We start from the raw sequence: 63,577 nt of genomic DNA, 5'->3' as shown, positions 1-63,577 counted from the left end.
CCTGTGTGCTCAGTAATCGAAGGGCTCAAGCAGGGCGATCCACATCCACAATCGCTGGCTTAGCTTTGCCTAAGCCTGGGGAGTTCTACAGAGCATAACAACATTCCTCTCCCTTAGCCTCCCCACAGCTAATCTTCATTCCCACCAAAACACAAACACAACCAGACAGGAGATTATGGGAGGAAACACAGCCAAAACCTCCCCAAAAGGCAAACAAATCAGGAACCAGCAAGAAAACGGTTGAAAAAGAAGAAATACCTTTAATTTTAAAATCTTTCCTTAAAAACATGTATATAAAGTTTACAGCATAAAAAATATCTCATGGGTATAAATGTAACTTAATACGAGCCCTACAAATACATTTGTAAACCTAGGATAACGTTAACTCTTTGGTACCTTAGTTTGAAGGCTGTTCCGTGTCTTGCCCCCATGATGGCTTAGGACAGGTTAATAGGAAAAATGCAAATACAGGCGCTGTTTCTGTTTAGAGATTCCACACAGGCCTAAATAACGTGCTTTAAAAAGGTGCAATCCCAACAGATTATCCGTATTGTACCGTGCGGGGGTGAGCTGAGAGAGATAGAAATCAGTGGGCAAACTCACTAGTGCTTTGGAATTGGTAGTGCAGTCTATAAAGGGGGAAACAGCCAACGGGGGGCGGAGGAGGGGGGAGGCGAGACATACCAGTCCCCTGTGTCATATGCCCTCCCACTGCTTGGCTCCTCAATTTCATGCATCCCTTCAGTCTAGAGGGAACGAATCACACATCCGGCCAAGCTCTTCTCAGAGTAACCCGGGAGCAAATCTAGAACAACTCCATGGCTACGCTCGGGCACTCCAGATTTACACTAGAGAGCAGGGTTTGCCCCTTCACGGGAAACTGGGAACTCCATTTAACTGGTCCAGTGGAGAGGGTGCTGACTTGGGAGTCCTGGGCGCATTTCCCTGCTCTCTCACAGACTCCTTGTGTGACCTTGGACAAGTCACTTAGCCTCTCTGGGCATCAGTTCCCTTCTGTACAGTGGCTATAGAAGCACTGCCCTGGCCCACAGGGGTGCTGTGAGGACAAATACACCAAAGACTGTGAAGTGCACAGATACCCCAGGAATGAGAGTCAGATAAGTACCATAGATAGAAACAAATGGGGTGAGGCTGATAATCCGCTTGGCAGGCAGGTCCCTCCCTGACATTCCCTGTCTATAAGGTGTGGAAGTGATTGCGACTGCAAGGTTGCGTGTGCACAGAGTACCGGCATCAATATCACTTCGCCTTTAGAAATGGCATTGCTGAGTGGCTCCAAGCGAAAGATCTGATTCTCTTTCATTGAACTCTGCATCAGGCCACCATGGCTCAATATGACCTGCTTCCTAATCCACAGTCCCTTCCCTGCAGGGTCTTCCCTTCCGTTCTGTCACTGCCACTTGAGAGTCTGTGTCAGATGTCCCGCTCCAGTTCTGACCTGGCGCTTTAAACTTTGGCTCCTGTCCATTGAATACCTTCAGAAACGCAGAAGGTTGAAACGAAGGTTAGAGGAACTAGAGATGCGCCAGGTCTGAAATGACTGCTTGTAGGAAGGAAGCTGCTGAGCCTATAATGAGGCTTGAAAGTGAGGGGAGGAGGAGCCCAGGAGATATGCCACGGGGATGGGTGGCTCATTTCACTGCAGTTTGATCTCACTGGGGAGGATTTCATTAATGGTTCTCCCCTCTTCCCAATGTGTTACGTTCCCCGCTGCTGCCATGTCACTGAGACATGCTGTGTTAGGCTTGTGTCAGTGACCTGTCTGATGCAGCTCAGGTTTCTGATAGGCTTGACCTAAGCAAGTGTCCCTACAGGTCTGGAAATCCAGAGGCTGCAGGAGCTTGGTCCCATGGGCCATGGAGCAGAGTTGCCATCTGCAGCAATGTGATGTAAAAGCTGCAGGTCAGCGGCCCTTTTGCTGTCTGAATAGAAACACTGCACGAAAGCTTATGCTCAAATAAATTGGTTAGTCTCTAAAGTGCCACAAGTCCTCCTTTTCTTTTTACGAATACAGACTAACACGGCTGTTACTCTGAAATAAACCACTGGGTCATACTTAGGGTCGCCAGCGCTCTAGGGCAGGGTCAGGAGTCAGCCACTCTCTTAGCATTGTCTTAAACCTAAAGTGGGGAAAGGAGAGCGTTTCCCTGGTACCCTGCATGTGTGTGTGGCGGTTGTGTGAGCCTGTGCCAATATTTTAACCCCTTTGCAAAAACTGGCAACGCTGGGATTGACATCAATTGATGTGGGGGAAGACGGGAGGGTGAGAAGGAAGGCTCTGTCTCTTTAAATTCCCCCTCCCTTTATGGGGGAAGAGCGGGGTCAGGTGGCCAGTCACTCTTAGTTCCCTACCTGTTCTGGGACTGCCACCTGGCTTGCTATGAGGCCTTCAACAATCATAGAATATCAGGGTTGGAAGAGACCTCAGGAGGTCATCTAGTCCAACCCCCTGCTCAAAGCAGGACCAACACCAACTGAATCATCCCAGCCAGGGCTTTGTCAAGCCAGGCCTTAAAAAGCTCTAAGGATGGAGATTCCACCACCTCCCTAGGTAATGGCGAGGGTCAAGTTAAAACTCAGCTGGAGCAGAAATCCTGTGGGGAACAACCCTGCATTGCTTGGAAGGAGGAGACAGACTAACAACATGTTACTCTAGTTCTTTCTCTAACCTCTGTGCAGTGGAACAAGGAAGAGATCCCCGCCCTCCCTGGTGCTTGGGATGTGGCAAAACTCTCCCAAAAAGATACAGCTATGAGATATCCCTCCCCATCTTAGTTCAGTATAGTGTACTGACATACCACAGTGTTCCCCAGGATCTCCATCTGACACTGGATACTTCCTGCCTGTTGGTGCTGTACCTCCCAGAGAGTTGGCAATCCTAAGTTAGGTGGGTCTTTAACACCATTTTTGGCCACCTTTCTACTGACTGCTCATTGCCATTGCATGTCTAGCTCCCAGTCCACCAAGGAGCTGCTGGTCCCCAGAGGGGTGAATAGAGGCAACTTAGTTCCAAGTAAAGTCCACTGTGCTCTAGACTTTACACTGTGACGCAAAACACTAAACACGATTCTCCTTACATAAAACCATCCCAACTGAAAATGACAAACATTAAAAAGTCAAACATGTCAGTCTGAGGAAGCATCTTAAATATGGAGAGAGACACTGTCGTGTAGCAATAGACCCCCTGGATGCACAGAAGTCGTGACTGGCAGGAGGAATGTGCATATATGGGAGCGGATAACTTTGTAATGACTGCAGATTAAAATAAGAGTTAAAAAAATATACCAGCGATGGGCCCAAACTGCAGCACTGGGTTCCCTTTTGGGGGTTTGGAGACTCCACCCTTTGGGGTCCTTGGAAAAGGGGTTCAGTTTGGACCCATCCCCCAACATTAAAAACAAACAAAAATAGTAACAATATAAAATAAAAACCTTAGAGGAATTGGTTCCCTTCAGGACAAATTATGGCTACAAAATTGATGGCAACAGATGCGTTAAAACATTTGTCACCCCCAGAAGTCTGACGGATCCAGGTGGGGATTTCAGAAGCAGAGAGAGAGAGAGGGTGTGAACCTTTACCCCTGGCAGGGATTGGCCAGGGAATTTCTTCTGGCAACTGTAAGGGGTAGGTGTACTTTGCCCATGGACCCGCCACCATTGTATCCATTGGCTGGTGGGGAATTAAAATGAGCAGACTCCTTTCTTTGAAAAGGGTTTTCCCTGCTTGGTGTTACTGAGGCTGCCCAGCTGGACCTCTTACCTTGGGGTAGGCTCACCTGGTCAGCGCTGTCTGCCCTTATCCGAGTGGGTGTCTCACTCTGACACAAGGCAGCGAGACACTGCATGCTCGCAGCAGGATGTGAAACCAAAAAGCTTTCCAACCCAGCGGAGCGGAAGGCAAATCAAACTCTTCATGTCAAGCCCAGATGGGGCTGGAAGTAGCCAGACAGTGTTCAGCACCAGCACAAATTTGCCAGACTTCCTGCTAGCCCCAGAGTCACAAGGTCAGATTTGTACAGCTAAATTTTGCATATGGCTGGTATGCGGGCATTAGCTAACGGGTTCTTTAAATCACAGCTTCTATTTCAAGTAGTAGCATGGGGCATCATAAAAAGAGAAATCTGCTCTGACCATAAAGAGGATCTCTTAAATCCACCCAGATTGAGAGGTGTTAGAAATCTGGGACAAAAGCGGGACACAAACTATTTGATAAGAGCAGTATCCCTTCACCTGGCTGAAGTTGCAGTGGCTTGTGCCCTACAGAGCACCTAAGAAACTGAGGAAAAGTGAGCTAACCCCGACGATCTCATGTTTTGTTGCTTCCCTGTGGTTTGGGGCATTTCTTGAGTAATGTCCACTGGATCCTGCACTATGATCAAGAGGAAAAGTGTGTCGGAAAACACAACAATTCCTGAGGATGAGGGGATATGAGAAAATCTGACCATACTTGCAGGAAATAGGGAAACGCCCCTGGCCATGGTTTGCAGTATTGCGGTAGCACTTGGCTGGCTACCACTAACAGTGCTATGTCTAGCTTTCACCTTTTATTAAAAACATAACCCCCCGTCACACACACAGGTACCTGTTCCTCTGGATTTAACTTTATAAATATGTCACTGTTAACAACTAGAGCTGATTGGAAAAGACACCAAAATTTTCAGTGTTTTTCGGTGGACAGTTTTAGACGGCTCTATAAACTGGCCAACAAACCTCCACAAAGAACATCATTGAAAATTTGAACATTTCCAACCATCTCTGTTAATAAGTGCACAGCCACCGTGTGTGAGAGAGAGACAGGGAAGTGGATGAGCTAGAAGGAGTTGTGGATGTGGAGGAAAAGGGTGCTAAGAAATTTGATGCTATTCAAAAGGGAGAAAATGCTGGTTTCCTAGCTGAAGGCATTGTGATAACCTTCCTGGTTTTATGGCTTTTCAGCCACTCTGGTGGGGATTTTCATGGTTTCCTTGCTTTCCACCTGGTTTAACTCTTCGAATAAGGAGTGGAAGCTCAGAGCACTACAGGTCACAGCCCTGCCAATGGGGATAGAGGAGGGGTTTGAAGGAAGACGAGGCGTCTCCAACATTTCCATTCTGCATTCCACTTTCTAAGGCCCACTTCCCATCTGACAACCTGATCCTTCCTCCTCTGCTTGGGTCCCAAAATGTACCATCCTGCAAGGCTCCATGGATCTGTCAGCATGAGAACGGCTGCTCCTGGCAAACACAAATGCTACTTGTTGTTTAAAAGTTGGCTTCCCCCATGTATTTGTACAGTCAAAGAGACTGTAAGTGGCAGGACCATATACAGCTCTCAGATGATGTAGCGAGGTGGTCACCCATTCCTGCCCAGAGGGGCTTAAAACAGCCCAGGAGAGGGCTGTGGCTGGGGGCAAGTAGCTCCCAGGCTGATTGGGGAAGTAGGCACCGCTGGGGCCACGTACCAAACAGATCACAGCTGGCCCTTATAAAAGGGCTGTGAGCCAGATGCTCAGACAGAGTCTCCTCTAGCTGTGGAGAGAGATGGGCCTGGCTGCTGGGAAGCGTACCAGGGTACCTGAGGTGAAGCAGGGCTGGGGAAGGCCAGAGGAGCTGGGAGACTCCAGGCTGGAAAAGCCCCAGGCTGCAGGCCTGGCAGACAGCCTAAGACAGGGTACTGGGGTTGCAACAGGGCAGCCCAAAGGTAGGCGGAGGCAGCAGGTCCAAACCCCCCTTACCTGTGATGAGTGGCTTGTACACTGCAGTCCGCCCCAGTGAACAGGGGCTAGGTGGTGACTGGCAGTAGCCATATACTGAGGCGAGGTGGGAATAGGGGGTTGGGGGTACCCCTGGGACGGGAGACCCAGAGACTGTGGGAGTACTGCCAGGGGGCAGCTTCCAAGGGAAAGGGACACCGGGGTTCAGGGGGGATACGGGGGCTAGCGAGAGGCGAGACACCGGCTGACAGAGGGCGATCTGGAGGCTGGCGAGCTAATTCCCTGGATGACCAGCAGGAGGCGCCGCAAGGGTGAGTCTCGCATCACTACAGATGACTTCTCATCCTCTCTCTCTCTCTCTATGTCCCTGGACCGCCTGGGCTTGTGTTTATGCAGCCTGGTTACTCACTTAGGGCAAGAGGCTGCAATTCATGTGAGGGACCCAGACGGCACGGAAAGGGGAACTCGTATGAACAAAGTAACATCAACTTCATACCCCTGCTTCCCAAAGATAAAACAAAGATTCTGGCACCAGCTGGGTTGAGAGACTTTCCCAGCAGGTGAAATAGGTTCCCTGGCACTAGAGGATTAATGAAAAGCCATTTTTGTTCCTATACTGGCCTGGCTAGTGAATTAAGAGATCTTATTTGTTCCCTTTAAATGAGCGATATGGAGACTGTCTAGGCTTAGAGTCCACATAGAGGAAGACAATGCTGGAGTGAGATGCTGCCACAGCAGAGTCAGAATCGGAGCATCCCTGATTCCTGGCAGGCCCTTTGGAACCCAGGTTGCTGTGGGCAGAAAGAGGGTCAGCCTAAGACCTCTCCTTGGGGTAGATGCAGCATTGTGGCCCAGTGCCACAGGTACCTGTACCATAGTGCGTGTGGTGCCGCATCCATCTCAGAAAGGCTGGACAGGGCAAGAATGTGACTAAACGTCTCCGAAACCCACGGCTGGTTTCTCCTCAGCGGCCACAATAGCTCTTCTGTGCTCGAGAGAGAATCCACTCAGTATGATCCTGTTCTCTAGCGACTGGGGCCTGGCCTGTCGGCTTCCCGACACCCCACCAGTGAGCTGCAAGGAATCTGTCCAGCCCAGCCATGTACAGCACTACGGCAGCTGTACCCCAGCGTGGTGGACACGCAGAACATCAAAGAGGCAGCTTTGGCCCAGACGGACACTGAAATTCAGAGCCACCTACTGCACCGGGGCACGGGAAGGAGGCTGGGATATCAAACAAGTGGAGTGAACGGCAGGATCTCCTCTGGAGACTCGTCGGCGCTCTGCCCCTTGGTCTGGGAGCACTGCAGGCTTCACTGTGAGGAGAAGAGGTTTGTCTGTGAGGAGACCCCTCCTCGTTTCAGTAGTTTGATCAATGGGGTGGAGTGTGGCAGTGAGGCTGGGGGAGGGAAAAGGTGCCTCTTTAGTCCACGTTGTGCCGGGAGGTGGGACGGAGGGCGGGATAAATAAGCACCCAACAAGGTTCTCCACCAAGTCTGGTTGCCCCACAGCTGGTCTCACTGGTAGGGTGTGGGCTAGCATCAGCTCTGCCGCTTCTACAGAAAACTTTCTTCCATGTCGTGGTGCCCTGGGCTTGGCTCCTGGCAGCCCGACTTTGGTTCAGGTTCCTGTTCCCCTTCCTGCTGTAGGTCCAGGGGGCTGTCGCAGGATATTGTGGACGCTGTGTTCACTTCGTTCAGAGTAGAACTAAAGGGGGAGGAGAGAAAGGAGAGAAATAAATGTGCTGTCCGTAATCGCTGATGTCCCAAGCAAGGACCCACTTGCTAGGAAAGACATGGCTGGCTCTCTTGTGGCACGAGAAGTTACTACCTATGCCCCACAGGGGCCCAGTGCCACCCTCCATCTTAGACAGGCTTCTACTGAGGCTCCAACTCCCACAGAACGATTGACAAAATGGAACTTAAATTTGCCCCCCTTCACGCGCGCACAGTGCAGCCATCCACGCCCCACAGGCTGTGCACACCTGGAGTGCTAGCTGTTGGGTATACATAACAACGTGATGTCCAGCCTCTCTCCGGGCCTCCAGCCCAGCGTGGTGTGAGGACCATGGCCGTGCAGATAGAATAACTGGGCAGCTGTGAAGGGAAAAGCCAGGCTGGGGGTAGATTTAAGGATCCTGAGAGTGAAGGGAGCAGATCCTGGGGTTGCTTTACCTGTTCCGCCTCCCTCCACCCCCATCCCTACCCCTTTCTACCTGACCACACTCTCCTGCTTCCACTTTTGTTGTGTGAAACATTTGTTGTTTAGCTCTCAGGATGGTCAGTGGTGACAGAGATCAGATTAGGGGGAAACATGAAGAGGCCTGTGTTTGCTACCTGGCCCGGCTGACAGAAGCCTCCTGAGGGGCGTCATCGATTCCGTCGGGCTTGGGATCAGGGAGGGGGATGATGTAATCGTTGTCCCCCCCATCCTGCTGCACAGCTGTATAGAGGACACTTCCGGTGCCGGAGCTGGGGGTGAGCCCGGCGCTGCTGACCCCTGGGATTCTGGGCCTTGTGCGCAGAACAGCAGGGTGGTCGCTCTTCAGGAATTCCTCCTCGACCTGTTGGTACCTCTGCTCCCGTAGGGCAGGTTACAAAAGAAATGAGGTGGGTGAGAGGGGGTGGCGCTAACCGGGGTCAAGCCGGCATCCCCAGGCACATAAAGAGAAACTACAGAGTCTGGGCCCCGTTCCCACTGGAAGCACCACACTCTGCACTGCTATAGTGCCCTCCCTTGCAGGATTGCATGGTGCTTCCCAACCGGGCGTTAATGAAGCCCTCAGGGCAACCCTGGGAGGGAGGAGGCCGATTTCCAAGCATCTGCCGAGCGGTTCAATTTTTGCGTGAGCCACATGAGATATCAGGGGTGATACTGCTGTTGCTCCATTGTGCTCTACGTCTGTGTGAGTGAGAGGAGAATCAGGCCTTCTGTGTCCAAAAACTGAGCCACACCCGCTGGTGGCTGGACAACTGGGGAAGCACGTGGAATTTAGTGACCCGAGAACACCGGGGAAGAGCCAGGAACAGAACTCTGATCTCCTGAGCCCCAATCCTGGGTTTCAACAACGAGACAATGCTCACACGTTACATTTGTCCCTCTCTTTTTATGTATCCAGGCCACTCTCAGTGTTACCAATAAACCCAGCCACGCTGGGAAATGTCACTTTACGAAAGGCTGCTGATTTTTAGTGTCGCTTGTAAATTTTTTCTCTAAATTGACCAGCAAATATATTTCAAGCCTTATGAATTAAACTGTTAACATTTCATTATCACCACTGACCCCAAAGGAGCCAGAAGTGCTTTACAAAAGCTCAGACAAACTATACACAAGGAGCACTTTGCCACCAAAGTGCAGCCCGCTCTGAGAAATGGCAAATGTTTAACTGCACACAGGAACACTACACAGCATTTAGGGCAGGAAGGGAAGAAGAATGCTGTGTCCAGTTGGAACTGCAAGAGGGATTTAGATCGCCAGAATGTAATTGCTTGAGTTGGGATATGCCCTCGAAAATGGGATTAACACCCCTTTTCCTCCCAAAAGTACCTGGGGATCTTATAGACCAGAATTTGTCAGAGCCTCAGTTCTCCAGCTCATCTGAAAGAGGTGTCACCAAGCATAGAATATGTTTGGCTGTAAAATGGGGCTCATTTCTTATACAGACTCTGTATATTTCATGGATAGGTTATGTCTAATTTAGACAAAGGAAGAAATGCTTGTGGTGTATCTAACTAAGGTGCTTACATGTTCTCCATTACCATAGCATCAGAACACCTCATAATCATTAATGTATTTATCCTCATAACACCCCTCTGAGATAGGGTGGTGGTGTTCTTCTCATTTTATAGACGCGGAACTGAGGCACAGAGAGACTCATTGCCCAAGAAGCCGGCAGAGCAGGGACTTGAACCCATGTCTCCCAAGCCCTAGGCTAGTATCCTAACCACTAGACCCTCCTTTGTCTAGAGTAGAGTCTCCTTCCCACACTTCCATCATAGCATTCCTGGGACATACCTTCTTGTATCCATCTGCCAGGAGGTTCCCCATAAGTACCACCAGCTGAGAGAAGGAAGGTCTTATCTCAAACTTCTCTTCCCAACATTTCTGCATGATGTCATAGCTGGGGAGATGGGGGGGGGGGAGGACACCATAGAGAGTTAGATGGTGGAAGGGGTGATGGAGCAAAGATGCTTCTCCAGTTTGAGGAGATGTGGCCAGTGCAAACGTGCACGGTGAACACTTACATCTCGTTGGAAGCATGGGTGGGTTTAGACATTCGATAGCCACATTTGATGGCATTGTAGAACTGCTCATTCATGGGTAGTTCAGGGTATGGAGTCCCACCTAGGAGGAGAAAGAAGAGTTGGAAACCAGGCTAACGGGGAGGCTCCACCACACTCACACTGTCAGTGTTGTTATAAAATCAGCACTACCCTCCCTCCCTTCTGTTCACCATTCCTACTCCACCTTCATCACCAGACCTGTGCTGGTCAGTGTGTGATAGGACAAGGCTCTGCCACAGAGGCCCCCTTGTGGCATGGGTGGGATGGGACTCAGGGATTGGTATCTTTCTCCCAGGGTGGGACTGGAGGAAGATTCAGGGACAAGCACGGGGGGACCTGTGTGGTCCTGGGAGGTAGGCTGCATTCTGTTGAAGGAGAGTGATGTCAGGGCACTTACCCAGAGTGAATATCTCCCAGAGGAGGATCCCGAAAGACCACACATCACTCAGGGTTGTGTAGAGGTTGTTGAAGATGCTCTCAGGCGCCATCCATTTCAAAGGCAGGAAGGTCTGTGAGGACGAGAGAGAGCAGGAATGGGTTAGGCCCATGAGTCAGCCAATCCCCTGGAAACAGCTCACTTCTGCACCAATAAGCAGAGAAGTTGGACACCTTCTCCTTGACTCTTCATGGAGCCCACTTTACAAAGATTGAGAAGAGCCCCTTGGAGCGACTCTTGAGCACTTTGCATCAACAGTTTTCCTTAGGGCCTTGACTCCAATTTCCCAGAGCAGGGTGTTACACTGACCCATGTCAGATGAGCCAGGAGAACTGCAGTCCCCTTCACAGTTCCACTCAGTCCTGACACTTGCTGTGGCCCTGCTGAGGTCTCTCACCCCTCTCACACCATCACAGAGAGCTTCTGGCCTAGGGTGACCAGCTTGCAAGAGTGAAATATCAGGATACATTGGGCAAGGGGTGAGGCGGGGAGGGGGAAGAGAGCCTCAGGTGCACAGCCCTGACCGGAGCCATGAGAGGGGGTGCACAGCCCTAGGAAGCTGCAAGAGGGGTGTACGGCCCCTGCTGCAGCCCGCACCACAAGCCATGGGGCAAGGACTCATGGCCCCAGCTCCAGCCCCCAGCAGAAGCCATGGAGCCAGGGGCACAGGTTTCTCCTCCCTCCCAGTGCCCTTTCCCACAGCCCCACCACTACAACTAAACAATGCCCCACACAGACCCCCACAGCCCAGTGCCCTGACGCACAAAGATCTCCCACACTGCCAAGCACCCCCAACAGGTCCCCATTGCCCAGCACCCCAAAACACACAAACCTCTCCCACTGCCCAGCGCCCCCCCCCACACCTCCCAGACAGTCACTCCATGACACTCTGCCCCCTTCCCTGGCTGCACTCACCAGCTCTGCTGGGAGGTCTCTGGCTCCTAGGGTCAGAGCGGCTAGGGGGGTCTCCAGATTGTCCACATGCTGCGCCTGCCACAAGCGCGAGCTCCGTGGCTCCCATTGGCTGGAAAAAGCACCAATGGGAGCTGCCGGAGCCGCAGAGCAGGGCTTGCAGGTACCAGCAGCGTGCACAGAGCCCCCTGCCCCCCAACCCCGACCCTAAGAGCCAGAGGGACCTGCCACGGGGCGAGGTAGGGAGTCCTGGTAGTGCTTACCTGGGGTGGTTCCCAGGAGGCATCTGGCAGGTCCCTCTGGCTCCTAGGGTCGGGTCGGGTGGGGGCGGGGGCGGAGGGCTCTCTGCCCATTGCCAGTGCCTGCAAGCCCCGCCCCCACAGCTCTGATTGGGCAGGAGGGAGCTGGTGCAGCACGGGGAGACCCCCTCCACCTCTGTGCCTAGGGGCCGCCTGCACTGCAGGCTCCTGCCGGCGGGCGGGCGCCGGGAGCTGCCCCAGGAAGTGCCGCCACGCCAGCCCCAGGACTTTGGCGGTGACGGTGAGCGGTCCATCCCCGATATCGGGACAAAGGGCGTCCTGACCGACGTGCGGTCGGGATGCGGGACAAATGGGTTAAAATCGGGACGTCTGGTCACCCTATTCCAGCCCTGCAAAGCCACCTCCCTTCCAGGGCTGAGTTCTCCTGCTGGGCCACTACATCAGCCTGGCAAAACGGACTGTTGCCTTTCTGAGACAGACCTGCAGCTGGTGCCAAAATGACCGCTCTGGGGACAGAAGGCCCCAGCAGCACAAGCTTCCCTCAGGTCCGCTCTCCGGTGCGCCTCCGCTCTGACCAGGAGAAGCTGCCTGCTCAGGTCAGGCACCAGCTCGGTTTCTACATCCCTTCTCATCTCAGCCAACAGGCCTGCTTGCTGCGATGGAGGCTTTTATGCCACGGATACCCGGCCTTCGACTGAGTCTACTGACCCCAGGCCATTGAAATGCGGTCACATGACGACTTTCCACCCATCCCAGTCTAAGCTGAGTGTCTGAAACCTGGCAAATGTGCATCACTATGAATTAGGGTGACCAGATGTCCTGATTTTTATAGGGACAGTCCCGGTTTTTGGGTCTTTTTCTTTATAGGTTCCTATTACCCCCCACTCTGTCCAGATTTTTCACACTTCCTGTCTGGTCACCCTACTATGAATAGATCTGACAGAACAGGACCTGACTGGAGATTTCTAAGAAGCCGGGAAGAGAGGACCAAGATAGATATCCTAGTCCTCTTCTCTCCGTGTTTCCTGTCTTTGGCCCAATCCGGCCCTGCCTCTATCAGCTTGCGTGCGGCTTTGGCTGCGTGGCGCCCTATGCTGGATGCGGATTTCCTTGCGCAACTGGTATCAAAAATAATCCCCAGGAAGGATTGCAAAGGGGCCTGGTTTCATTTCCTATTTTATCAGGAACAGCAGCGGCAGCAAAGCTGGATTGGAAAGCCCCAGCCCTGCTGTGGAGGGGGAAAAGGAGGGGCCTTGCCCCCTGCCCATGAGCTGAGTGGGTGGCCAAAGCTCCTGTGTTACACTGGCTGCTTCTGGCTTCCAAGCAACGAGGGCAGCTCACCTACCCCTGTCGAGCTCTCCACTCCCAGCTTCGCCTGGCTGGCAGTGATTCAGCAAGAAGAAGAGAGTGGAACAGAAGAGCCCTGACACGATTCCAGTGTGGTCTGGTGGCTCAACCCCTGCACTTGCACTCAGGACCTAGGTTCTAGCCCCAGCTCTGCCACTCACTTGCTGAGTGACCTTGGGCAACTCCCTTTGCCTCTCTGTGCCTCAGTTTCCCCATCTGTAAAGTGAGGTAATGACACTGATCTCCTTCATAAAGCTCTTTGAGAGATGCTGATGTGAAGAGCTAGGGATTATTCATCTTCCCCCAGCACTTGCTTGTCTATTGGAACTTAAAACAAAGAGAACATTCTGGAGAATGCTCATTGGAACCAGGGGCTCTTTCCGACCTGAAAAACCCGAATCTCCTTCCTTGAAAGCACTCGCATGGGAACTTGCAGAAAAGCACTTCCTCTTTCTGTGCAGTTGAGTGGTTAGAGCAGGGGCCTGGGAGTCAGAAGGTCTGGATCCCATTCCCAGCTCTGCAAGAAATTCACAGTGACGCAGTTTAGCCTCTCAATCTGAAGGATGATTCAGAGCTACTAGTCGCACAGGGATAGGATGAGGGGTAGTCCTGTGCTCTAGGGTTCTTGAACAAAAGGGGCTGTATTTGTGGGCAGTCATTACTGCTGTTTTCTAAGTTCCTGCATAGGACCCTAGAAAGCATGATCATGTGGTTCCATTACAGGTAAAGTTGGGGTTAAAGTAAGAGGGGAAAGGGGGGGCAGAGGGAAATCTCCCCTTCCTCTCCCTGACTTGGGGGACCAGTGCTCCCACAGCTCCCACTCTTCTATGGCTAGTGGGGAGAGTTCCCCACCTATCTAGTCTAACCAAGGTGTAACACCACGAGGCAAAGCACTCTGGGAACTGGGATGCAAACGGCACTAATTACCCTGAGCACTTGTTGCCATTTCAGAGACAGGAGAATACTTAAGGAGCTGACTGAGGATATATCTGAGCCATTAGCAATTATCTTTGAAAAGCCATGGAAGACAGGAGACGTTCCAGAAGACTGGAAAAGGGCAAATATAGTGTCCTTCTATAAAAAGGGGAATAAGGACAACCCAGGGAATTACAGACCAGTCAGCTTAACTTCTGTACCCGGAAAGATAATGGAGCAAATAATTAAGCAATTTGCAAACACCTAGAAGATAATAAGGTGATAAATAACAGTCAGCATGGATTTGTCAAGAACAAATCATGTCAAACCAATCAGATAGCTTTCTTTGACAGGGTAACAAGCTTTGTGGAGGGGGGGAAGCAGTAGATGTGGTATAGCTTGACTTTAGTAAGGCTTTTGATACTGTCTCGCATGACCTTCTCAAAAACAAACTAGGGAAATGCAATCTAGATGGAGCTACTATAAGATGGGCAAATAACTGGCTGGAAAATCATTCCCAGAGAGCAGTTATCAGTGGTTCATAGTCATGCTGGAAGGACATAATGAGTGGGGTCCCACAGGGATCGGTTCTGGGTCCAATTCTGTTCAATATCTTCATTGATGATTTAGATAATGGCATACAGAATACACTTATAAAGTTTGCGGACAATACCGAGCTGGGAGGGGTTGCAAGTGCTTTGGAGGATAGGATTAAAATTCAAAATGATCTGGACAAACTGGAGAAATGGTCTGAAGTAAATAGGATGAAATTCAATAAGGACAAATGCAAAGTACTCCACTTAGGAAGGAACAATCAGTTGCACACACACAAAATGGGACATGACTGCCTAGGTAGGAGTACTGTGGAAAGGGATCTGGGGGTCATAGTGGATCACAACCTAAATATGAGTCAACAGTGTAACACTGTTGAAAAAAAGCAAACCTCATTCTGGGATGTATTAGCAGGAGTAAACAAGACACAAGAAGTAATTCTTCCATTCTACTCCACGCTGATTAGGCCTCAACTGGAGTATTGTGTCCAGTTCTGGGTGCCACATTTCAGGAAAGATGTGGACAGACTGGAGAAAGTCCAGAGAACAGCAACAAAAATGATTAAAGGTCTAGGAAACATGAACTATGAGGGAAGATTGAAAAAATTGGGTTTGTTTAGTCTGGAGAAGAGAAGACTGAGAGGGGACATGATAACAGTTTTCAAGTACATAAAAGATTGTTACAAGGAGGAGAGAGAAAAATTGTTCTTCTTAACCTCTGAGGATAGGACAAGAAGCAATGGGCTTAAATTGCAGCAAGGGCGGTTTAGGTTGGACATTAGGAAAAAATTCATAACTGTCAGGGTGGTTAAGCCCTGGAATAAATTGCCTAGGGAGGTTGTGGAATCTCCATCATTGGGGATTTTTAAGAGCAGGTTAGACAAACACCTGTCAGGGATGGTCTAGATAATACTTAGTCCTGCCTTGAGTTCAGGGGACTGGACTAGATGACCACTCAAGGTCCCTTTCAGTTCTATGATTTGTTGTCAGGATAATGGACTTTTTGGACTATTTGGGGAGTGGGGGAGGATCAAGGGAGTCAGGTGAGAGTTCTGCCCCCATCCTTGGGAAGAGAGATTTCCGCCCGGTAGAACAAGGCGTGTGTGTGCCTGCTGGAACCGGGCAGGAAGGGCTGGGTCCCTGACTCACGCTGCCTTTGGAGATGTAGTTGGAATCTCTCATGATATCTCTGGCCAGGCCAAAGTCACAGATCTTCACCAGCTTCCCCTCGCAGATGAGGACGTTCCTTGCTGCCAGGTCTCGGTGCACACACTGTAAGGGAGGAGACAGGGTGTTGTTAGAAGGGGTGCCCAGGCCACAGAAACACCTGCATTCAGAGCAACAGAAGGCACCACAGAGGTTGCCATGGTACCAGAGCAAACCCCCACAGAGAGCAGCGAAACGAGCAATCTTGCAGATTGCAGATGGACAGTCGGAGTCTTGGAGCAGCAGGGTTAGGCCAGCCTGGCTTATGCCTTCACGTACCCCGGACATAGCATGCTCACTGGGTTTGCTCAAGCATTGCACTGGCACCAGCAAAGAAGGCAGGCTCCTCCGGTATCAATCCATCACTGAAGCACGGACAGTTGATATGGCTGGCATCTCATTTAATGCAAGCTGCCTGGCCAGGCATGTGAAGGGGACTGGGAGACTGACCAGAAATGTCACTCTGAGCTTCTCTCTAGGGCCGTCCCCATTGCTGTCACACCCCAGCTAAATACTTTTCCTAACAAACAACAGAGCTTTGGTTACATTCACAATTGGCTGAAGCTCAGCCAGTCAAATTAGCCTTGGAGACCCTGGGAGCTCTGTCCTCATTGGCAGTTCAGCTTTAATACCCACTGTTTCCAGAAGCCCTAGCGCTGCACCAGTAAGCCTGGCTGCTGGACGGGTGTCTGGAGAGAGCTCTGCCCCAGGCTGGGTTGCTTGTTCATTGACACAACACTGGCCTCTGGTGAGGACGCTTAGGCGGGCTCTGAGGAAAGGGCACTGGACAGCACCAGAAGCACCCGGAGAGCGGTTCTAGGGGGCTGCAGGTTTGGAAGGCAGTGCTTGGCCTGACTGGAGCCAGACCTACTTTAACATGTAGTCTGGTCACACAGGCCCCATGACAGTGCGAGAAAGTCGAGGCGGTCAGTAGCTATTCAATGCAAAGGCCTGTTCTCTCCTGAGGGAGGCAACATCACCAGAGAAGCAGAGTCGGCTCCTGGTGAAGCCTGACTGAAGGTTTGGCTGGTCAAGAGGGCTTTCACATCACACACCAAGAAGAAGCTTTGATTTCTTCCCTTTCAGAGTCGACTCCCGCCAAACCCACCTGCCAACTCAGCACACGTACGTTTTTGGACGCGAGGAACTCCATCCCGTTGGCCACCTGGAAACTAAACCCAACCAGGTCTGTGTAGCTGAGGAGCGGGGACTCGTTTATCAGGGTCACACGATCCGTCCTTTCGGGAGCTGGAGGGAGGAAAAGAGCAGAACAGAGGGACGCACAACGGCTGTTACCAGGCTCCCACACGGATTAAAGCTGGGGCTCGCGTCGGAGGGAACAGAAGTTGGTCTGGGGTTTTTCAGGCCTCCACAGAGCCTCAGTGTGGGAGAAACTATGCCAACACTGTTCTGGCTCAACAGACCCTGTGGGAATCAGCTCACATCCCAACCAGCTCCTAAAGCAAAGGAAACCAGTCACCCCGGCACAAACACCATCTCCCTCCCATCCAGGGACTCCCGTTACCTGAGGGGGAATAGCTGTCCAGCTCGTAGGGGGTGCCGTAGTTGGAGGACTCAATGTCAGCATACTTGATCTCTCCCTTCATATCAGACATGGGAACGTAGTCCAGGAAGTCATCCTTGCTCATATCCATGTAGCCCCCGTCGCTTTCGACAGAGAAGGAGGTGAGGCTGGAATGGGGAAGCAAAGAAACCATTCAGAACAGATAGTGTAAGAGAAAGGTTGGAGTGGATTTCAGATTCAGAGAAGGGAGACTTAATTTCAGGGACTGTGGTTATGGAGGGCCAGAATTCCAAACATAGGCATGGACAATTGCACACGTATCATTGCTCAGGCCTGAGTTGTGGGTGCAAATTCCGATGCACGAAGCAGGGACGGGCACTTGCATGGCCACGTGTGAGCAAATGCCCCCTTTCCACACGCACCTTGGAAATTTGCTGCATATCTGAGGTGTGCACATAGCCACACATGCCTAAGGGCAAAAATCGGAGTCTGAATTTCCTTCTCCCTCCACAGGAGAGGGGGCCACCCCAGCTGGGGCTATGGGGAGCGCTGGTACATTTGAAAGCCCTGGAAATGAATGACTCTGAAGACTGAACTGCCCTCTTCTCTTGGGAGAGGTGGCAGGAGCCACACTAAACTGAATTTTTAAAATCCTCATTCTTTAGTTAACCACTGGGTCACATCTCCTACAAGGCCTGAGCCCAGCCTCTCTAAGCACACTTGCAATTTGGTGCCTAAATGTTTTCCCATGTGAGTTTTTGCACAGGAGTCAACTCACATTGGTGCAGGTGAACGGGGTCCTTAGAGGGAGGCCTGTGGTCTGTATGCAAAAGCGTGTGCAAATTTGCCTGCTTACTCTTGTGTGCTCGTGTGTAGGCGGGCAGCTGGGCTGGAGCAGAACAGCCTTTGCTGTGAGTGCAGCACCAGTCTTTAAATGGTTAATGCTAACCAAACTCAAGTTTGGCTCTGTGCCTTTAAACTAGTTAACACAAGAGATGACTGCTTAGTTATAGTATTTAAGTAGAAGCCAAGCCAAGCCAAGCCAAGCTAACCCAAACCCGCCCCGCCCCGCCCCGCCCCGCCCCTAGTATTCTGGGCTAGTACTAAGAACCTCCTCTTCTGTTCCTCTCTCACTCAGCACTGCCCAGTTCAGACACAGGCAAGCCTTCTTAACTGGTGTGCTAGCTCCCTATTGGTCAGTGCCTCCTCATGGCCCTTCTAGGCCCCTGGAGGACTGCGTCTCATTGGTATCCTGGCCCTGAGCAGGTTTTCCTTAAGCAGAAGAGTCCAGATCTGGGCCAGGCTGTCAGGGACCCAAAGCCTCTAGCAGGCAGCAGAGAAGGCCTGACAGACCCCATCACAGTGTGCAAATGAGGTGATGGTGCATATCTAATTAGCCATTTTCATGTGCTGCTATGGTAACCCTGTACACAAAACCTGAGGTCTCCTTTTGGGCCTGACTACCTAAATGGTAACTATCCATTTTAGGGTTGCTAAAGGCCCCACCCCTTCTCTGAGGCCCCGCCCCTGCTTGCTCCATCCCCCCTCTCTCCGTCATTTGCTCTCCCCCACCCTCACTCACTTTCACCGGGCTGGGGCAGGGGGTTGGGGTGCTGGAGGGGGGTGATGGCTCCTGCTGGGGGTGTGGGCTCTGGGGTGGGACTGGGGATGATGGGGTTGGGGTGCAGGAGGGGGCTGGGGTGTTGTGGGGGTGTGGGCTCCAGCTGGGAGTGTGGGCTCTGAGGTGGGGCTGGGGATGATGGGTTTGGGGTGCAGGAGGGGGCTGGGGTGTTGTGGGGGTGTGGGCTCTGCCTGGGAGAGTGGGCGCTGGGATGGGGCCAGGGATGAGGGGTTTGGGGTGCAGGAGGGGGCTGTGGTGTTGTGGGGGTGTGGGCTCCACCAGGGGGGGTGGGTGCTGGGGTGGGGCTGGAGATGACGGGTTTGGGGTGCAGGAGGGGGCTGGGGTGTTGGGGGGGTGTGGGCTCCGGCTGGGGGTGTGGGCTCTGGGGTGGGGCTGTGGATAAGGGGTTTGGGATGCAGGAAGGGGCTGGAGTGTTGGGGGATGTGGCTCCAGCTGGGGAGGTGGGCAGTGGGGTGGGGCCGTGGATGAGGGGTTTGACGTGTAGGAGCGGGCTAGAGTGTTGTGGGGGTGCAGGCTCTGGCTGGAGGGGGATGCTGGGGGTGCCAGGGATGAGGGGTTTGGGGTGCAGGAGGGGGCTGGGGTGTTGGGATGTGTGGTCTTTGGCTGGGGGGGCCAGGGATGAGGGTTTGGGGTGCAGGAGGGGCCTGTGAGAGGGTGCTGGGCTTTTGCCAGGGGTGTGCGAGCTCCAGGAAGGAGTTTGGGTGTAGGATGGGACTCTGGGCTGGGGCAGGAGGTTGGGGGGCAGGAGGGTTGTGGGGTCCCAGCAGTGCTTACCATGGCTCCCAGGAAGCGGCCGCCAGGTCCCTGTGGCCCCTAGATGCATGGATGGCTAGGGAGGCTCTGCAGGCACCACCCCCCACAGCTCCTATTGGTCACAGTTCTCAGCCAATGGGAGTTGTGGAGCAGGCACTTGGGGCGGGGGCAGCACATGGAACCTCCCAGGCCCTGCCCACCCAGCGCCTAGGGGCCGCAGGGACCTGGCGGCCGCTTCCGGGAGCCGTTCAGAGCTAGGGCAGGGAGCCTGCCTTAGCCCTGGGCCCCTGCTGCTCCGCCGACTGGGCTTTTAACAGCCTGGTCAGTGGTGCCGACCGGAGCCGCCAGGGTCTCTTTTCGACCGGGGGTTCCAGTCAAAAACCGGATGCCTGGCAATCCCAATCCATGTACACTGCACAAATGCAACTGGCATGCAGAAATCCAAAGTTTTGCACCAGCCAAAACTCCCCTGAAAAGCTGCGGTGTGCACAAAATTGTAGGTAGCATTTTCAAGGCCTTAATTTGAAGACTGAGAGCCCAGATTAATGTTCTTTTGTTCAACATTTATTATTGCCTCATCTGACTTGAAATGGAAACTGCAAGAGCTTCCATCAATGTACTGAGCGCCTGTCTTTTTCACTACTGCTTCTGTGCACTGGGACAAAACACTGCCTTGTAACGTCCATCTGCGATGCCTCTCAGTCAATCCGCACAGAGATTCCCACACCTCTTACGGCAGCGGGACAGTAAAAGGACTATTTTCTGTTGTTTCAGCCGGGGAAGAAGAGCTGTCACAAAGCTGCGCTAAATCTGCCCACTTCGGCACTGAGCTCAACAGGACCTGTTCGGCAAATGCAGAGCTAAAAGCAGAAAATTCCAGGGCGGGACCCAGATCCGCAAAGGTATTTAGGTTCCTAACTTCCATTGAAATTAATGTACTGCAGATCTGGTCCATAGGTTAGTCTACCCTTAAGTCACCAGTCTTCCCTGGTGTGAACAAGAGAACAAAATCTGTAGGATTTAGGACAGGACCCTGCTGTGGCTGGCTGGGATGGCTGCATGCATAAAGGAAATAGAAGGCAGGGGCACCAGAACGGGGGGGGCCATGGCCCCCCCACTTTTAAAAGTGGGAGGAAATAGCCCTCCCACTTTATCATGTTGTGGGAGGAGGGGCTAGAGAGAAGTGAGCAGGGGGTGAGTCTTGGGGGGAAGGGGCAGTGCAAAGGCGGGGCTTCGGGGGAAGTCAGAGTGCAAGGGCGGGGGCTCAGGGATAAGGGGCGGCGCGGGGGCAGGGCCTCGGGGGAAGGGGCAGGGACTCAGGCGGAAGGGGCGGCATGGGGGGCGGGGCCACTGTCTGAGCACCATTGGCCCCCCTACTTTTAGAGACCTTCTGTTGCTCCTGAGAAGGCTATTACTTAAAGGCACCTGTACACCTTGTCCTCTTCGGAGGCATTCCCATACACCTCCATCTCTCGCCTTGCTTTCTCAGTGTAGTACTGGAGGAAGGTGTGCTTGTTCCGGAGCAGGTAGTCCACGAGGTCTCCGTAGCGGCAACACTCCGTTATGATATAGATGGGGCCTGCAGGAGAGGAGAACGCTTGACTCAGGTGTGGGCTTGGGTCCTTTTCTTAGCGACCACAGCTGGGTGGGAAAGGCCGTTCCTGTCTTGTGAACATTTGCAAGATAACGAAGAATTTCCCTGTCCCGAATTAGGACGAAAAGTTAAATCTTGCAAACTGTCATGAACTGGAAACCCCCTCGAAACGTTTGGTTCTGGGTCAGCTGGAACATTTCATTTCAGTTTCGACCATTTTTTATTGACAAACAATTTTATTGACTACGCTTAGCTTAAATTTCAAAACAACAAGTCACTTTGAGACAGAAAACTGGTATCTTTCATTGTGAAAATGTCGACAATTTCTACACTTTTCAGCATTTTTTTTTTTTGGTTGAAAAATTTGTCTGAACGACTTCTTCCTGAGAACAGGTTCAGTTTGACAAATCGGCATTTTCTAGTGAAATTCCCGACCGGCTTTACTGCCAACCCCTTCACAAAAAGGTGTCTGCACGTTCTCACAACCACTTGTAAGGGGATTCAGGAAGCCCCAGGGAGGAAGGCCCCTTGCTTTGCTGAGGGTTTGGGACACTCAGATGAGTGGAGAGCAGGCAGGACCACTGGCCTTCGAGTTTGGAGCACCGTTGGCTACCTGGGCTTTCCATGGGTCATGCTGCTGGAAGGAGATCGGATGGAGATCATTTTCTTATACCTGCTGCTGGAGGGGGATGGACACGCAGCAGGGAGGAGTGGAGTCTGGCAACTCGCGCAGAGTTTTCTCCCATTCAGGCAGCAGGCCCATGCGGACAGATGGGCCGGGCCGCCTAAACTCAGCCTGGTCACCATACTAAGGGTGGTGACCTCTAAGCAGGATGCTAATGTTTGGGTCAGTAGGGGGAGGGGACGGGTACCAGCTGTGATGAAGGGGGGTCATGTCCAGGGGAGGGACATGGGAGGGGACAGGTACCTCCTTTGGTGCAGGCTCCAAGCAAGTTGACAATGTTTAGGTGAGGTCCCAGGTGGCTCATGATCTTCAGCTCAGACATCAGAGCCTGCTTCTCGCTGGTCCTGGCGGTAGCTGTTAAACGGACCCATCAGTAAGATGAAATAAGAATGCTGAGGTGTGAGAGATGCGAGCATGACCCTGACACACGCACACCCACAAGGAACTGGTGTCACATACACAGCACTGGGTCGTCAGAGGGAGGGGTGCTCTGAGCACGAGGCTGGGAGGCGGGAGCTCCTGAGTTCTTATCCAGGCTATGATACTGATATAAGCAACTCCCTCTGCTTACCTAGACCTTTGCCTTTTGGAGAGAAGGCAAGAAAGACAGTGGTGCTTAGAAATAAATCCCTGTCCGTGCTAGGCAGGGGCCACAGAACCCTGCTAGAATCACCTGTGAGTGAACAGACATGTAGCTAGCACAGTCCTGATCCCACCATGGGCAGGGCTGGGAGCGGTGAGACAATGACTGACCCAGCTGGTGTCTATGCAGAGGGAGGGAATGTCTCCCGGTGAGAGGGAACAAGCAAGGGAGAGAGAGGGAAGGAAGCAGTGGGGGAGAGCAATGGAAGAGGGGTAGAGTGACAGTGAACGAAGGGAAGAGATGGTGGGAAACTCACATTTGAGCATTTTCACAGCCACTCGCATCGTGGATTGCGAATGGCTCAGGCCATGGGCTGTTGCCTCCACAACTCGGCCAAAGGCTCCGGATCCGAGAGTGCGACCTGCAGCAAAACACCAGGGAGATGCAGATTTCAGCTGCAACAGCAACCCTCAGAGGGCCAGACGGGAGGGGCCCACAAGGCAGCTGCTCAGAAAGTGTGCATCCCTTACTGGAAAGACAGCAAAACTGCACACCCCCGGCGATTGCAGCAGGGAATGGCGGAAGCTGGGAGTTATTATGTCTGTGCCAGGGCTGATTTCTGCCTGGCTGGGAAGCGTGTTAATAAAGAGGAAAAGCCTGAGGCTCCTTTCCCAAACAGAACTGTAGCTATTCCAGATGTGGTCACCAGGGGTAGCTCTGTTTGACAATTTCATCCCCGCAGAGGTTCATTCTCAGAGGTGCTTTATACTGTCTGGTTTCCTTCTGACAGTTCAGTGATCATTTTGACGGGGGCCTGGATCTATCGGCCCTGAGATTTCTAATGGGTCCTATTCCCCCGCTCTCTGTTCCCCCATTCATGCTGGGACCAGGCCTACCAAAAGTTCCTGAGCCCAAGGAAAGTCCTGGTGTTTCTATCCCACCCATATGCCCTCCTGCTCTCCCAGCCCCCTAGGCAGTTGTGAAGGGCTTCGAGATCCCCAGGTAAAGGGCTGTAGGAGGACAGGGAACGCTCACATTGTTATTCCCACATTGGAGGCCGTTCTTCAACGCTGAATGTGGGTTCATGGATGGTCCCATATGTACTAGCGTGCTCCCACCCTCTGGGGGCTGCCTCCGGTGCTGGGAGCACGGCTAACATCACCCTGATGCTGCCCGAGCAGCAATGCCCCTGGTTCAGGCGGAGTGGAGAGAGAAGCATGGCCTAGAGGCAGGGCCACCGGACCTGACAGCCCTGTGGAATGTGCCTCACTAGCCCACCCCAAAGCAGGCAGTAGGCCACTGAATTCCCCTAAATGCCCTAAGGAGCACAGGCTCTGGGTGAGATCTGGATGTGCTCCCCATGTCCCATCTCTCCGTGCTAAGAGCATCGGCGCGTCGGTGACATGGACATCCCGTGAAAGCGCATCTGTGGCCCACCTTCTGCCCAGCTGGCCCTGGCTACAGGCCCACCCTCTGGCATTGGAGGCATGCTCTCCCTCTGTGGAGTCATGGATTTGTGCCCCGTTCTTTTACGTCCCTTTCACTGAGCATCCCCTGGTGATTCCTGCTGAGCACACGGTACCTAGCACCAGCTTGTCCCGGGAGAGCTCCCAGCTGCAGTCGTAGGGGAGTTGCATCGGATCCACGTAGATGTACTCATGTCCATCGGAGCTGACCGACTCAATCACCTTCCAACGGATTTCATAGCGAGGCTTCTGGAGAGGGGGAAGGGAGGGGAGAGGAGAGAGCTGAGAGTGGGGCTGTGCTGGGAGGTGTCCCCTGCAGACAGTTACCCTGCACCCCTGCTTCCCACAGCCCCAGCAGGGAGACATCCCAGCGGTGCTGCCTCGCACAGTATGGCCAGAGGGAAGGTCCGCCGCTGCGCGTCACACCGGCGAGCTCAGGTGGCATGGATGCCGGCTTCCTCCGGGCCTTGGACGTGCTCAACCCCCTCTCTGCCTCAGGCCCCGCCCCCACCTGACCCTTCCCCCAAGCCTCCCCACCTCTTCCCGCCCCTGCCTCACCTCTTCCCACCCAGTTCCACCCCAGACCCCGCCCCATCCCACCTCTTCTCCCAAGCGCCCATCCCTGCCCTGCCTCTTTCTACTTAGTTCTGCCTCCTCCCCCAACCATCCCTGCTCCTCCCTCCTCCCCTGCAGCACCTCCTGCATGCCGCAGAACAGCTGATCGGGAGGCACTGGGAAGGAGGGGAAGGAGTTGATCGGCAGGGCCACCGGCGGATGCGAGGTGCTGAGGGTGAGGGGGGCGCTGGCTGCTGGTGGGTGCTAAGCACTAAATTTTTTCCCTGGGTGATCAGCCCTGGAGCACCCATGAAGTTGGCACCTCCAGCTCTGCACCAAGGAGCTAGAAGAGGGGGATGTTCCCCAGCTGCCCATTGCAGCCCGGCCAAGCCCTCTCAGTGCATGCAGTCAAAGGGAGGAGACCTCCCCACCTCCCGAAGCGGGAGACGGTGCTCGCTCTGACCTTCAGCCACAGGACGATGAGGACCACCAGGAAGATGACGGCAAGCACCACCACCAAGGCCAGAATGACTGAGATGATGATCATCTTAAAGGGCAAAGCTACAACAAGAACCACATGGAAAACAATCAGATGCCTCCAGCCCCACGTGGCCTGGGGAGCTCAGGGCAGCCACTTGGGAGAAACTAGCCAAGAGGGCCTCATCCAAAATGCCCCACTTTGAGACCCTGCCCTGTCTTGTCCCATAAGTCCTGCTCTCCCTCCCTCTCCAAACCTCCCCGGATGACTTCAACCCCTGGCAGCCACTGCTGGGGCCTGGGGCACATCTTGGTGCTTTTGTGCCATCCCTTGGAAACTGACAGAAAGTGACCCTTAGCCAGGCCTCTGCGGTGTCCCCTGGCTGGCTGTACCCAGCCCTTACTCCCATGAGAAGTGTTCACTGATCCAGACCAGCCAGGGATGCCCAGAGAGGACCCTCTCCCTTCTCTGCTGGACTCAGGGTAACCCTGGACAATTATTCCCTGTCCCTAGAACTAATCCCCCCGAGGGGTGCTGGAAAGCGGCACAAACACACGGGGAGGGGGGCCACTCCATCGGGGTGCGGTGGGAAGGAATTAGTGGTGACGCTCCAGCCCCTTTGCTGCAGGAGAGCTCCCCACGGCCCAGAGGCTTTTGGAAGAGATTTGACCTCATGGCTGTGTACAGAGCCATGGGCTGTAGGAGGCAGTGGTCTGGCTCTTGGTGGGAGCTGGCCCGGCTGACCCTTTAGCCCAGAGTGTCGGTTCCTTTTTTAGTGACCTAGCCTCAGCCCTCTCACACCCTATAAATGTGTGGCTGTGACTCCCCCTAGTGCCTGCAGCCTGGATAACAAGTTGCTCACACGAATGCTGGTGAAATATACTGAGGGTGATGCCCGCTTGCTATCTGTTTGTGCAAACACCCTGCTCTCCCTTCGCACCGACGCTGTGGGGTCTGGCTCTGGCACATCCACCCGCTCCTGGTTTCTACACTGATGTTACTGCTCGGTGTCAGGACAGAGGACATTACAACTGGACTGTGCAAAGAAAGGGATATGTAAATGTTACCTTTGGACACAGACTCCAAAGCAGGAGGCAGTAGCTCTGCAGGAAGACGAGCCGGGAGAGGGAGGGGAGGAATGGGGCTATTTTATCCAGATAGGCAAAGCATGCACATACCAGGCACTGAAGTTGCCTCATTCAGGTGGCACAAATTGTTGGACACATCCAATGGGCACCAAGGGCTCCAGCTACGCTGCTCCATAAAGAGGCCTCTTCTGCTTGAACTAAAGGAGCCGGCTGCAGACACTAGTCCCCCAGCCTGGGCTAAGTTTCCACCCCACAGCAAACAGCGCAGAGACCTGCACACGTGGGACAAAGCGAGTGCCAGCCAACTCACCGTGTGAGACCAGGGTGATGTCCTGAAAGTTACTGCCCAGGAGGTTCCGCACAGAGCATCTGATGAGCAGGGGTTCGTCCACCCTGCGGAGCCGCAGTGTGCTGTTCACTCTGTAAACCTTCAGTGTCTCGTGGTACGTAGAGATGGTTTGCAGGTTGATCTCCTCTGAGTTGTTCCCCAGGACCCTGGTGGGCTGCTCCTTGGTGCCGCACCTTCCAGTTGAAAAAGCCACACATGGGAGACAATCCCGGCTGCATGACGCTGCAGGATGCTGTATTATAGCTGTTATAGCTCGGCTCTTTGTGACCCTGCCTGTGCCCTGCAAATGCTTGCGGATTACAGCTCTTCCTCCAGTGAGCTTCCCTGCCCCGCTGACTTCCCTGGCGCTGCATCTCTACTAACACAGAGCCCTTTGTTTGGTCTCATGCTCCATCACTGATGAGCTGGGGGGACTCAAGTGAGCCCCATCTCAGCTTCTGTTTTGAGGCACTTGTTCCAGCCCCTTTCCTCGTAAACAGTAAGTGACACAAACGAATGGCGAGGGCTGGAGGGAACAAGCCGCTGGGCTCCATTTCTCGCAGCACAACACGCGGATCTGCTGGTACCTGTGCAGCTCCGGGCATGGAGATTTAGAACAGTGCACTGCTGCGGCAGAGCCAGCAGGGGGAGCACCCACTGATATTTGTGTGTCCCATGAGAAATAATATCGGGGCCTCACAGAGGATGTTAGAAAACAAAAATGGGAGATTCAAGACTGGTGAGGACAAGCTGTGCCAATCTGCAGCAATAGGCCAAAGGTCAGCCCCTAAGTGACCTGATTCACATGTGCTGTGACTGCTGCCTATCACATAAGCCAGCCTCCCGTCTGTCTGTCCATATTCACCTGTTGTCTCTTGTCTTAGACTGGAAGCTCTCTTGGGCAGGGACTGTATTTTTGTTCTGTGTCTGTACCCCTAGTGCACTGGGGTTCCCATCTGTGGCTGGCGCTGCTAGGCACTATGGTAATACAAATAATAACTGAGGTGAACAACCAGAGCTCCGTCTCCTTTACCCCACTGGCAGAGATCTAAACCCCTTCAGGACTGAGATTATGGAGCACTAACTAGACACACAAGTGCATCAATTATACAGTAAAATTCAGTCCCAATTTTTCCCAACAGGAGACACGGTAAGCGAGGTGTGGGAGGTCTGGGCATGGGGCGAGAAATCATAGAATCATAGAATATCAGGGTTGGAAGGGACCCCTGAAGGTCATCTAGTCCAACCCCCTGCTCGAAGCAGGACCAATTCCCAGTTAAATCATCCCAGCCAGGGCTTTGTCAAGCCTGACCTTAAAAACTTCCAAGGAAGGAGATTCCACCACCTCCCTAGGCAACGCATTCCAGTGTTTCACCACCCTCTTAGTGAAAAAGTTTTTCCTAATATCCAATCTAAACCTCCCCCACTGCAACTTGAGGCCATTACTCCTCGTTCTGTCATCTGCTACCATTGAGAACAGTCTAGATCCATCCTCTTTGGAACCCCCTTTCAGGTAGTTGAAAGCAGCTATCAAATCCCCCCTCATTCTTCTCTTCTGCAGGCTAAACAATCCCAGCTCCCTCAGCCTCTCCTCATAAGTCATGTGTTCTAGACCCCTAATCATTTTTGTTGCCCTTCGCTGGACTCTCTCCAATTTATCCACATCCTTCTTGTAGTGTGGGGCCCAAAACTGGACACAGTACTCCAGATGAGGCCTCACCAATGTCGAATAGAGGGGGACGATCACGTCCCTCGATCTGCTCGCTATGCCCCTACTTATACATCCCAAAATGCCATTGGCCTTCTTGGCAACAAGGGCACACTGCTGACTCATATCCAGCTTCTCGTCCACTGTCACCCCTAGGTCCTTTTCCGCAGAACTGCTGCCTAGCCATTCGGTCCCTAGTCTGTAGCGGTGCATTGGATTCTTCCGTCCTAAGTGCAGGACCCTGCACTTATCCTTATTGAACCTCATCAGATTTCTTTTGGCCCAGAGATGCCTAGAGATGCCCAGTTCCCGGTTTCTCACAGCAGGAAGTGCTACAGGGCATGGTCCAGGAGCTTTGGGTGAGAGGACACCCACAACTGTCAGTCCCATCCTCGCCCAGCAAGAGGTGCTTTACACACTTTTCCATGCCTGCACTGGGTCACCAGGCCCCCTCACCCTTTGATGTCGTTGCAGGTGAACCACCTGAGCTCCGGCTGGGGCATCCCTTCAGTGGAGCACGTGACGGTCTGCTCCCCACTGCTGGCATTGCTGTTCTCCTTCAGCGACAACACGTTGGCGGGCACTGGGAAGGGAAAAGAGAGAGTCAGCCATTTGCTTTGCCAGCAGGAGGGGAGCAGGAAAGCCTCCTTTTTGGAGCCATGCAAGATCCCACCGTGTGTTTGGAGAGAGACTGCTAGGGGGCAGGAACTCATCCATGCTAGAGAACATGAGTGAAGTAAGTAGTCACTCTGCAGAGGGCCAAGGAGGGGCCTGGGCTGGTGGCCGTGTATACAGCTATGGTCCCTTCAGCAATAGCTGTACAATTTGAGGGCCCCCAGCCACTGGAATGGAGGATGAGCGTGTCCCCTCCCTTGAAGTCCATTGCTGGAGGCAGAGGGTGAGCCGAGGTGGTGCGGGCAGTAGGTTTCCCTCCCAGACTGCCCTGCTAGCTTGTGGGGGACTAGCAGGGAACACTTCTACACCTCAGATGGGCTGCGATTTAAGGGGCAAATTCAGACACAGTGTAAGTGGGGTCAGTGCCATTCTGCTGTGTCTGCTAGACCTGCACCCATTTCACGACGGGCCCCCGAGTCCCGCCGCGCTGGGAACGTGTTATGCCCAGGGAGGGTCGACAGGTTTCCAGCAACATGTTTTTTTTGAAAAAAGGCTTTTTGAGCAAAATGAAAAAATGTTTTGGTAACACACGTCGGGAGTTTTGAAAACTGGGAAATTTGACTGGAAACGGTTTCTGAAAACTACAGATCTTTTGTGGTTCTGGTTTTGTGGTTCTAGGGAAATAAAAAAAACACTGGAAATTAAAAAACAAACAAACAAACCCCAAACCAAAAAAAAACCTCCACAACTTTCTCCCACAAAATTTCCCGCAAAAAACAACTGGCATTTTCGGACTGTTTTTAGGCAGGAACATACACTTGCAGTACATACTGCCACCTGATGGACCAAATGTGAAGCATTCACCTGCCTTCAATTGTTTGTTGTATGCACATGGCAATAGTATTGCTTAGTTTCAGTAGGCAGTGGTGAATCAATCTGAGACATTTCGAGTGAGGGTGTTGTCTGCTTCCGCCTGTTGTTCTGACAAAAATGACCCAAAAAGGCTGCAGTCAAAGCAGCCGGGTCTTTATGTCCCGCTGTGAATTGTGGCGGGAGCTGCTAGGACCCTCTCTAACCCGCAGTGTCTCAAAGGTCGGTGGTGCCGCCTCCTCACCGTTAATTTGCAGGTAGAAGGACAGCTCCTGCGTGTCATCCTCATGGGATGCCCGGACGGTGTAGAATCCCCCTTCTTTCTGCTTCACCCGCACCAGGGTCAGAGTGGTTTGGTACCTGGAGGGAAAAGGATCCCAGAGCAGTGAAGATGGGAAGACACTCTCTGCTGCCCAACAGGCGTACTGGGGTGAGTCGCTCCCATCCAGCCGAACCCTGAGGCTGGCACAGAAACCGCACAGCAAACGGTCGAGACAGGATCAATGTGGAGGACCCCCCACCACGTTCTGGCTGGGCACAGAGAATTCCCATCGCCCTGCTCCACTCAGGATGGGAGCGGTTGTATTGCTGGGCCCTTGCCACACCAATCTCTGTGGGGAGGGCTGTGTCCCACCCACCGGGGCCGCCTCACCTGGTTTCCGACAGGTTCTTGCTGGTGATGGCGAATTCGCTGCTGTTCCCCACCCACAGAGTCTCATTGTCCTTCAGCCACAGGATGGTTGGCTGCGGATAGGCCTCGATCTGCACCTGGATGGTGCGACTCTTGTGCACCTCGGCCAACTCGATGTTGTTCAGACCAGTGTGGAACCTCACAAAGCCACGCTCTGCAGAGGGTTCAGAGAGGGGCAGGGTCAGCACCCCCATCCCAGGGCCTGCTCCCAGGAAAGGAGAAGGAGCAGGGAGGCTGGGGGGAGACAGAGAGAAGGGTGGGAGGGGGTAGGGTTGCCAACTTTCTACTTGCACAAAACCAAACACCCTTGTCCTGCCCTCCACCCCGCCCCTCCTCTAAGGCTCTGCCCATGCCCCACCCCTTCTCTGAGGCCCAGCCCCCCACTCACTCCGCCCCCCCTACCCCCTCCCGGTCGCTCGCTTTCCCCACCCTCACACACTCGCTCATTTTCACTGTGCTGGCTCAGGGGGCTGGAGTGCAGGAGGGGGTGAGGGCTCCAGCTGGGGGTACGGGCTCTGGGGTGGGGCCAGGAATGAGGGGGTTGGGGTGCAGGAGGGGGCTCCGGGCTGGGGGGTGGAGCAGAGGGGGTCAGAGTATGGAAGGGAGCTCTGAGCTGAGGCAGGGCGTTGGAGTTGGGGGGGTGAGGGCTCTGTCTGGGGATGCAGACTCTGGGGTGGGGATGAGGGGTTTGGGGTGTAGGAGGGTGCTCCGGGCTGGGACCAAGGGGTTTGGAGGGTGGGATGGGGAATCAGGGCTGGGGCAGGGGGTTGGGGCATGGGGAGTTGTGAGGGCTCTGGCTGGGGGTGCGGGCTCTAGGGTGGGGCTAAGGATGAGGAGTTTGGGGTGCTCCAGGCTGGGACTGAGGGGTTTGGAGGGAGGGAGGTCAGAGGGAGGGGGGATCAGGGCTGGGGAGGAGGCTCAAGGGTGTAGGCTCAGGGCAGTGTTTACTTCAAGCAGCTCCCGGAAGCAGTGGCATGTCCTCCCTCCGGCTCCTATGCAGAGGTGTGGCCAGGCGGCTCTGTATGCTGCCCTGTCCACAGGCGCCACCCCCGCAGCTCCTATTGGCCGCGGTTCCCGGCCAATGGGAGCTGTGGGGATGGTGCTTGGGGTGGGGGCAGTGTGCAGAGCACCCTGGCTGCCCCTACGTATAGGAGCTGGAGAGAGGACATGCCACTGCTTCCCAGGAGCCACGTGGCATGGAGGCTAGCAGGGAGCCTGCCAGCCCCGCTGTGCAGTGGCACCAACTGGACAGTCAAAGGCATAGTGAGCAGTGCTAACTGGAGCTGCCAGGATCCCTTTTCAACCAGGAGTTCCGGTGCAAAACCGGACACCTGGTCACCCTAGGAAGGGGATCTGGCTACTCGCCATATGGATACACATCTCTATTTGTTAAGAGTAGAGATGGCCCAATGCCCCTGAAATCTTGGGGCAATTTGATCTGGATCCAATCTTTGTGCCTCAGACCCGTCTTTAGTTGGAGGATGGTCCTTCCAAGGTCTGTGTGGGGTGCTCTGGAGACTGAGGGCTTCTAGGAAGCCAGCAAAACTCACAGCAGGAAAGGAGTTTGTTATTCTCCCACAGTATTTTTGCCAGCAAGTTAAAGAAGTATGGATTGGATGAATGGACTATAAGGTGGGTAGAAAGCTGGCTAGACTGTCAGGCTCAACAGGTAGTGATCAAAGGCTTGATGTCTAGTTGGAAGATGGTATCAAGGGGAGTGCCCCAGGGGTTGGTCCTGGGGACAGTTTTGTTCAACATCTTCATTAATGATCTGGATGATGGGATGGCTTGCACCCTCAGCAAATTCGTGGATGACACTAAGCTGGGGGGAGAGGTAGATATGCTGGAGGGTAAGGATAGAGTCCAGGGTGACCTAGACAAATTGGAGGATTGGGCCAAAAGAAATCTGATGAGGTTCAACAAGGACATGTGCAGAGTCCTGCACTTAGGAAGGAAGAATCCCGTGCACCGCTACAGGCTGGGGACCGACTGGCTAAGCGGCAGTTCTGCAGAAAAGGATCTGGGGATTACAGTGGATGAGAAGCTGGATATAAGCAGTGTGCCCTTATTACCAGGAAGGCTAACAGCATATTGGGCTTCATTAATAGGAGCATTGCCAGCAGATCGAGGAAAGTGATTATTCCCCTCTATTCGGCACTGGTGAGGCCACATCTGGAGTATTGCGTCCAGTTTTTGGCCCCCAACTACAGAAAGGATGTGGACAAATTGGAGAGAGTCCAGCGGAGGGCAACAAAAATGATTAGCGGGCTGGAGCACATAATTTACGAGGGGAGTCTGAGGGAACTGGGCTTGTTTAATCTGCAGAAGAGAAGACTGAGGGGGGATTTGATAGCAGCCTTCAACTACCTGAAGGGGGGTTCCAAAGAGGATGGAGCTCAGCTGTTCTCAGTGATGGCAAATGACAGAGCGAGGAGCAATGGTCTCAAGTTGCAATGGGGGAGGTCTGGGTTGGATATTAGGAAACACTATTTCACTAGGAGGGTGGTGAAGCACTGGAATGGGTTACCTAGGGAGGTGGTAGAATCTCCATCCTTAGAGGTTTTTAAGGTCAGGCTTGACAAAGCCCTGGCTGGGATGGTTTAGTTGGGGTTGGTCCTGCTTTGACCAGGGGGTTGGACTAGATGACCTCCTGAGGTCCCTTCCAACTCTAATCTTCTATGATTCTGAAGGGGCAGGTTTCACTCAATAAAATCCAGTTTAAAATGAGAGGAATTACACACATGAGGCGAGTGTGTTTGGCTGAGCCAGCTCCTGTGTCCTGGGGAGGCTGCAGCCAAACTCCAGCCACATCTCAAGGGGCCTCAGATCTCCTAGGCCCAGCATGGACGAGTAGCTCATTGTCTCTTGCCCATGGCTATAAGCAAAATGCTGGGGTTTTCTTACATGGGGGAGTAAGTGAGGGTGAGTCTAGGCCTCTTTGGGGGGCGGGTGAGTGACTTTCTGGGAGCAGGGGTTGCCAGGGCCATGTGGAAGAGGGATGAAGCCAGGCCTGCGTGGCATGGGGAGAGAGAGGTTGGAGGGCTAGCTGGTGCCCAGAGCTAGCTGGCCCTGAGGGTGTGGCAACACACCGATCACGTTGACCTCAATGTCCTTCTTGTCCATATTCTGGAGGTAGACCTCGGAGACGTGGCAGATGTAGGTGCCGGCGTCCTCCAGCTCTGCGTTCTGGATGGTCACGGTGGAGCGGATGTCATGGCTGGATCCAGGCAAGAAGGCCATCACAGGCTCCACGGCCTTACCTGCCTGTGCAGGGGAGAGAGGAGACCCCCGCCCCGTGAGATCAGCAATGACAAGACCGCCAGGCCAGGGGAGCACTGGAAACTGGACCTCCCCGTGTGTTTGGATCAGCCTGCGTATGCAGTGGGGACCCTCAGCCTTCTCCAGCTGAAGAACTCACTGCAGGGTCAGGCATGAACACAGCTCTGGGCTTGCCCTTGTCCTGGGGCCCCAGAGGCAGGAGCGCTGGAAGGAGCTCCCTTCAGAGTCCACTGGCCCCGCTCCCTAGTCACTGCCAGAGCTCACTCTTCCCCTGAGTGGCAGGGTTTGTAGAGAAGGGGCGAGTGGCTCTCCCATCTCGCCCGGGCTCCAGTGAGCAGTACTTCCCCACAGCTCCCCCTCCTTCCTCAGTCTACTTGAACTCAGCCCTGCATTGCTGGCCCAGCCAGCTGCGGGAGGGAGCACTGACCAGCGGGCCGAGTCCCCCACAGAGGAAGGATGGCCCAGTGGTTTAGGGCACTAGCCTTGGACTTGGGAGACCTGGGTTCAGTCCCCTGCTTCACCCCACACTCCCTGTGTGACCCGACATAAGCCACATAGTGCCTCAGTTTCGCATCTGTAAACAGGGATTACAGCACTTCCCTACCTCCCAGTGGGGCTGTGAGGTGTTCACGTAGGATGAGGACCAGATACGTACCTTAGACAGACACAGGACATGACCTTGCAATGCGGGGGTGCAATGGCTTTACCCAAAAGGTGCAGGGTTTAGACCCACCACAAGCTGCCCCCTGACTTCACCCCCACCTTCCAGGTAGCCAGGGCTGTGTGCTGCATATGCCAGCTAGGTCAAAAGCCCAGGACTCCCAGCTGCTGTGGGGCATCTCCTCCCTCTTGGGCTCTGTGGTGGACGTGTGGTGGTTTCATGGGCCAGAGCCCGACAGCAATTTAAACCCTGAGAGCTGCTCTCTCAGCCAATGCACCAAAGTCTGAACTGGGGCCCTCCAGAGCTAAATCCATGAGTCTCTGAAGCTTGAACTAAGGAGCCAGACTCTCAAGCCGAAGCCTGTAGCAGACTCACAGACTGTGTCAGGCGGGCACCGAGGGAGACACATGGCGGGTGGCCAGATGGCAGCTGTGCACCCCCTGTGGGAGCCGAGTCCTGGGGCTCCTGCCGTGAAGGGGGCAGCCTGGCTTGACACAGATGTGGCCTTGGCCCGCTATCTCCTGGCACAACCGGCAAGGGGAGGAGCTGCCAATCTGGTTACAGAGCGTGGGCTGCAGCACTCACCTCCTGGCGAGGGTAAAACCAGCTGAAATCGACCACTTCGTTGCCGCTTACAGTGCACATCACAGTGATGTTCTCGCCTTGCTTCACCACGGTCTGCACCGCGCTGATGGAAACATTGAGGGACGAGACTAAAGAGGAGGGAGGGAAACAGCAGGGGGTGAATCATTGCTTGGGAGAGCTAAACCCTAGGCAGCTGGCATGCTGGGACCACTACCTCCCACCATCGTCTCATGGCTTCCTTGTTCTCCCCGTCTGTCTGCATCCACCTGCTGTCTCTTGTCTCTTACTCAGCCTGTAAGCTCTCTGGGGCAGAGATGGCCTCTTTGGTCTAGGACCGTGCAGTGCCTAGCGTTACAGGGCTCTGGCCACTAGGCTTTACTGCAAATACAGTGGAAAAAAAGTACAGTGGAGTGAGGCAGGGGCATGATCTTAAAGAGATCCTGGGGAGCCCAGGGACCTCCGGGGAGCCAGGGAATTCTCCGGGGGAAGCAAAGAGGAAGCCCTTTTCTCGATGGAATCCAGCGTGGCTCTGACGTGTTCCACCTTGTGCCCACTTTACCGCCCTGTGAGACCGTTCCCTTCCCCAGGAGCTGGAGCTGCGGGCTCAGCAGGGAAGGAGTGCGTGGACCTGCACTGAGCACTATGCCTGCCGTCAGAGCTTGTCATTAGGAATGGCTCAGGGCAGGAGGGACAGGGGGTCTGCAGTCCTGAGAGGAGAGCCTGTTCCTCTGGGGGCACTGCTAGAGCACTGTGGTGGAAACTCAGAACGGAGTGAGCCCAGAGGCCTGGCTTCTGCTTTTATTTACCATGGTACATGCTCATTATGGCAAAGCCAATGGAGAGCCACTGGGGTAAACGAGAGCAAAATGTCCCCCATAAAAGCAGTGCCCGAATCCTCTGTCACCCAGGAAAGGGCGGCCTCTCCAGCAAGGCCGCGGTCAGAACACAGTGATGCTACACCATACACCAAGCCACAGCTCACGCTGAGGAGAACAGACGTGCTCCTGAGACAGAGAAGCGACAAAGGAGGAAAGAACGGGCACACCACTCCAGCCAACAACTATGTCTCCTCCAAGACTACACCTGTCACTTCTGTGGGAAAATCTGCAGGGCAAGAATTGGGCTCCTCAGCCACTTAAAAACTCACCAGTGACCCCCCTAGACAGACACCATCCTCGCAGCGAGGGGCAGCCGAAGAAGATATTTAGCTGGAGAGAGGCTGAAGCTGCCTTTAGACAGATCAGCCCAGACCCCTCTGATCCATCCCACTGGGGCAGACCTAAGAAGTGGCTCACCCTGGATTCTGTAGACGTAATACGCCTCAGAGTCCGCCTCCCGCTCATCTAGCGTTGCCCGGCAGATGTAGGTCTTGTCTTCGAAGAACCCCTTGAAACCTTGTTGCCTGTCATAGACTGCGGGAATTGGGTTCTCCACCTTCCTCTCATAGAGAGTCACCCTGGCTTGGGGGTCAGTGACGCGGCACGGGATGGTGGCCTCACTGTTGCCGGTCATGAAGATGAATGATTCCTCGGAGGTTGTGGGGAGGAAGACCAAGGAGGGGTCTGCAGAAGGGAAAGGGGGAAGGCAATCCAGTTACAAGAGAGACAGGAGAAGAACTTGCTTTGCAGCCCTGATTGCAACTTCCCACGAGCCACGGGATGGGACAACACCTCTGCTTGGAGACGGATGTGCTAAACTCCCGGGACGTTTCTCTCCCGAAGCTGCTGGGGTTATTACTAGGGACATGTCCCATCGGGGCTGCGTGCCTTGTTCTCCAAGACGTGAGTTTCACTCACTTTTTCTTTCCAATGATCCTCCCCCACCTGGGGGCCTATACTTCTCCCGGTCTGCACCAGGCCCCTGCGCTGGGGGTGGGGGGCTGCAGGGGCACTTCGATGCAGATAGGCGACTCCAGCCTCCCACATATGTCGCTCATTCTCTTAGGTCCTGTCGTCCCCCGCAGCCCTACTGCAGAGCAGAAGAACCCCCCTCTACCATCTTCAAATTCAGCCCCATCCTTCCACTGGCCTCCATCCCCCACAGATGCACACAGAGAGGGGATGGGGGTGCTCTGTCCCCTACCTGGCACAAAGACATAGACGGCCTGTCTCTCCGCGTGCTTCTGGTTCTGGGATTGGTTGTAGGTGCAGACGTACTCCCCCGTGTCAAGGCCTGTCACGTTCCAGAGTGTGAGCGTGCTGGAGAAGGTGCCGTCTCTCCACTCTGGCGACGCGGCTATGGGCTGCGTGTCCCGTTCCCAGACCACCTCGGCCTCCCCCGAGCATGTCAGTGAGAAGTTGCTCAAGAGACTGAGGATGACTTCGGGGTTGCTGGGTGAAATGTGCAGCTTGCTGCTTCCAGACACCGCAGCTGGCAAACCTAGGAGAGAGCGTAGAGAGTAAACCAGAGTGGGGCAATGGAGCCACTGAGCTCAGTGGGGCTGGATCAGAACCTAGAGCAGGAGCATTTGGTTTGAGAGGGTAAGTAACCCATTGTGGCGTTCAGGAATGACCTCACGGCTCCATCGCTACGGACTTGGAGCTAACTGTTGCCACCATAGGCTGAGATCCATACAGCAACACGGGTGCTCCCTTTGCCGGCTTCACCGCAGCTCTTAATACACATGGACTCTTGCCACTGCCACCCGGCCTGGGGTTTTCAGAACCGACCAGGGGATTTAGACACACAACTCCCGTTCATTTGATTGAGAGTGTGTGTCAAAATCCTTCGGAGCCCGCCCCCCCAAGCCATTCACGTTTTGGATGGAGCCCCCACACCTGTCATACCTGCCATCAGCAATAACCAGACCATCCGAATGAATACTTCTCTCTGGGGATCTCAAAGCTCATTGCACTCTTTGATGCATTTAGCCTCTCAGCAACACTAGGCGGTAGATAAGTTTTATTACCCCCATTTACAGATGGGAAAACTGAGGCCCAGCATGAATAGAACCCAGGTCCTCCCGACTCCCAGTGTTGCGCTGTACCTAAATGACCACCCCCCACATGTATGAGGTAACAGTGCACCCCAAGGGACTGGAGAGCTCAGTTTTCATGTGAACATTTGGGATGGGATGGCACAGATGGTGAGTGTGCAAACTGTCCAGGTGTGAGTCAGGTGCCAGCCTTTGAAAACTTGGACGCTAAAAGTTTGTGCACTGAGCCAAATTCACCATCTTGCGGCGTGATGCCTTTACACCTGCCCTCGGGATCGTGGAAGGGAACTTTTGGGGTGGACAGTGCTGTGAGAATCTGGCCAGGGGGCACCCGAGGGCCCCTCACAGCCTGCTAATAGCTGTGCTTCCTATGAATCCCCTTGCTCTGGTTTATTTGCCCCAGAAATGCTGAGTCCAAGAGCTGTGTTTATAGCCAACAGTGCACGTGTCACAGAAATGACCCTGGCCCTGATGCAAGTTCACCTCACTCCCTCCTCACTGAGGGCCCCAGATGCATATTCTGAAGGCCCGGAAGGGTCCTGCATTAGATGTGACAGGTCGACCGCTAGGGAGCTCCCTCCCCATCAGCTCTGTTCCCATGGGGCAGTGTGGGAAGAGACATGGATGAGGTTGGACCATGTTGTTTAACAAAAAAAAAAAAAAGGGGGGGGAGCAAAAATAAACTTTCCAGGAAATCCTTTAGAAGCAATACAGAAGGCAACTTCTTCCTGAATTGTTTCCTGTGCCACTCCCTGTCAGCTCTTCCTTGCTGACGGCTTCCTAGCTGCCCTCTTTGCTCAGACTTGCCCCTACACACCTGTTCCTGGCAGAAGAAGCGCGCTGGAATTGGAGGGCGCACACAGTATTCCACTCAGCGCCCTGCCACCAGGGCTCCTAAAGCATTGCGCTCCCATTGGCAGGCGGGGTGCAGCTGAGGTGGGGTCCCTTGCTGAGCTACAAGCACCTCCCTGGCCCAGAGCAGTGAAGAGAGAGAGAACAATTTTTGAAGCCGAGTTTTTGCACTATTGTGCATGTACCTGGGAGGGGAGATTCAGTGAGCCGGAGAGCCTGGAGCAAATGAATGTGGGGATACCTGCCTCATCCCCTGCTAGCGATGGCAGCTGAGTCCTGACTCAGCTTCTAAGAACTGTTCATCCCTAGGCTGGCAGAGCACCTCGGCTGCACTTTGCAGCTCTCCCCACAAGGCTGCGTGAGAGACACGCGTGTAGCCACTGGAATCCTCCTCTCGACTCATCTCACATGCATCAAAGCCCTGTAGGAAAAGGAAATTGGGCCCTGATTTGGACCAGAAATGTGTGACACTAGCCCTTTAAATATGAATGCTGGTGTGGGTGTTTGTCTGCCTGTGTGTGTGTGAGTGTTCGTGTGTGGATGTCTATGCATGGGACTGTGGGTGCACAGGTGTGTGTGTTCATCTCAGCCCCACTGCCCCCCATCGCCCTAATCATTCTGTCCCCAAAGCGGGAAACGTCCTTGGAGAAATCATCCGTCAGCAAAGAATCACCCTCATGCCCAGCCATATGCTCACCTGCGAGGAAGAGGAGGAACATCTTCAGAGCTGGAAGGAGCCTGGTGGGGTTCAGCTGCACTGCAGGCCGCATCCTGTCCAAGGCAACCCACAATTAGTGCAATGACACCAGAAAGGACTCCTAGGTCAGCCCCCATCTCCCTAACTATACTGTTACCTGTCCCTTCTCAGCCCCCAGACCAGCTCAGTGCAGCCCCCAGGTGTCTGCAGGGAGCAGGACCTTTTTATTTCATGTTTCCAAGGCACTTGGCTTGTTTGAGGATGATGACGGTCCAGGCTTGTGGAGTTTACTCCCCTTCTCAAGTCCCCCTCGCTGAAGGCCCTAACCCCACCATCTGCCCCCAGACCCCTCTTGAGACCTATCAGGCCACAGGTGAATACACCAGGCAAAAGGACCCATCTTTGTTATTCTGACATCCCTTTGGCTGTTGACTCCCCTCTTCTGGATCCTATCCCTGGGGCGGTCTAGGGGACTCTTCCAAACACACAGGCAGGGCCTTGGCAGTGAAACCACCAGGAGAAAACTGAACAGGGGCTGTGTCAGGGCATCCCTTGCTGGCTGCCAGCATGCCAGGAGTGTCATGTTTCCCTCCAGTCTTCTGAGGCCACTGGTCATCTCAGGCCATGGTCCAACGTGAGCTTCTCTCTGTCTCTCACTCTTAGCAGGCCTACCTAGTTTCCCTCATTCTGGAGTCACATAGAGGCCAACTCTAAAGCGTCTCTTGTGAGCAGGGATTTTGCTGAGTGTTTCAGTGAAATGTGTCACATCTTGCTCATTGTTTTTTTTAAATCTCAGTCCTTTGAACTGGACCAGCCGCAGAGCCCTGCTCTCTCTTCCTCCTTTCCTTATTCTCTTCTCCCCCTGGTCAAGGGTTGGGGAGAAAGCTGGACCCTGGGATCTTTTACTCCTGAAAAATCTAACTTTTTGTTGAAAAAACGAATAAATTTTGGGTGGTTTGGGTTTTCTTGCAAAATATTGAAAGTTTCGGAGGAAAGCAGACCTTACCACACACATTTTCACTTGGTTAAAATCCTGAGTTCCCCCCCCCCCCAACCCCAGTCTGGAGCCCCCTCCTGCACCCCAAACCCCTCATCCCTGGCCCCAGCCCAGAGCCCACACCCCTAGCCAGAGCCTTCACCCACCCTGCACCCCAACCCCCTGCCCTAGCCCAGAGTCCCCTCCCACACCCCAAACCCCTCATCCTGACCCCACTTCAGAGCCTGCACCCCTAGCCAGAGCCCACATCCACCTCCTGCATCCCAACACCCTGCCCCAGCCTGGTGAAAGTGAGTGAGGGTGGGTGAAAGCGAGCAACAGAGGAAGGGGCGATGGAGTGAATGGGGGGCGGGGGCTCGGAGATGGGGTGGAGCAGGGGTGGGGCCTCAGTTAAGGGGCGGTGTAGGGGGTCCCCGAAAACTTTTAAATCAAAGTTTGGGGTCCTTGGGCTGCTAAAGTTTGAGAACCGCTGCACTGTGCCATGGTTCAAAATACCCAGGAGTCTGACCAAACCCTTCCTCCTGCTCTCAGACACAGTACAAGGTTCCCCACTAAAAGCCCTGGTGGGAAAACTGTCCACAACTCCCTGTGACAGGGAGGAGCCGACGTAGACCATTTCACCCTGCACAGTCACTGAATCCAAAACGGGCAGTAACACAGAGCATGGAACCCCATTCCTAACGGCAAGCCACCTCCTCGGTACAGCTACCTGATGGATTAGCAAGAGGTGGGCCTGCGCACCTCTGAACTTTGAGAAAGCTCAGACCCAGATCTGAACTTCACAGTTGCGCCTGATCACTGTAATGGGCTGGACCATCTTGCTACCGCCCACCTCGCAAAGCACTGGGGAATGGTGGATCTGGAGCTAATGAAGAGACAAATGCAAAGGCAGCTCTCTGCTTGTGAGGTCATTAACAGCGTGAACCCGGTCCGGAGTCTCTTTGTCAGGTCCGTATCTAAAGAAATAACGTGGTATTTGTGGCACACAAAATGTTGCCAACTCTGGCGCTAGGTGCCGCACCGATATGTTGCATCTTGTCCCTATGGTTGTGCCTGTGTCTGCTTGGCGTTAGAGGGAAATGGTTTTGAAATGACGTGCAGTCATCCACTGGTTTTGTTTTTCTCTCGCCTTGGCTTGAAAATAACTGATTTACCAGCAAATCCTGCCAGGTTGCTGACTTATTCAGCAACTTTCCCCAAAGCTTTATTTTTCTTTCTTTCCTGCTTCTTCAGAGGTATATTTCCCAGAGAGAGAGAGTCAGTGCACTTAGGGTATGTCTACACAGCAAAGAAAAACCCACATCCGGCCCATGCAGACAGCTTGGGCTGTGGGGCTATTTCATTGCTGTGTAGACTTCCAGGCTCAAGCTGGGGCCCAGGCCCTAGGACCCTGTGGGTTGGGAGTGCCCAGAGCTCTCCAGCCTGAAATCTATATAGCAATGAAACAGCCCCACCGCCCAAACCCTAGAGCCCGAGTCGTCTGGGTTTTACTTTGCTGGTAGACACACCTCTGTGGAGAAGAGGAGTGAGATGTTGCTTAGGCTGCAAACTTATGTAACATCACAAGTCAAGTCCTCCAAGAATCTTGCCCTAATCCTGCAGCAGAGAGGGGACAGAGAGATCGCTAGCTAGCCAGCTTTATATTTCTTAACTGTGCAGTAAAGGCTAAAACAAACAATTGGTTTTGTTCCACAATCCACCTTCAACAAGGTGTATTACTCAGATTCTAAGACCAGAAGGGACTATTATGATCACCTAGTCTGACCTCCTGTATTTTACAGGTCCCAATCTATGCACTGAACCCATAACTTCTGTTTGCGCTACGGCAGCTCTTTTAGAAAGACATCCAGTCTTGAGTCAAAGAAGATCTAAAAACTATCACTATTAACCTCACCTGGGGCCCGACTTTGATCCTCATCCCTCATGCTGAGTAGTACTTTACTCCATGAGTATTCCCTTTGATTGCAACGGGGGTCACTCATGGCGTAAGGTACTACTTGCTACTTGACATAGAAGTGTAGGGTTGGAAGGGACCTTGAGAGGTCATCTAGTCCAGCCTCCTGCGCTGAGGCAGGAGCAAGTAAACCTAGAGCATCCCTGACACGTGTTTGTCTAACCCGTTCTGAAAAACCTCCAATGACAGGGATTCCACAACCTCCCATGGTAACTTATTTCAGTTCTTATCTATCCTTAGAGTTAGGACGTTTTTCCTAATAGCTAACCAAAATCTCCCTTGCTGCAAATTAAGCTCATTACTTCTGATCCTACCTTCAGTGGACATGGAGAATAACTGATCACTGTCCATGTTATAACAGCCCTTAGCATATTTGAAGACTGTTACCAGGAACTCCCTCCCCTCCCAGGGCTAAACAGGCCCAGGGTTTTTAACCTTTCCTCATAGGTCAGGTTTTCTAAGCCTTTTATCATTTTTGTTGCTCTTCAATGGACTCTCTCCAATTTGTCCACATCTTTCCTAACGTGTGGCGCCCGGAATGGGACACAGTCCTCCAGTTGAGGCCTCCCCAGTGCCGAGCAGAATGGGACAATGATCCCCCATGTCTTCCGTACCACACTCCTGTTTATACATTCCAGAATGATAATTGGCCTTTTTTGCCGCTGCATCACATTGCAGGCTCATATTCAACTGGTGATTCACCATCACCCCCATCTCCTTTTCTGCAGTACTATCCCCTAGCCAGCTATTCGCCAGGTTGTAACTGTGCATTTGATTGTGCCACATCCCAAGGGCAGTACTTCGCACTTGTCTTCACTGAATTAACATTGTAGATTTCAGAACTATTCTCCCGTGTATCAAGGTCCTAATCCTATCCTCCAAAGTGCTTGCAGCCTCTCCCAGCATGGTGGCTTCACAAATTTGGGTTCTCACAAGACATTTTTTGGTGGCCTCAGAGCACGGCCTCTGGCTGGTGGACACGCTGACAATTTTTCCTAAAATACTTAATTAACTTTAGGAAAAACAAATAAATATGCACGTTTCCACATCCAAGTCATTGTCATTTATTTATGTAGAGTTTTTTTCAGACTCAATAATAAAAATAATGTACAGTTGTCTCTATTCTTTACAGGACCTAAACAGAATAGAAACGAAATAAGGTGCTTTGCACGTTCTTCTCTTTTGTTGTTGTTGTTTCTTTTGGAGGTTTTTGATTGCTGTTTTTTTTTTAAGACTTGCTAGCTAGTAAGTCTGCTCCCTTGAAAACGGATATTTGTAGATTTGTTAATACCGCTTTTCACAGCAGACTTACTCAGCTCTGGCAAGCTGGGGGAAAAATTAAGCTCTGAATGGAGAGGTGGGTAGGGAGGCAGTGGGGGCCAAGGGCAACGGAGGGCTGGGGAAGGCAGCTGGGGCCATGGGTGATGGGGGGCGGGGGTGAGAGCCCGGGACTGGAGCCCAAAACCCCATGGCCGGAGAATGGAACCCAAGCCCTGCGGCTGGAACCTAAAGCCCCATGGCCAGAGACTGCCGCCCAATGCCCCAGAGCTGAAGCCAGAAGTCTGAGCCCCACTGCCCCTGGGAAAGGAGGGAACTTACACTGGCTGCCTGCTCCTCTGGTGTTTATGGCTCCAGCGGGAGGCAGGGCCCAACCCTTACTGGTGTCCCCGGGGAAGGGGTGAATGCTTTGCTCCCCTCCGCCCATATAACTGCTCAGGAGGCTGTGGCCACAAGAAAAAACTCCTGGTGGCCACATTTGAGAAATGCTGCTTTAGAAGCATACGCTCCACTTCATTATCCAAGTCACTCATGAAAAAAGTGAACACTACCAGACCCAGGCCTGACCACGGGTGAATCCACCAGCTACATCCTCCCTGGAAGGGTGTTGGGAACTGGGCCTCAGTTAGAACACAGTTCAACACTGAAACAACACCGGTAACATTTGCCCAAAGAGCAGTCAGGACAGCGCTGTCAGCATACTCCTTTCTCGTGCCTCTGGCTGCCTTCATAGCGGGTTTTAGTAAAACTGCTGTCTGCGAGAAGGCATTTCCATTGGAGATGCTCCCCGTACAGCGTACAGATGGTGACATCTCACCGACTGCAGCGACCTCGCCTTTGTTTATCCGCTCTGGCAGGGCGAGAGGCGTACACAGACTCTTCCCATCTTACAGGAAATGCTTAATATCTTCTCCAGTTGCTTCACTACACAGCTGGCATGTTCTCCTTGGCCTCGAGGATGGAAAGAAGAGAGGAGGAGACACTGTCATTGAGGGAGTGTGTTTGGTTTTTATTTACATGGCGTCTTTCTGGAGGACAGAGTGTATTTTATTATCCTTATTCATCTTGCTGTCACAAAGGTCTCTCTCTCTCTCTCTCTCACACACACACACACACACACACAAAGGCTCCATGACACATGGATCCCATCAAATGTTGTCAGGTTTGACCTCCTCAAACTTAACCCAAATAATTAGCCCCAGACTTTTGCATCTGGAGATGGGAAAATGTCTCAGGAAGTGGGCGTTGTGGTGACGTGGAGGACTGCCAGCTCTGGCAGTCATATTGCAACTCTTGTGATATTTGCTCTTTTCCTCCTAGCTCATCTCCTGGAATAAGGGTGAGACCCTCGGCTTTCATTGAAACACCAACAAGACTCTAGCCCTGCTGGTTGCAGAGAAAAGTCTGTTCTCTGATCCGGGGCACACTCGTTCAGTGTCTGGAGGGCTGTAACACTTCCGTCTAATCTAGGTTACTGGGCTTCGTACGGGGGTGGTGGGGTAAATTTAGTGGCCTGTGTTATACAGGAGGTGAGACTATAGTCTGGTGGCCCCTTCTGGCCCTGAACTCTATGACTGTATGAAAAGGCTGCAAATGCTCAGAAACCAGAAGGCAGATATAAAGGAATTGCCGGACTAGCTCAGACCTGAGGTCTGAGCCCAGCCCAGGCCCAGGCCAGCACCAGATGTTCCGAAGTAAGGTACAGCCCTCCCCACTCAGTAGGCAGATGTGCGGTAATTGCTCCCCATGAATCTCTCATCCTGGCTCCTAACAGAGGGCGATTGCCTGAAGCCCTGGTGCATGAGGTTTCATATCCCTTCTGCCTTCCAGCTGTGGGTGAGAACCCAACCTTTGCACCCTCTTGCCCCGGCCTGGAGCAGCTGAAAAGCTGTTGTCCACCTCTCCCGGCGCCAGACAGACAACTCTCCACCTAGTGACTCCGCTCCAGGGGGCTTCTTTGGAAATTTCACTGCCACCGGTGCCCCTGGAATGAACCGCTGCGGCCTCCCACCCCGGGGCATGGCTCTGCGCATCAACCGGGAGCAGGAGGGACGAGAGAGTGGGGGGAATCTGCTGCCTTGGTCCAGGGCTAGGACACAGCTTTCGCTTCTCCCCTGCCCCGACTCGGCTCTCCTTGCTAAGCGGGGCACCGGACTCCTCGCGTGCTTCCCCGCGACTTTACAGCAAGTAGCCTTCCTCCCCTCTCTCATCCCAGCACCCAACTGCGACAGGGTGGGATTCAAACCAGCCGGACTGGAGCTCTCTAAACGCTGGCAGAGGCCTCCCCCTGCCACGGGAGATAGATGTGGCTCTGGCCACGCCAGTGCTGCCCGGCCTCCCCGCCCCATCTCTGCCCCAGAGGGCTGTGCGAAGGAAAATCGTTAGCAGCCTGTCAGAGGAGGTTTTCTGAGCTGAACTGTTTATTATTCTAAAAGAGGAATTTGGCTGGGAGAGGAGACGGGAGGTCACTCGGTTCTGGGACCCAGCCCAGGCTGGACTGGAAACGCAGGCCCTTTGCTCACCGAAAGGCACATTGTCAGCTGCTGCTGCTACGGTCCCATAGGCCGGCGCTGAAAGTGTCCCAACGCCTCCAGATTCGCTTCTTGCCTCGGTGCTTAGTTCCAAAACCCCGCCTCCCGCTACGCTGAGAAGGGCCCGAACCGGGACCCCTGAACTAAATCCAAGCGTTGGGGATGTAGACAAAATGGGACCAGGAAACAAACCAACCTTCTTCTATACATCTGTACCATGCCCTGATTGTCATATTTTATCTCATCTCTAATCCCATCAGGCCCTCCTGGATGCTGCACACATATGCCTCTGCAGTCAGCAAGCACAAGGCAGGGGTCGCTCCTTTTGATCAGTGGGAATATTCTGCACAGCAAGCCAGCTGGATTCATGACTGCAGGATGAGATAGAGGACAGGGGCAGCGCTGGAGTTTTCCAGTTTACAAGCCCATGGAAAGGAAGGTCTGAGAACTCTGGCTAGAGCCAAGCACGGGGCGGGGAGGCGCTGGGCAAGCACGGTGCAGTTGTTAAATGTTATCACAGCCCTGGCCCTAGGTCGCTGCTTTTCAGGGCACGGCATGCAGTGATGGAATAAAAAGAGCTCCTTTGACCACTCTTCTTTGGATTGATTGTTAATATTTCAGTCCCCAACCAAGACCGGGAGCCCTCTGTGCTAAGCTCTGCAGGGACAGGGTCCAGGCTTTGAAGACCTGACTACCTAACTAGGCAAGGCAGCCAAAGGATGGAGGGCAAACAGAGGTGACATGACGTGCCCCAGGTCACCGACTGAGCTGGAAATAGACCCCCACCTCTCTTGAATCCCAAGCTTGGGTCCCATCTGCTGGAGCATGCTATTTCTCAGAGCTCAGGGGACTGGTTCTCCCCTTGCTTCCTGTCTGCAAGGGCGGGTTGCAGCTGTGGCTTCTCAACCGCCCTCTGGCAAATGATAGTCTGCCAAAGTCACGTCTTCTAGGGCAACGAACTTGCTTTGGAAGTCCTGCGATGGGAACTAGGTCAGGTCCAATTCCTCGCTCAGTTTAATGGTAGTAACTGGTACATCCTCTGTCTGGGGAAAACATCCTGCCTTTACTTGGAGATGCACGTGCCCCTGTTATCCGTCTCTGACCACGTTGCAACATCACATGGAGGAGCGTTATCAGGCTAGTACTGGATCACACTGATTCATGACATTTCTACCCCTTCTGGGCAGTGATCTTGCACAAGGATGTTATTAAGCCAAAGACCCCTTTACTGATACTGGAGGGACGCTGTGAGGGCTCAGGTATGACCGTCACCGAAGTTCTCTTCATGTAACGAGTAACAGGATGAGAAATTATGCTGACTTCCCTAGCGTGTAGCCTGTCTGCTCTGAACGCTAGTCCTTAGTGCTTGTTGTACAGGGCGACAGCTTCCGGCGAAGCATCTCACACGTGGGCACAGGGGAGACTGCAAAAGTTGGGGGGCCAGGTATCAGCCAGCAGTGTGGCACCAGGCAGACAGTCCCCTGGGTTTAGTCTCAGGTTTCTCAACTTGTTTCCTGATGAGGAATTAAGCTCTCCCCCTCCCCCACACTCTGGGCACACCCACAAGGAGCAGCAGCCCTGCGTGCGCACCCACCCACACGCTCCAGCAGCCTGCCTTCCAAACAGGGCAGCGTCACAGACGCCGTGTGTCCAGCTTGGCTCGCGAAGGCAAACGCAGCCAAGAGGCCTGGAGCTTGCGATGCTCAGAGCATGGCCATACGCTGGCTGCCATCAGAACCAGGCCTCGGTTGAGCCCTTATGCAGCCTGATCGCAGCTGCTCCCCGGAGCTCACCAGGGCTGTGCAAAGAGCGGAGGCCTGTAGGAAGCTAACAGGAGAGCAGTGCCAGGATGCCCTAGGAGAGCCCTTCATGCCAGGCTGGCTCAGGCACAAGGGCAGGGACTCAGACGCGCCTGGGTAGATGATCTTTTCTCTGATTAACATCTGAGTGGCGTTGTGATCCTGGGAGCCAGATCACAATGCTACTCACCCACATGTGGCCCCTCTGCCTTGCCCACCGGGAAGGGGCTCCACCGTTACACCCCCTGCTGTAGTCATGGGCCGGGGCAGTGGGGAAGGCCTGGGTCCCCTGGCCCTGCCCCTCATTGTGCCCTGCCGAGCTCAGGTTCTCTAAAGAGGGGGGCATGCCCCCCCATTTAAAAGGTGGGGTGGCAATGGCCCTTTGGCTCCCCCTGTCTCCAGCATCCATGATCTCACAGCTCTTGCCAACATGAATGAAGTAAGCACCACACACAGTACTGCCCACTCCCAGCATTTGCAAATCACGAGTCTGCCCCCCCAGCCTCAAAATCAAGAGATTGGCTTAAAGTGCAGGAGACTGAAAGTAAATGTAGGGCTCTCTTGGGTTCTAGCTTCTGGTGTCTGAGCCTTTAGGGCACAGCTGGTCCTGGGGTCCCCTTGTTGGGGGAGTGGGTATTTTGGTGCCCCTGGAGGTCTCTATTTGCAAAACAACTAACTAACCTTCCAGGCTTGTGAGACCCCTGGAAAATCTTGGATTGCAAGACTTAAAAAGGTAAAATTTGGCCACTGTGTCAGTATTTTGCTGTGACTTATAGCAAAGGGGGAAGACGGCCCAATCTGCTGCTGCTGCTTCACTGCTTCACACTGGAAAACTTTGGACCTATTTTGGCCTTTCTGACAATAATTTGGGGCCTCGTGAAGGTAGTTTTGGCGGGGGCAAACGTCCCCTTTGCACGCCCGATAGCACCGGTCCTGCTTTAGGGTGCACTCAAGTCATGTTTTCCACCTTTTCCCCACACCCCATGAGGGCTAGAGCCACATGGGAACCTAAGTGGAGTCCCAAGTTCACTCTACTGGGAAGGGGGTGTTCTGGAAGCAGCACCCTTGAACTCTGGGGGATAGGGGTAGGGGAGTGAACACCTCGTATTCTGGTGAGTGACCACCCCCTCCAGCTGATGTTTGGAGTGGCGTATATGAAACCCATAGGGAGGGCCTTTGGGATGCAATGGGGGTGGGGCGGAGAGGGGCGGATGAGATGATCTTGTAGGGCTCCCAAAAATACAAATAAACTGGAAAACCATCATGCAAATCCGGCAGGTTGATAGTGAGAGTGGCTAATGTGCTGAAGAAAAGGAAGGCCACTTGTGCACAGATAGCAGCATAGGACAACGGGTGCTGCCATGCTGGGCCGAGGAAGACAATGAGAACCTTGCATGCCACCGGCCAGGATGGTGAACTCTGACCCAACCATTAAACTGTTCCTGTCCCACCAAAATCGGAATGCATGGCAATCTCTCAGCAAATATAGCTAGAATCCATCCATAGCTAGAGTCCATCCATAGCCAGAATCCATGCCATCACACTTCCGCAAAGGCAGTCCAGGCCATCTGGCAAAGGGTCGCCCCATCCCTCTCTTTTGTTATCTTCCTCTTTCAATCCCAATTCCCTCTGCTGGGCGCAAACCATCCCCTGCTTCCTCAGGCTAACCTGCCACGGGAGACAGTGACAGATAAAGAGGGGGTTAATCAGGTGTGTTTTGTTGGAATAAGGACCGCAGAACCAGGCCCCAAACCATTGGGGTTTTTGATATCTGATATTTACTGTCTGCAGAACTAAGGCAAAGAAATGAGCAGAGAAGTGGGGAGAAGCCAGGCCTCAGGCATTAAAGCGAAGCCACTTCTCTTCCTCTCGTTTTCTATTTCTAGCTCTTTTTTATGAGGTCCCAGCCTGTCTGCGATTCCAGGATCTCCCACAATGCTTTGCTGGACCCAAAATTCTGCCAAGCAGGCAAAGTACAGCTGTTGTAAATTAGCTGAAAGTAAACAGACTTTATTTTTGCTTTGTTTCACTATATCTGAGTCAGTAAGTGAGATCATAGGTGCCCACGTGCAATGAAAATCATCATATGGATCCCATGATCGGTGTGTACTGGCTCCATTCATCCACACCGGGGACTTTCCCCTGCCAGGCTTTGCCCACTGGGGCTCTAGGGGTTCTCACTTTTGGGGACCCACTGTTCTTCCTCAAACAGGGCAAGGTGAGTTCTAAAAACTTTGATCACCATGTCTTTGCAATGAGTCTCCTCATCTGCCTTGTCTCCTCCACCACCACCCCGCCTCCATGACTCCAGTTCTTTCCCACCCTTTAATCTAAATAAACCAGAGTGTTTTTTGGCTGGAACTGTCCTCAATTGCAACATCCCTTCTCTGGGGTCCAGAGGCTCCCATGACACTGCATTTACTCACAGGCCAGATTATCATCAGAGAGCCTTTTCCCAGCACATGGCTGGAATTAGGAGGCGCACACATGTGGAGAGACTGTCTTTCCAAGCCCATAAACAACTGATGATAAAACACAGAGGTATGAAATCTGAAACCAAGCCAGGGGGCCGGGGGAAAGTCCCAAGGGATGCATGGTACATACACGCATGCTGAAATGTAGTTTCCTGGCTCCAGTCTAGGACATTTAGACTGGGTCTGATTCGCCACTGCTTACAGCCTGTGTAGGCATTTGCACCAGTGCAAAGTGGGTATAACTTGCTGCCATTCTGCTCAGGTAGTTTTGGGCCCACTTTGCACAGGTATGAATGATGAGAATCAGGCCCTGCGTGGTTATCTAGTACATGCCAGTCTAGCTCTTTCCCTGTTGAAGTCAGCAGGATGTTGCAAGCCTTTCCTCTAACAACCCTCCTAATTGAAAACCCCACAGCTACAATAGTAACATCCAGCTCTTGTACAGCTATGTTCTGCAGCAGATCTCAGAGCGCTGTACAAAGGAAGTCAGTAGAATTATCCCCATTTCACAGATGCAGCCAAGTCACCTAGCGGATCAGTAGCGGTGCTGGGAGTAGAAGGCAGGTCCCTTGACACCCACACCAGCGTGCTATCTGCTAAGCTACCCTGCCTCCTCTACAAAAAGGGACTCCTCTCAGTGGGTTTTCCAGCGCTCCTTGATCTGCCCACAATGAACAGATGATTAGGCTCAGAGACAGATTCATATTATAAACAGGCGCCCCTTCCAAATTCCTTTCCGGTGGTGCCCCATACATACACGTGACTTTCACATTGTGCCCTGATCAGACAGCAAAGCTAGTATAAACGGGGTCAAAACTTGAGGGCCGAAATGTTCACACGTCAGTGCCTAATGTTTGTTAGATCCATATTTAGGCAGCTCAATGAATGCAGCCTGCTTTTCAGAGCCCACTGAAGTCTGAACCAGGTGCCTTTAATTTCAGAGCCCAGGGATGGATGTTGGTGCCTGACTTTAGATACCAAAAATGAACATTTTCTGTAAAAATTTAGGGCCAAATCCATTCTTTGAGTGACTTCACGGCAGCCAATGAAGTTATGCTACGGATGAACATAATCCATCCAACGTACAGCTCCACGTGCTAATATTGTACTGGAAGGATCGCCACTCTGGTCCTAGTAAATTTTACCCTTGAGTTAAATACCCAGCGGCAGATCCTCAGTCGACGTAAACCTATGTAGCTCTATTGAAGACAATGGCTCTGTATTGATTTATCATGGAGTTACGCCAATTGACACCAGGTGAAGATCTGGCCCCAGAATCTCACAGACATTAGAAAGGCTAGGAGGCATATTGCATGCATAAACTAGCCTTTCACAGCTGGAGGGCTCATCCTAGTCACGGCTTGAGTCCCCTGTGAAATGACTTCAGTGGCCTTGGACATCTAGAAGCGGGTCAGAATTGGATCAGAATGAGGGTGGGTAATCAGGAGTGAGGTAGAGCAGTGTGATGGGAGCTGGCATGGTCATTTCCAGCACCACATGTCAGTGACATCAGGCCTTTAGTTTCCTGAATGCCCAATTCATCTCTTTCTAATAATTGATTTTACTGGTTTTTACTGGTTTATTGTACAGAGATTTCCAGTCTAAACAGGCTGGGGAGCCCTACAGACAATCAATGCAAATGCAAAGGAAAAACCATGGCAATTAGCCCAGGAATAAAACTATCTGGGGTTTAAAATAGCAGCCCTTTCTCTATACCACGGGAACAAAAGAAAGCTCAGAAGAGACATTACTGCACGACGAGCAGCATGAGAGTGGAAGGATTTAACAGTGGCAATGGGTTGGGAAGCCAGCCCATAGAGGGCCCGATCCCAGGCCCACTGCCATCTGTGGAGAGCCTCCCATTGACTTCAATCACCTTTGGATCAGGCTCATATTTAGCCTGGGTCTAGCCTTGTTACTATCAAGGCCTCACTTTCATGAGCACCAGAATATACCAGGTCAACCTTCAGGACGCAGGACCCAGCTGCCTCTCGTGCTCTCTCTCAAGGTGTCCATGCATGTCTCACAGTAACTCAGTCCTGGCCCCCCCACTCCTGCCAAAACACAACTCTCCCAGTGCACAAAGCTGGCTCATCGGCCTGACAGCCTCTGACAAAGGCCCAAGATGAGGGAGACAACCCAAAAATAGAGGGGGAGGAGGCTTGAAATGATGTTGGGTTCCTCTCTGTGCCATGTGTAACCCTGGTTGTGTGACTCAGCATTTCTGCTGTCAGCTATTTAGAGTAACAAAAAACGGGCTGGCTCAGAGGTTGGCTGGAGGCTCACAATGAGCTGGCGTGGATGCATTTGCCGATGTATTGTGTGTGTGTGTGACTACCATGCCTGTCCTTGCTTGAGTGTGCAAGCTGTGTTGGCATGCCTGCAGCGTGTGTGTGCGGGAGAGAGAGAGCAGGGTGTTTCAGTGCGTGGCTCGCTGTGTATGTGCATGAACATAGCTACATGTGATCACACGCCTGTGTGGACACGTGTCCATTCAAGGAAGCTCACTGCATCACCTGTGCGGCGTTTGGGATCAGGTCGTGCCCTGCCCATTGCCCCACTCTCCGTCAGGCCCCCGGGAGAAGTAGGAAAGGAACGACCTGTTTTGGATAAATTCAGAATAAAAGGAAACATCTGTTTGGAGAGGAGCCAGTGTTATAAATAATCCCCCAGTCCCGGAGGGTCGACATTCATCACCCACTCAGCTGCGCATGCTTCTTCCATCTCCGCCTTCAGAATAAAGAACAGGTTCCAGAAGGCGCAAGGCTATTCCTGAGTGCAAGGGCATGTGGGACTGCCTGTGGGGAAAGCGTTTGCCTGTCAGGTAGGAGGAGGGGCTGGGCCGGGGACAAAGACTGGGAAACGAGGGCTGGAACAGTTCGGAAGAGGAGCGGCACACACAGGACACCTAGAGCAAAGCGGATGTGGGACATAGCTCTGCCATTGCTCACGACTGATGGATGATGCCTGCCTCTTCCACTCCTTCCAAGCTCGGTCGTCTTCTGCACAGTGACAGCCAAATCCTGAGGCGCGCGGCCAGTTTGGATGGTGGTGCTGTGCTTTGGGCTGACATCTACACGGGGACTTGACGAAGGCCATGAAATCCTGCTTCACTGGTGACCTAAATGAGGATTTATAAGCAGAGCTCCCAAGGCCAAAGAGCAGTACGCTAGCCACCTCCCGTAGTTGGCTACAAGAAATCAGGCCCTGGCTATCCCGGGTGTCACTCAATTCCAATACAAAACCGATGGAGACATCAGACCCCTCCTGTCTTCCTCACCAGTTTTCAACACACCCAGGGCCCCCTGCGTGTGCACAAGAGGGTTTGGGGGAGGGCCCACAAGGAACCTTCCCACCCACTGCTTGTGCCCCTGCCTGGGCCAGCCAGACATGGGTGGGGAGTCCATGCTAGGCTTGTGACAGCAGAAGAACTAGCCTCTCCAAAGGACATGGGGAGAAGTAAGGTGGGGATGGGGCCAATAGCCCTGCTGCCCTACTGTACCCCAGCCAGCTAGGCTGAGGCGGCAGGAGGGAGGTGGGCAAGGGAATGCAGGCAGCACCCTGTCAATGGTGGTTGGAGTTCCTGCTCCTGATGGTTTGTGGTAACTCGGCCAGAGTTCTGTCAGGGACTCTCTGTGCTGACCCTGTTTGTCCTCTTTCATTGCAGCCGATGGCTTAAAGCCACAATCAGGCCTATACTGAAGATAGATGCAAAAATATCTGCTTCCACGTAATGGAAAGGAGGAACAGCTCAATAGCACTGAATGAAGTATGAGGCTGGGGCATTCTAACCCCAGCTCTGACACCGAGTCCCTCTGTGGCCTTAGTCAAGTCACTCCATCTCTCTCCCCCAGCTCCCTCCATGGGGATAAGAACATTTGCCTGCCATCATCAGGATGGAGTGCCTTCAGCTGAGCCTAAGGACTAGCCAGCCCAGCCTTCAGGAAGTTTAATGAGCTCAGCTGGGTTGCTGCTGGTCTGCCTGATTGGCTGAGGGGAGCAGGCAGGCCTGCTTTTAAGATCAGCAGCAGTTTATGCCTGCAGTTGTGACTACTCCTGAGCCTGTCTTGTTCTCAGCCTTGCTCCAGTCCTGCTTGGTGCCTGACTCTGATCCTCGGCACAGATCCTGGTCGCTGGCTGCTGCGCCTGGCCACTAGGCCTGGCCACCCACACCTGGTCCTGACAACTTCATAGAAAATCTGTGCTGGTTAATTAGTGTTTGCAAAACAATAACTATGAAATAAGCCAGAAAGTGCAAAACTGCTCCACTGAGTGGGAGCCCAGCAGCCTCCAGACCTTGGGCTTATTTAGGTAATTGGTCCTTGCAAACAACCCTACAATGCTGGTGATTAACACTGGCCACAGCACAAGCTGCTGGGCTCCAGCTCCCTCACAGCCGGAGGCTAGGAGTAGCTCAAAGATCCTCTTCCACTGCTCCATGCACTTCTTAGATACAATGAGTCTGTTCCACTTAGGTATATAGAGGTGTGATGCATAGGTGCTGACTCCATGGGTGCTTCAGAGCTGGAACACCCACGGGGAAAAACCGGCAGATCCCTGCCCCCCGCCCCAGCTCACCTCTGCCTCTGCCTCCTCCCCTGAGCATGCCGCTGCGTCCTGCTTCTCCCCCGTCCCTCTCAACGCTTGTGCCACGAAACAGCTGTTTCACACGGCAAGCTCTGGGAGGGAGGGAGAAGGAGGAGGAGGAATGCAGTGTGCTCGGGGAAGAGGCGGGGTGGGGGTGGGGATTTGGGAAGGGGTCCAATAGGGGCAGAGAGGGGGCGGAGTCAGGGCAGGGGGGAGGGGCGCGAGCACCCACCAGCACCAACAAAAGTTGGCACCTGTGGTGTGATGGGAGAGAACAGGAGTCAGCTGTAATTTGGGGTGGGAGGGATCTGTGAGAAACAGCTTTGCAGGCCCATCCCTGTGTGCTAAGGCCAGCGCTGAACTCTCCCAACTGGGAGACAAGCCAGAGAGACCCACAAAGCTTCATGCCAGAGAAAGTGACCTGTTATCAGGGCTCAGAGCAGCCATCCTTTCATCTCCTTGCTCCTCTCTCCCCTCCCACCCTTTGCACATCTTATCTCAGTGCAGTCTTCACTACATCCACTCCATTGTGAAAAAGGAGCTAGGAGACACTGGGTATCAGATTGAAGTGGTGAGTAAGGCTGGAACAAAGGTGGGATGCTGTCTCTGTTACTCTGACTGTGCAGTTGGCTGGCTTTAGAGAGGCAGACAGATGTTTTCTTGCTGTCAAATAATTCTGTGGCTTGCAGGAAGCTGTGATCTATCCTCCTGCAGTAATTAAAGGGAAATGCCATACTAAGGAATACAAGAGGAAAAAACCCATGCTCCTGGTGCGTAGGAGTCTTTCCTTCAGCTGCTCGGATGCTGTCCTTTCAGCGTGGCCATTGTGGCAAAGTTTAAGTCAGGGTGGGATCCGGAGAGTCATCCATGTACTGACTGGCTGCAAGTTATTTACTAATTATAAACAGAGAGGGCCTGGGGGATGTAGCGGGAGATGATGCCAAAGAGGAGAGGGAGAAAGAAAAAATATTCCCCTTCCCCTTACGTTCCTCTCTGAGTTTTCAACACCCCCCGCTGAATGGAACCAGGGAGCTCCTCAAAGCCCAGGGACAGAGACATCTCTGAGCCCCAAAAGTGAAACCCACATAATGCAGTGAGCAGCTACCAGGGCATTTTCCCAGCACAGCCAAGGGAACCAAGGAAGATGAATCTGCCTCTAATTTGAAAACACAGTACTAGCCAGGCACAGAGATGAAACAGCTCCAACGAAGGCGTTTGATCTTCTATTCTCCACCATCTGCGAAGGACCCAGGCTTAACTGCTTAGTTATGGAGCTTCTTGTCCTTCTGCCCAGGATTAAGCTGCTCTCCAGATTTGAGGTCAGGGAGGAATCTCTTGGAAAGGGCTTCGGGGGCACTTTGCCTGCTTGTGGAAGTGTGATCAGGGCAGCTTCTTGTGATTGCAGAGGCTGCAGCCAGGAAGGGAACCTAGGGGGAGGTGCAATCAGTGGAACACGACCCCTTCCCGCTCTCCTTCTCCTATAGCATGGCTAAGTGGCTAGGACACCAGAACCAGGAGACCCGGGTGCTATTCCTGGTTCTACCAGTGACCTAGGTCAGGTCACTTCCCCTCTCTGTGCCCCTCTTTTTCCTCCCACTCTTTAGAATTTGCATTGCACTAGAACCTAGAAGCCCCAGTAACGGGCCGGGAGCCCACGGTGCTGGGCTCTGTACAAACAGAGACCATTAGGACAGCTGCTGACCCGAAGTGTTTTGCTTCTCTTGTAAGCTCTCTGGGGACAAGGACTGCCCCTCACTCTGTGTCCGTGCAGTGCTCGACATACTAGGACCAGTAGGTGCTATTGTAATACAAATAATTAACGATAATAGTATGTCTCAGTGCAAAGAGGTAGGTGGAGATACTCATGGGACATCACTGGGGTGCAGGGTAGATCCTACGATCAGAGGCGTAGCAGTGATCAGCAGATTAGAGAGTGACAAGAAAGGAGGGAGCGGAACGGAACAGAAGATGAATACCAGGTATGGTGCTGAGGGCCCTCGCTGAGCTACGCAGTGTAGCTGACACACTGATTGGTGGTGCCCAGAGAAAAAAATAACACAGGGTAGGAGGTGCAGGGCTAAATGCTACAGGCAAGGGATGGGAGTGGATGGTCTTGTGGTTAAAGCACTCAGTGGGACTCAGGAGATCTGGGCACTGGCCCTGCTCTGCCACTCACTCCCTGTGTGACCGCGAGCATGTGGCTTCTGCCCACCCTCTCAAAAGCATAATGCAACATCGACGTGCGTGCAGAAGTCTGACACAGGTGTGTCAGGAGAGGGTGTGCAAACACCCCTCACTGGTGCAGCTGTACTGGGGGGAGAGGGGTGCACACACAAGTCAGGCCCAAGAACAAGTGTGAGACTGTGGACCCTTGATCTCTCCGTGCCTTGGTGCCGCTATGTGGAAAAATAAGTGGGGATGCAGTGAGGCCTCATCCATTCGTGCTGTGAGCACTCCGAGAGCTCCTAATGGGAAGTGCCATAGACACACGAAGTGATACCGTTGGAGGCATTTGTGCCTCGGAACATCTGCTCCGAAACCAGTGAGGATGAGATTTCCTGCCGATTGGACCAGTGGGGGGGTGGGGGGCGGGAATTGTTCCCTTCAGCTCTAGTCGCTGCCTTGGAGAAGATGGGAAAGCAAAATGGATGTAAGGGTGGCAGGGGACGGGCAGCCCCTAAGGGGAACATGGATGTTTGGACGGGGGGCAGCTGGAGAGGAGAGGAGAATCCCATGAGGAACTGGTGACTCGACCTTCTGGGACGCCCACGGTCAGACTGGAGCATTGCACTCACAGGATGGAAGAGGAGGGTTTTGCTCACTGAGTAGCTGGTGGGTCAAAAACTTCCCACAGCTTCACACAAGAGACCGGGGTCAGTTTCATCCCCTGCGTAACTCTGCTGACCACCTGGCCCGGAGCCAGAGCTCCCCAAGCCCCTGAAACAATTAGCTTGTCAGCAGCTCCATCCCCATCAACCCCTGATGCTCGCACCGCTCCTGGGGAGCTGCATGCTCCTTAAGCCTCGCTGTCTTTCTGGGATCCGAAAGCCACAGATCGGAAAAGGGGAAGGAGAGCCAAGGCCTCCTCATTCCAGGCCTGGCAGTCTGACAGCCACAGCCGCACGCAAAGATTCCTGCTCTCTTGCAAAATGCCAAGCAGCAAACCTCCTGCCGGCTCAGCAGGAAGCTGAGGTCAGACCCTTGCGATACAGCTGCACGGAGCTGCGGAGGCCCCCCCACCCCTTCTTACAATCATAACATTTTGAAGGGGCGCCCCACCCCTTCTTACAATCATAACATTTTGAAGGGGCGCCTACCAGGCAAACAGGAGAGCGAGAGGGGACAGACAAAGAGCGGCAGAGAACGACCCTGGGTGCATCTGCCAGGAGGGTTATGCAGCTGCTCTCACAGGTCCTCCCCCCCATGGACACGATCCACCCCTGCTTGCTGGGGGCACCCTCAGAAAGGCCTCAAAGGAGTCGAAGAGATTATCTCACCAATGTGACCCCAGTCCTGCCAACGCCAAGCTCAGCCTGAAGGGCAGCAGGAGTGGCAGCGAGCAAGGGGTGCCCACCCGTGAGAAATGATAGGCACTTCCACTAGGATCCCAGTGTGTTAGGGGCACTAGAGGTAGCTGGTGATGTCCCAACACTCACTGATCTCCACTCTTGGCTGCAGGAGGTGGGAGTGCTCCAAGCAAAGCTCTTGACCCACTCCCCAGCAGCACAGGAGAGCGGGGCGGGGAGCCCAACCACTGGAGCGTCGATCCTCTAGATCTTTAGTTTCATGGCTCCAGCAGACGTGATGGAGACCTAAGTCACTGGAGCCGCAACCCTTCGTGGATGCGGGGGGCTGGGGAGCCTGTCCTTTATAACCTGGAAATGTTTCCTCTTCTTTCAGTGCCCCCGTACAGGGGCAAGGGAGCTGAGACCCTGGCATTCCATTCTTCTCGTCCCACCACTCTAATGCCCTGGGGCCTCAGTCAGGATCAGGGTCCCATTGCTCTAGGTGCTGTGCAAACAGGCCCTGCCCTGAACAGCGGCCAATGGCTTTGGGAGGACACTAATCTGAGTTGGATTTCCATGCGTTCCTGGGAGAGTCCAGCTGCAGCCAGCTCCCCAAATCTACCTTCTCTTCTCAGCCCGCCAGACACAGCTTTGAGAATGATCAATATGCGTTCCTAGGCCTGGAGGAATTCTCCTTCCTAAATAAAGCCACATCCATGTTCTCTTGAAGAGCTCCCAGGCTGGAGGAGAAAAGCTTGGCAGCTGTGTGCAAGGGGAATGGGGGAGCTCTGAAAGGTGGTGGAAGCTCCCAACCCCCTAAAACAAGTGGGGCTTCTATTCTGCAACCGGTTTCCAGGCACATAAATTGAAACTGAAGTGACTTCCAATTTGCAAGGGGTGAATGCGCCTTCAGGGAAAATGGCTTGCGATGGTGTATTTTCTCCTGGCCCCAGTTCAGAGAAACCCACAAGCAAACATATTTTTTGTATAAATAAGACAGTGTGTCTCGCCAGTTAAAGCAATTCAAACATGAATGTAGCAATTTAATTGGTGCCAATTACTGTGTCTCGGTAACATTAAGATTTCAGTCACAGCCCCTTAAAGTGCTGGACAGGCCAAGAATATGAAGGCAGAGAACCCAACGCGCAGGGCACAGCGGCAGGAGACAGGCCTGCAGAATCGATCAGCTGGCTTAGGTTGCCTGCCAGCTCTCTGGCTACCGAGTGTCGCTAGTAAGGGATAAACCCCCTTCTGGGCAGGATAAAAGTCCATCTGTTCCATGAGGTGTTGGAACCAGATGCCTTGGGAACCAGGTTTTTGATCCAGGCCTGTCTCTGCTCCCAAAATACAGGTACAATGCACCATTGCACTTACCCATCCGCACACCCTCCAAGCAGGGCTTTGTTCCTGTTCCCATCCCCACCCTCCATTCCAGGTTTTCTCCAGGGGCACAATAATGGGTACTCTCGTGCTGGGGAGAGGTGGGCGCAGCTAGGGATGTAGGAGAGCTGGCGTGATGGGTGTAGGCAGATGTGATGCTCGGAGGCGGGCGTATGCCATGGCAATTGGGTACACGACAGGCATAGGAGAGCAAACACCCCAGAGGGACATATGTCATTTACATCACCCCACACTGAATTTTAGTTGCCTGCAGGCCTCATTTCTTATGGGGACTTGCCGGTGCACCGGCCTTTTCAATGACAATCTGCTGACTCCTTATGCAACTATCCTCATTCTTACTGATCTCTGACCTTTCTATAGCCTCCTGGGAAGGAGGGCAGTGCCCAGCCAGCAGGGAGCACTCTGCACAGTGGGGGAGGAGCAGCACCCTGTGAGTGGGACATTACGTCTGTGCTGCAGGGAGGGGCAATGGACTGGCAGCCTCTGTGCATCTTTCAGAGGGCAAAGCTCCACCCCGACCTCAGCACTTCCTCTCTCTCCACACTGTCCCATCTGCCCCTTGTCCTTCCTCTTCCAGTTACTGCCCCCTTCACTGGGCACTGGGGGCTCTCAACACACACCATGCAGCACAGCACTGCAAGGTGCAATTTGCTCCTGTCGCTGAAGTGTTGGATCGAGGCCCAGGAGAGATCTGGGGTCAATTTCCACCTCTGCCACAGGCTTCCTCTCCGACCTCAGGCAACTCACTGACTCTCTGGGCCTCAGTTCTGCATCTATAAAATGGGGATACTAAAACCTTCTTGGTATGCTTAGGCTGGGAGCTCTTTGGGGGGAGCTCTCCTGTCTCCTGCTGGGTGTATATGTCACATTAGTACAATGGGGCCTGGATCTTACTGGGGGCCTCACAGTGCTAGCACAATGAAAATAATAATGATCAAGTTCAATATATTGCTGGGTTCCAGAAAGACACTGCAGCTCCAGACCTGGACAGTCCCTGCTGGGGGGATTGGAAGCTGAGGGGGCCAGAGGGGTGTTTGGTTCAGGGAGCCTAATTAGGCATTTGGGGGGTGGGGAATAGCAACCAAAACCAGCTTCATTATGTCCTGTTTGCCAAGCAGAGCAGAAGGAGCTTTCTGGAGTGGTTCCAGCTCTTGGGGAAACAATACGCGGTTTATACAATCCCCTCAAAGATCCTCTTTGGGATTTCGTCCCCTTTGTTTAAACAAAACAAACAAACTCCCAGAGGCCTTCACTGACATGACGTTGACAAAGCCAGAACAATCCCAGCCTTCAGGCGGACTCGGGGACAGAGCTGGACTCCATGGAAGTCAACAAATGGGGCCAGGATTTGGTCCAGCTCACAGCAGCGGACTCCCACTCTTCCACTTACCCCTGGAGGGGTAGCTCAGGGCAGAGTGGAGCCTGCAATGCTCAAGTACAGTAGGTAAGAACCAAACATCGCCCTGCACCATGGGCCTGAGACAGTCACCACCTCACAAGCCCCCCCAACCCCGTCCAGTCTAGGGGTTTCCTGTTGAAATCAGTAAAATTACTTGTGTGAGTGAGGCCCACTCACCTGAGTAAGGGCTGTAGGATTGGGCTCAAAGAAAATGCTCCCCATCCCTGCTGCTGGGCTGATAACCAGCAGACCCTCATCTCAGCGCTGTCATAGGCATGGCTGTCCTGCCCAGGGATTTCTGCCCTGCAGGAAGCACTAATTCTCTTGGCTAATAACCTCAAATGGCTGCAGGTTGCGATGGACGCTCCATCCCGCGTCATGGCCTGTTCCATGTTGTCCAGCCCTCATAGCCCTCGGAAAGTCCCAGCCAGCATTAATAACCCTCTGATGTGAGGATACAGAGTAAATGTGGCCACCTTCCCATCAGCCGCACCCAAGGGCTTGCTATTCATTCAGGAAGCCCTGCCTGCTTCACAGTCTCACTGTCAGAACATCTCAGCCTCCTGGCCCTCTCTCGCTGAAGTAAGTGCCCGACTCCCATTGAAATGGGACTGGAGCTGGTGCTTCACAGCTTTCCATGAAGCAAGGCCTAAAACTTGCCATTACTCTGGAAGGGCCCCCCTTCCATCACTGAGATGCGTGGTGCTCCGTTGTAGAGCCAGGCTAGACTAGACTGAATTTTGTGGCCATTGACCAAAGCTCACACTTAAAAACATAACTCGGCCATCTCTGTAGAACGAGGGTGACACCCCTGCTTTAGAGTACCAGAGGACGGCCACGGGGCTACAGGCTTCCTCCCACTGTGCCCCATCAATGTGACGTTGATGGTAATTCAGTTGATGGTAATTCAGTCTTGGGGGCCCATTCAGACTCCGGCCTCTCAGCTCAGACTACCAGCAAGCATGTGACTGGTGGTGGTGCTTGCTCTGTGTGACCTGAGCGCCTATCTCCAGTAAGAACTGGACTAAGACCCCAGCTCCCGCCCCAGAGCATGCTAAGCAGCCATCCTGCTGGGAGAGATGCAAAATAAATGCCCAGAAGGTGAAAGGCCACTGCCCATCTCCTGAGCCCTCCTGTCCTGCTGCAGAGGAATTTCTCAGCATTGTGGTTACCTTTCCATGACCCAGTCCTGGAGAGATGCGGCTCAGCAGCCAACCACGCTAACCTTTGCGATTGCTCCCTCTGCTTTTGCTGCCATCCCGGGTCAGTGTGGGCTGCGCACAAGGCTCATGGGGGAACCAAGCCCTGAGCCCCTGAGGCCGCGCTGCCCTTGGATAAACCAGCCAGATCTGCAGCCATGCCAGTGGGAACCAAGCCCTGAGCCCCTGAGGCCGCGCTGCCCTTGGATAAACCAGCCAGATTTGCAGCCGTGCCAGTGGGAACCAAGCCCTGAGCCCCGGAGGCCGCGCTGCCCTTGGATAAAACAGCCAGATTTGCAGCCGTGCCAGTAGATGGACGCGCCCTGGGGAAGGCTGACCTTGCCCTGTCACCAGCAGTGCCCAGAGTGACCCAAGGCCCCCAGGAGCTGAATCGGTCTGTCCCGCTAATCCAATCTACCTAGACATTACTCCAGCATCCAGAGCCTTGTTCTCCCAGGGCCCAGTCCCTGCCCTACAATAGCAAAGGGCTCTTCCTGGGCAGGGGCAAAACGATGCGAAGAACATAAGACTGTCCAGGGGCGACTGGGGTTTGCAAGGACCGAGCAGCAAGGCAGGAACCCCCTGGCTTCCCCAGCTCTCTCGGGACTAACTGCCCCACTTCAGACCTGCCCCCTGCGCTCAGACGTGCGGGCTGCGCGTCCCTGCAGCTCTGATTGCTGCTCCCGCCCGGGGCACCACCAGCGGGCTCTGCAGGGGAAGCAGCCGCGCTTTAAAGCAGCGCCGAGCTCGCTTCCCCGGCCGTCGGGGCGGGATGCTGCCCCGCCCTGCAGCCCCCCGGCCTTTCCCTGGCAGCTGGGCGCTTGGCAGCACATCTTAGGACCCGGAGCGAGGGCCAGGTGCGAATCCAGCTGCCCGGGCTGGCTGGAGTTCACTCGTTTCCAGGCTGGGCAGCGGGGTCCCTTCCTCCCCCTTCCCCGCCAGCCGAAAGCGGCTCCCGGCCGCGGGGCTGAGCGCGGCCCCTTGGCAAAGCGGGCGTGAGCCCAGCCCCGCTGCCCGCCTCGCCCGGCGGGATTTCCAGCCCCAGAGCGCAGCGCCGCGGAGCTCTCCCGGGCGCGCAGCTTACCGTGCGCGGGGCTCGCTCCCCAGCCTCCAGCCGCGAGCGATTCCTCTCCCTCCTCCTCTTCTCCCGCTCGCCCTCCTGGGCAGCGTCCCGGCCCCGGCCCCGGCCCGCCGCCCGCCCCAGCGGCTCCGTTCCTCGCAGCTCCCGGCCGCTCTGCGC

The 63,577-nt window shown here is 53.6% G+C and overlaps 1 protein-coding gene across 1 annotated transcript; it reads right to left on the bottom strand.

The window, feature by feature from the left end:
* Positions 1 to 7,268: 7,268 nt before the first annotated feature.
* Positions 7,269 to 39,285, bottom strand: PDGFRB (platelet derived growth factor receptor beta). Its single transcript, XM_077824137.1, has 22 exons — positions 39,213 to 39,285; positions 36,811 to 37,107; positions 36,024 to 36,290; positions 34,729 to 34,856; positions 33,293 to 33,467; positions 30,165 to 30,357; positions 29,757 to 29,872; positions 28,484 to 28,610; positions 26,302 to 26,513; positions 24,889 to 24,986; positions 23,987 to 24,119; positions 22,721 to 22,825; positions 22,065 to 22,175; positions 20,968 to 21,121; positions 17,148 to 17,314; positions 16,752 to 16,870; positions 15,566 to 15,688; positions 10,393 to 10,504; positions 9,957 to 10,056; positions 9,727 to 9,832; positions 8,049 to 8,287; positions 7,269 to 7,419 (listed from the first exon to the last, which is right to left on the bottom strand). The coding sequence occupies exons 1-22, from the start codon at positions 39,283 to 39,285 to the stop codon at positions 7,269 to 7,271; spliced, it is 3,306 nt and encodes a 1,101-aa protein (XP_077680263.1).
* Positions 39,286 to 63,577: the final 24,292 nt, after the last annotated feature.

This window comes from Eretmochelys imbricata, chromosome 8 (genome assembly GCF_965152235.1).
Source record: "Eretmochelys imbricata isolate rEreImb1 chromosome 8, rEreImb1.hap1, whole genome shotgun sequence".
In the NCBI taxonomy this organism is placed as follows: Eukaryota; Metazoa; Chordata; order Testudines; family Cheloniidae; genus Eretmochelys; species Eretmochelys imbricata.
Note: the sequence above shows the minus strand (reverse complement) of the source record. Positions and strands in the feature narration are given on the sequence as shown.

Coding starts and splice junctions, on each gene's coding strand:
- PDGFRB (XM_077824137.1), bottom strand. CDS start 39,285: ATGCGGCCTGCAGTGCAGCTGAACCCCACCAGGCTCCTTCCAGCTCTG. Junction 36,291..36,810: donor CGTCTATGTCTTTGTGCCAG/GTAGGGGACAGA, acceptor TCCCTTCTGCAG/ACCCCTCCTTGGTCTTCCTC. Junction 28,611..29,756: donor CTTCTACCTGCAAATTAACG/GTGAGGAGGCGG, acceptor TTCCCTTCCCAG/TGCCCGCCAACGTGTTGTCG.